Source organism: Schistocerca serialis, chromosome 5, assembly GCF_023864345.2.
Source record: "Schistocerca serialis cubense isolate TAMUIC-IGC-003099 chromosome 5, iqSchSeri2.2, whole genome shotgun sequence".
Classification (NCBI taxonomy): Eukaryota; Metazoa; Arthropoda; class Insecta; order Orthoptera; family Acrididae; genus Schistocerca; species Schistocerca serialis.
In genome coordinates, this window is record NC_064642.1 from 465,101,583 (window position 1) to 465,173,671 (window position 72,089).

The window sequence follows — 72,089 nt, forward strand, 5'->3', positions numbered from 1 at the left end:
TCATCCCTCCACACTACTTTCCTCACATATTGTTCGCCATCAGTTACCATTCGCTTATACCATTCGCAGAACTGCATTCGACGATCAGGATCATCATCATTAATTGCGTGCAGTAATCGTGGAATGTAAACTTTCCACTTTTCAGCTTACAGAATTCTTCATACACTTGTACTACTAACCCCAACTTCACGTGCACATTACGTAGCAGACTTCTGTGGAGAATTAACAAACTTTTCCAACACGAAAGCCGGCGAAGCAGGACTTGTAGCTGTACGCTGTCTTCCTGATCTTTCTTTGTGAATATCACATATTGTTCCATGAAATTCAGACTTGTCAATGATGCGTTTAATTTCTAGGCAGGTTGGGGGTTCTATTTCAAACTTCCGCCTCCACTGATGTTGCACTTCAACGGCATTATCAAACTTAAAAACCACTTCACAATACATTTTCGTTGCTCGAATGTCAAGCGTGCTCCAGCCATCTTGTTTTCTCAATACCGAGATGAAAGTACTAACATCCGTTGAGCCAAAGACTATACTACAACACACTTATAATTTAAATCGAACGACGATATCGGTATCTCGACAGCGCTTGACAAAGAGTGTATACATGTTTCTAAAAAAAAAAAAGGTTCGAATGGCTCTGAGCACTATGGGACTTAACTTCTGAGGTCATCAGTCCCCTAGAACTAAGAACTACTTAAACCTAACTAACCTAAGGACATCACACACATCCATGCCCGAGGCAGGATTCGAACCTGCGACCGTAGCGGTCCCGCGGTTCCAGACTGTAGCGCCTAGAACCGCTAGGCCACTCCGGCCGGCTCGAGTCCTCCCTCGGGCATGGGTGTGTGTGTTAGTCCTTAGGATAATTTAAGTTATGTAGTGTGTAAGCTTAGGGACTGATGACCCTAGCAGTTAAGTCCCATAAGATTTCACATGTGTTTTAATCACTGCACTTCACTTGGAAATGCTCGATGTTGCTGTTAGTCCAACCAGATATGGGTCACATACACTATAGCAGAATTCAGTGATGGTTGTACAAGTGCTTTGAATTCAATTTTTTTTCGTACACTAACTGCAGTTTATAAATGTTCTGGCGCAACGAAAAGCGCCGGCACGAAGATGAAGAACGCAAGAGCAGACAAGGCTGTGAGACGATGTCAGCCAGTAGTCCGCTGACTAAGACACCACATTCGTGACGAGGAGTTACAAACAACCCTCGGGGCTGACGACCATGGATTTTTTTTTTTTTTGTATTTTGCTGGTGCTTTAACTCTCTTTTGTCTTTACTTTGCAGGGGCGTTTACATGCTTTAACAGTCTCTTTTGCTAATCAGCGTTTTCAGGTGGGCGTTCCAGAAATTTTCTTTGCTTTTGTCCTTATTTTGCTTGCTTGCGTTGCCTGTTTCTTGCATTTGTCTCTTCTAAAATGCCCACGCCACCTATCCCGCCCCTGCTCAGGCGCCACAGCCACAAGCGTTAGATGATAGTTATTTGTCTTTTTCATTGCACGACCTGTTTTGGAAAGTTAAAGTTCCATTATCAAGTGCCACCCAAATAATTGAATTCCTTGTTGGTTGGCAAAGTGGCCATCCCAGTTGCTGTAGCTACGCACCATGTATTGTCTGGCGTGGGTTTGATTCCCTGTGAGTGACTGGTCTGACCACAATACTTTTATCATTTTTTAATTATTTGGATGGGACCTGATGTTGGATTTTAAAGATACCTCAAGCAATGAAAAAAACAACTTAACCGCAACTCAAATGGATTTTATGCCATTAAAATGTTCCTCAGTTGTAGATGTTCTTTTGATCAAATATTTTGTGAAACAGTGCAGTATCAGAAACAGGGAACATTCTTTTATTATGCTCTTAACGAACATACGCTACATCGATTGCCCACAACTAGTCATTGATACCATTAATCACAATGTCCCAAACATATAGGCGACTGACTGTCCACTTAATCACACACGAACAGGATAAAATCTCTATCGTACACAGCTACATAATATACTGCTGGCAGGAAACTTAATGCACTCAGTACAAATACTGTCTGTAGATCCATTGTTCATGGATAGCTGTCAGAAAATACCAATTCAGTAAGCAGAGTACAGCATTTGTACAGCAGATAATGTTGACTAGCACAGTTAGCCACATATGCAACGTATGTCTAGTATCTTCAGTGTGTCTGACATAGTAGGAGCACACTATAACAGGTTTCAATCGCTCAAGTCTGTTCAAGCTAGCCTGGGCACAGTTACTGCTGTACATACAGAGACCACTGACAAACAGGTCCAACTCTCGGCTTGCGGCTACACTTCTGTCTTTGACCAACATCATACCACTTGCTTGCTACTCCGACCATCTTTCCACCTTGCGGAGCATGCACGTCACCATATACACAATGTCTCAAGCAGAGAGTTGCTGCAGTATAGAAACCTAGGCCAGATAGTGCCACAGTTGAAACACTTTTGTATAGGTAAGAAACAATGGTTGTTATGGTTTCAAAGACAATAAAATGTTATAACAGGTTCATGCTAAGACAAAAATATTGGCTTGCACTACAGAAGTTTTTCATCCTCTGCTGACAGCGCTAACTTATATGGAAACTACAGTGGTAATTAAATAAAACAGTGATATGGTTCTTGAGTTTCTCCCGGCGTATTTGATAATCAAAATATCCACGGGTATGCTGCCGGTCTATAGTGTCCAACGGGCACAATATTTCGGCGATCAAACATGTCGCCATCATCAGGTGAACTGACGGACTGAGCTCCTGTGAACGTGCCGGCACGGAGATCCGTACGCTATGGCTGCTCAGCGGGAACTGGGTTCGGTCGCGGCGGCGGCCGATTTAAATACCCTCCGCCCGCGGCGCGCTCCCTCCGCCGTCCGCGCCCAGCGCCACGGTCGCGCGGTGGAACAGATTGCGACGGCGTCTGAGATGACGTCGGTGTGATGGCTCTGTCCGCCGTGGTCGTCACAACTATACGTCTGCTCGATTTACTCTTGATTAACCGGATCGCTGGTTCCCAAGCCTTGCTAAGATTATAGCCACAGTCACGGTTTATGAGGTCGTCATTGGTGCGAATTTCGATGGCCTCTCTAACAACGCTGTCCCAGTATCTCGACGTCTGTACCAGAATCCTCGTGCGGTCATACTCCATGGCGTGATTTTCCGACAAACAATGTTCAGCGACCGCCGACTTGCTCGGATACATCTGTCGAGTGTGCCTCTGGTGTTCACGGCATCGATCCTCGACGGTACGCATCGTCTGACCAATATACGACTTGCCGCACTGACACGGAATCTGGTACACGCCGGCCTTCCTCAAACCGAGGTCATCTTTGGCGCTCCCCACCAGTGCACGAGTTTTATTTGGAGGACAAAACACAGTTCCGACCCGGTGTTTCTTCAGAATGCGGGCGATTTTCCCCGAGAGTGCGCCTGTGTATGGAATAAATGCAGTGCCTACCTCCTCCCTCGTGACTTCATCCATCTCAACAGGTTGTGCTGCAGTGGTTGGGCGGAGAGCACGTTGAATCTGCCACTCTGAGTACCCATTTTTTCGAAATACAGTTCTCAGATGTTCCAATTCCTGGGGTAGACTCTCTGCGTCAGAGATAGTGCGCGCCCTATGTACTAGAGTTTTAAGTACCCCATTCCTCTGTGAAGGGTGGTGGCAGCTGTCTACATGCAAATACAGATCAGTGTGCGTAGCTTTCCGATACACCCCATGACCTAGGGTGCCGTCAGCCCTTCTCTTGACCAAGACGTCAAGGAAAGGTAATTTACCCTCCGTTTCAGTCTCCATAGTGAATTTGATGTTGGGGTGTATGGAGTTTAGATGTGTAACGAAGTCAAGGAGTTTATCCATACCATGTGGCAACATCAGGGCACCTACATATTTGTTGGCCAAATACCTGACGGGAATATTAAGTCCTTATGTGGGTAAATGCCCTCATCACATCCGTAATTCCGTGGATTTTGTTAAACGCCTTGATAGCTTCAGGTTGGATGAGTCAGATATCATGGTGAGTTTTGACGTCGTCTCCTTGTTTACGAGGGTACCCCTGCGAGAGTCACTAGAATTGATTAGTCAGAAGTTTGACGAGAAGACCACTGAACTTTTTAGGCATGTCTTGACTTCCACGTATTTTCTTTTTAATGGAGAATACTACGAACAAACGGAGGGAGTCGCCATGGGTAGCCCACTCTCACCGGTGGTAGCGAATTTGTACATGGAGAACTTCGAGGAGGAAGCCCTGTCGTCATCCGTATGGAAACCCACTTGCTTTTTCCGTTACGTGGACGACACGTTCGTCATCTGGCGACATGGTATGGATAAACTCCTTGACTTCGTTACACATCTAAACTCCATACACCCCAACATCAAATTCACTATGGAGACTGAAACGGAGGGTAAATTACCTTTCCTTGACGTCTTGGTCAAGAGAAGGGCTGACGGCACCCTAGGTCATGGGGTGTATCGGAAAGCTACGCACACTGATCTGTATTTGCATGTAGACAGCTGCCACCACCCTTCACAGAGGAATGGGGTACTTAAAACTCTAGTACATAGGGCGCGCACTATCTCTGACGCAGAGAGTCTACCCCAGGAATTGGAACATCTGAGAACTGTATTTCGAAAAAATGGGTACTCAGAGTGGCAGATTCAACGTGCTCTCCGCCCAACCACTGCAGCACAACCTGTTGAGATGGATGAAGTCACGAGGGAGGAGGTAGGCACTGCATTTATTCCATACACAGGCGCACTCTCGGGGAAAATCGCCCGCATTCTGAAGAAACACCGGGTCGGAACTGTGTTTTGTCCTCCAAATAAAACTCGTGCACTGGTGGGGAGCGCCAAAGATGACCTCGGTTTGAGGAAGGCCGGCGTGTACCAGATTCCGTGTCAGTGCGGCAAGTCGTATATTGGTCAGACGATGCGTACCGTCGAGGATCGATGCCGTGAACACCAGAGGCACACTCGACAGATGTATCCGAGCAAGTCGGCGGTCGCTGAACATTGTTTGTCGGAAAATCACGCCATGGAGTATGACCGCACGAGGATTCTGGTACAGACGTCGAGATACTGGGACAGCGTTGTTAGAGAGGCCATCGAAATTCGCACCAATGACGACCTCCTAAACCGTGACTGTGGATATAATCTTAGCAAGGCTTGGGAACCAGCGATCGGGTTAATCAAGAGTAAATCGAGCAGACGTATAGTTGTGACGACCACGGCGGACAGAGCCATCACACCGACGTCATCTCAGACGCCGTCGCAATCTGTTCCACCGCGCGACCGTGGCGCTGGGCGCGGACGGCGGAGGGAGCGCGCCGCGGGCGGAGGGTATTTAAATCGGCCGCCGCCGCGACCGAACCCAGTTCCCGCTGAGCAGCCATAGCGTACGGATCTCCGTGCCGGCACGTTCACAGGAGCTCAGTCCGTCAGTTCACCTGATGATGGCGACATGTTTGATCGCCGAAATATTGTGCCCGTTGGACACTATAGACCGGCAGCATACCCGTGGATATTTTGAAAACAGTGATAGTTGACAAAACAGAAAGGCACTCCATACTGAATTGGTATTGTAACAGCAGAATCTGACAGTGTACCTGCCATAACCTGATAATGGGTGTCAGCTACCGGATTTCAAATACTTTTGTGCCAGTTTCTCTTGGCTACTGTGGGGCTTTGATGGACAGTCGACAGAATGGCTACCAATACCCCAAACATTATTAACTTGGAGCAACGATTGACAGTTGACAGGGTATCTACCATTACTCATCAATACGCAGGTGAAAATCGCTGACTATGCCAGATGAGACTTGTTATGACAAGCTGAGCCTTGTTCCAACATGCAAAAGTGATAAGTTGAGAAGCTGATACTTGTCGATCCCAGCAAGTCTAAACTTATTCCAACAAGTAAACGCTTAGTTAGGTATCTGAGACTGCTGACTAGATATATATACACATTTCAGTATAGACTCTCTTATGTCCTAAATTTGTGCTAGTCTCTTACTCCTTACACTCACTCCTTGCTGCATATGTATAATGTCAGGGAGGCTGTACTGAGATTTGTACGTATGTTTATTCAGCAATCTGAACTTGCTGACTAAGCATTTTGCTGGCTGGAGCAAGTCTTGCTAGCGTTGACATGTCTGTACCTACTGACTAATCACGTTTGCTTGTTGGAATGAGTTGTAACTATTGGAATAAGTCTGAACTGCTTAATCAGTGGTGAAAGTCACCATGAATTGAGTAGCAATGGCAATCAACCTGTCAAATGACCATCATGGTACTACCAACAGTATCACACGTCATGTTAGGCCTAGGAGGATTTTTCAAATATTATTGTTCGGTTGTGAAAATAGCATTATCCCAGCCATTCTGTGTGATTATTTATTTCTAATAAACAATACAGATATTTAGAAATGGAAATATTTAATTTTAGCATTCCTTTGTGCCTTGGATGAAGTGTGGTAGAGTAATCGAACTATGCTCACTTATAATTGCAGCTTATTCTTCAAGTTACGAAATCATACGTATATTTGAAGGAGAAATACGGTGAGCCAATATCTTTATGTATTTTGATAAGTAATCGGATACTTCTGAACATGACTCCAAATTCAGATCACCCAGCTACTTTTGTATGTGGTGTAGATGGCTCGGTTGTCTCATTTTAATGAGCAGAAAATACTGGGATGTGGTTGACATTTCGTTTTAATGGCTGGCACAATGCTGATCAGTGTTTGGGAGGGCAAACTACGAGGGCGTGCGTGCGAGCTCTCGCGCACGCGAGCTTGTATGTGTAATTTGCTGATGAGGCAGAAGTTTCGCTATTGAGGCTGAACATTTGCAGTCTTGGTTTAATTTTTGCTTATGTAACTGTGTATCAGGTTTTTACTGACAAAATCTTCACACATGTGACGCCACTGCGTCTGCTGCTGTATCACCTTTAGTGACTGTTCAAGCTCAATATAAGTGAGAAGGAACATAGCCCTCCTGCTGTAGAGTTTTTATTAAAATTCAGAGAACAACGTTACCTAACTAAATATCATAACTTCCACGTACTGTAACTCAATTTAGGCAGTGCACGTCACGAAAGTTCTGAGAAATTCTCAGGAGGCATGAAGTCATGAAGGTAATTGGCGTTTGGAGTAGCGTCTACAGACAATGGTGAAATCTGGGAACTAAGCTTACCAGCTTAATGTCTGATATGTCGTTGTTTAGGGAGTCGGGGGCAGATCGCGCCGCTCTTTTGGAAGAATCAGCTCACGCTGGCCCTGTACTGCACTCAAGTGGCCGTACCTCATTCCAAGGAGTTCTGCCATTCACTACTTCAGAGACACCATTTTCACAACGGCGGTGGACTTTAATTCATCGTCATTGAGCTAATCTGCATAAAATCTTTTTAAATCATACACATAACATTATTTTCGTGAACCAGTCTACCTATTGGAGAAAAATCCATCAAAATACCTACTGTAGTTCCTGAACTTATCCTAAATATAAAGACAGAACCCGCGGCTCGGTATTTTAATTTATATATATATATATATATATATATATATATATATATATATATATATATATATATATATATATAGGTATGAGACAGATACAGTAATATTTCTTCCCGTTCTATTCACAGATGGTGCGTTGCAAGAATAACTACTTCTATGCCCTTGGAAGAGCGGTTAACAAACTCTGCCGAAATAGTCTTTCAAGGTCCAACAGTAACAACCGACTGCCGCGTCATCTTCAGTCCATAGGTATAAATGGATGTGGATGTGGAGGGGCATGTGGTCAGCACACCGCTCTGCCAGCCGTTGTCAGTGTTCGTGACTAAAGCCGCTGCTTCTGTCAAGTAGGTCCTCAGTTAGCCTCACGAGGGCTGTGTGCACCCCGCTTGCCAACAATGCTCGGCATATCTGGACGGTCACCCATCCAAATGCTAGCCACGCGCGACAGGTTCTGGTTTCCCTTACGTGCAATGAAGGCTTTCACGACCGGATGTTTCAGCTACCGCCAATTTTTCCGGGTTGTGTGGCCGTGGTCCATGGAACTCTTCTATCCCTGACGTTTCGTCGAAAGCTACGTTGGACATCTCAGCACAACCAGGAGTACCTCCAAAGATGTCCAACGTAGCTTTGGACGAAACGTCAGGGACAGAAGAGTTCCATGGACCACGGCTGGAATAATTCTCGGCAGCTTTCCTTACGTGGCCTCTGTGTGTGGGCTAGACACGCGGGGGGGGGGGGGGGGGGGTGGCGGGGGGGGGGGGGCGGGGGGGGGGGGGGGAAGGCTGAAGGATATGGATATTTGTAGTTCCTGGCCGGAAAAAAAAATCTTGTAGTGACGATTCTGTTACGTTCCCCTGTCGTGGACCGTGTTGCTTTACTGTCTGTACATGTTTCACCCTCAGCGTTAGAGTAATGTGCCCTGCATGTCAGAGCATTTTTCATCCAGCTGTAAACATGGTGCGAGATCCCACAGGAAAGTGTTTTCTCAAGAAGGCGTCGATGTGCTAGACAATAACAATTTTTCGATTAGAAACACTGAATCTAGCTGATTTCCTTTTCTTCCTCGGTTAAGCAGCTCTAATAGGTTTCGACGAATGTTTGTCGGAATATCAGAAAAGTTATGTACACGGAACATCGTGATCCCAGTTTACAAATTTGTATGTTCATCATTTTCGAAATTTGAAACAACCACGATCTCAGACGTTATGATTATTTCATGGGGGGTAAATGGTTTATATGTTTGTCACCCATTAGCTAAATAACTGACGTTATCCAATTGTTTGTTATTTGAAAAGGCTCAGAACATAATGGCAGGAAAGGCGTTTTTTGTATGTGTAATTCCCTCTAGGAGTAGTAAAGAAGTCAATGGTTCGCTTCAAAGTTCCAGAATTTGCTATATTCTTTATGCTTGAGACTACTTCAATATATACAATGACTATGAGTTACTGTAAGACAATGGAACCTTATGGAAACTTTCGTAAGGGCATACAGAAGAGAAATAACTGATAAATCATTGCAAGAAACACGTTTTAATTTCCACGTGAAAAGATGACGTTTGTTATTTGCGTATCATATTTACGTTGCAGGTGTGACGGGACATCCTCGAATAGCATTACTTTTCCTCAACAGTAGTTGTCGATACCAGTATTATTTTTCGAATTTGGACAGATCACTCACTATTATCTCAGCTGCTTTTGTGAGAACTTTCATATAATATTATACACAGTATGCTATATTTGAAGCTAAAATTTATGAAAAGGAATTACTTTATTTTGTATGTTATAATCGGTAAGTATTAGTTTTGAATGTACAGTTAAAATTATTTTTTTAGAAGCATTTGAAATTACGAATTATTTGGCACACTTAAAATATCTATTATTAATTACGCAATATAGTACTGCTTACTACGTTTATTTCTAGATTCATTTATGAAATAATCGAAACTTATAGAAATTTATTTGTCAAGAAAAATTGAAAATCCTTTGGAATATTGTTATTTCCGTTGAGTGAGCATGCCTCTTATGTGATCGGACATATTTTTGCATCAGCCATAAAGAAGGTTTACTTAAACAGATACTGCAAACAGTTCATTTGTTTATAACATACTTACTGAAGAAATTGAACCTTCAATAATTCCAAGTAAAGATCAGAAAAGGGTTGCAACTTTGTTGGCGATATTCCATAGTCATATTGAGATGTAGCGGTGTGGCCAACGGTAATGATTTAAGGAACAAGCTAAATTCATATCCGTTAACTGAAATAATAAATTCTATTACCTAGTATTTGAGATAGGTGGTCATGTACTTGGCTGCACTATGTCCTCAGTGGAATAACTTTAAATTTTGTCATCACCAATGAGTAATTTATGAATCCGTGGCAACTGTGAAAAAGGTTAATAAATCATCCTGTGACATTAATGTGATCACCTGTCAGTAGCCTGAATAGCCACCTTTTGCAGCTTGGGCATCTGCGAGACGTGCAGGAAGAGTCAGTGAGATTCTGGAAAGTACCGACAGGGATGTGGAGTCATGCTGACCCCAGTGCCACGCTAGGTTGTTCGGTTGAGGATCCATGGCGGGAACATCCCTGTCAAGGTTGTCCCACAGATTCTCGATGGGGTTTAAATCCTGGGAATTTCGTGGCCAGGGGAAGCACGCTAAATTCATCCTGCTGCTCTTCGAACCATGCACGTACACTGCGAGATGTATGACACGTTGCATTGACTTGCTGGTAGATTTCATCGCCGCAAGGAAAACCGAAATGCATGTAGGGCTGGACGTGGTCCCCCAGGATAAATGGATACTTGTGTTTATCCACTGTACTTTCCAGATTGATGAGATCACCCAGAAAATCCCACAAAAACATTCTCCAGCCATCTCTCCTTCCTCTGGTCCTAACTCTTCCGATGATTGTTGCAGATTATTTGCTTTCTGTCCAAAGGAGCAACAAATGTGATTCATCTGAAAAGACCACTATTAGCACTCAGTGGACGTTCATTTGCAGTATTGGCGAGCAAATTCCAGCCTTCGTCGCCAATAAACAGCAGTCAGTATGGGTGGATTAACCAGGTAACTACTGTGGAGGCCCCTAAGCTGCAAAGTTCGCTGAACGGTCGTTGAGGAGACACTGTTGGTAGCCCCAGGGTTCATCTGGGCGGTCAGTTGCTCAATAGTTGCAAGACTATCGCCTGTACATATCTCCTTCGCCGATGTTCGCCTCTGTCATCTATGTCACATGGAGCACTGTAATTGTCTCGGTGGCCAGTTTTGGATAGCGCCATTTTTCTATGTGCGGTACTCTTTCAAATGGTATAAATGGCTCTGAGCACTATGGGACTTAGCGTCTGAGGTCATCAGTCCCCTAGAACTTAGAGCTACATAAACCTATCTAACTTAAGCAAATCATCACATCCATGCCCGAGACAGGATTCGAACCTGCGACCGTAGCAGTCGCGCGGTTCCGGACTGAAGCGCCTAGAACCACTCCACCACCGCGGCCGGCGCGGTACACTTTAATTACAGTGGGTCTCAGATATGCTTCCACCCTTGGCCCAAAATCCAGTGATCATGCTCTTTAGGTCGTCAGATAAATCACTCCGTTTTCGAATTACGACGACTGCACTGTTTACCTCGTCCCCCGACATGCTTTACTTACCCTCCACTGCTAGTGTCGCCAACTGCCGGCTGTGAGTGATTATTGCACGTTGGCGTCGACAATAGCTGGGGGTCACATTTAAGGGCTAAATGACTTATGTTTCAATCACAGTCATCTTCTGGTAATTGCATGTCTCTGCTTGATGCTGGCTCCAGTCGATTTATCGCTATCCTGTTTACGGCCCAATGGAAAAAAGCAAATTTTCTTGGCGTAAACGAAAACCTGCTTACAATTTAGGCCAGGGTTTCTACCATCCTCCACGACTACAAATCCTTAATCCGTCCCATCCTCTGTTATGCCAGTCCCGCCTGGATATCCGCCCTCCCCCCAACCCCAATTTCTATAAGTCCCTCCAGATCCTCGAGCGGCAAGCACTCCTCCTTGCCTTCCGTATGCACTTCCCGTCCCCCACGCTGATCCTCTATGACCTGATTCCGTTCCAACATCTGCTCTTATTCCTTGAACATATCCGCATACACTACACGTCCCGCTGCCTTGATCCCCTTCATCCCCTGGTTGTTCCTCTCCTCTCCAACCCTCGCCCTCTGCCGCATCTTCACCGTTGTGTCCCCCCTACCCTCCATGTCTACACCATCTCCAAGTGGCTCCCGTCGACTCCCCCTGCCGAATGATGCCCTCTCTCCCTCCATTTATCCCTCCTATCAACTCTGATACTTACCTTCCCCTCCCTTCCTCTGTCCTTTTTGTGGGCTCCCCCTCCCCCCTTCTATCCTGTTTTTCCCCGCCTACCATCTTTCTGGCTCCCTTCTCTCCCCTGAGTCCTTTTGCATTTCCCTCCTCTGCCTTTCTCCGTTCCCTCTCGCATCTGCACTGCCCCCCCCCCCCTCCTTATGTGTCCTCTCCCTCTGTTGGCTTCCGCCCTCCTTCGTTTTTCCTCTCCTCCTCCCTTTTTTTACCCTTCATCTGTCCAGGTCCCCCCCCCCCCCACTCTGCCCTTGGCTGTGGTGTGTCATATTCATGCCGACTTTTTAGTGAAGTGTTTCCAGTGAGTGTTCAGTGTTGTGCGTCTTTTCCGACATGTTGTGAACGGAAATCATACTGTCACTGGGTGTGATTTTTATATCTCTTGCGAACAGAAACTGTGTTTTTTAATTGTCCGTCTGCTATTTTACCTGACTGCTTCCTGTGTATTTTATTAGCACCGCCAGCAACCCTTTGTTTTATGTGTTAACTTTCCACAATTTTCCGCCGTTTTACAATTTCAGTCACCGTTTTCTCGCCTGCTTTTATTGTTTCTTATCTTCCTCTTATGTTTTAAAAATTATGTAGGCTGAAGAGCAGCATAATAAACTGCTGCCAGCCGGCCCCTTTTGGGGGAATCTAAATTCAATAAAGGAAAAAAAAGGCCAATGTTCAATCTTTAACCTACATGAAGTAAAGCTTTCTTCCTCCCGAAAGCTGATTTAGGCACAGCACTGCTTTATTAGGTGTGCTGCTATTGGAGATTTCGTAACTTCTGCAGTTACAGGTGAACCTACAGTTTAGCGTTACTCTGAACCACAACGCGGCAGCTCTCACCTACACAAATCATTTACCGGAGGTGAGAGAAGCAATAGGTGGCAGAGAAAAAACGATCACGGGGCTAAGGTTTGAATCTCGAACCTCTGAATGTATAATTTGACACGTACCCACTCAGCCACAAAGTCACACTCCACCTTAAATTTGGCGTATATAAACGACGATGGGAAGCTGTAGGGTTCTTTAGCATTGCTATGGTTATTGACTACACCGAATTATGATCTGCAATAAGTGAGATCGCTGCCAATAAATTCGTCCATGTGCATGAAGGGGTTACATTAATCATTTTTCAAGACTGAAATTTCAGGCACATAGGCCAGGAGTAAGATTGCATAAGGCAGTGAAACTAGTGGTATTTCATTAGCTGTACTATATAAGAGAAATTATTTCAGAGAAACTGTGTAGGTAAAAACATAAGGAACGAGGCTAGATAGTTATTGCAGCCAATCTTTCGATAAATATATGGATGAATCAGTTTTTAAAAAAATCGTGTTAGTGTAATTAAACTGAGATGTGTGGCCTCTGTGCCATCTTCCCGCTGTGTGCTTGGCTTGGGCCGCTGCGCCACCTGCTGGCCATCTCTCCCAGCCGGGAGGAGTGGCGTGGGGATGCAAGCAGTCAGGAACGGATACTGGTGAGCAGCAGCCCTTCCTTCTTGCGGACGGCGCTGGGCTATAACGACTAGAGCTGGAGTCTGGCTCTTCCGCAGCCAAGTTGCTTGAGCTGTGCGCTGGGCGTCCGGCGTGACCTGTCCGAGGGGTTTCCTGCTGAGCGGCTAGTGTCTTCTTACCCCTGGATTTGCTGATGGCTGGTTCTTTTAAGTGGGAGTGCGTGACAGCACTCATGTTGGCTGTGCGACGCTCGTCTGATGTAGCGGCCGTTTGCTGGTTCGATTCCCTGATGTAAAGGGAACCCAACGTATTAAGCACTGGAGGTGGAGGTGTGCTAGCTGCTCCCACTGTGAAAATCTATTGTTTCCCCGGCGACTACTGGTTGGTCTGGTTATCGGTTGTCTGTTCCACCGTAAAGTCTTGGACTTATGCGAAGTGCATTGTGTGGCTGCATTAGAGAGTACGAATGATGCTTTCAGAGCTCGTTAACGTACTTCAGTGAATCTGGTTTTACTGTTCTTTAACTGGAGACTTGGAGGAGAAGGAGGAGATTAGTGTTTAACGTCCCGTCGACAACGAGGTCATTAGAGACGGAGCGCAGGTGAGGGAAGGATGGGGAAGGAAATCGGCCGTGCCCTTTCAAAAGAACCATCCCGGCATTTGCCTGAAGTGATTTAGGAAAATCACGGAAAACCTAAATCAGGATGGCCGGAGACGGGATTGAACCGTCGTCCTCCCGAATGCGAGTCCAGTGTGCTAACCACTGCGCCACCTCGCTCGGTAAGCTGGAGACTTGATCGTCTTTTGTGGATTTAAGAGGAGTTGTTTCTAACTTTTTTTTTAAGTATCTCCCTTGCAAGGTTATATTTTATCTGGCTAGTGTCTCATTAATATTCCCCCTACTTATACCTCCCGAGGAGACCACGAATGTAAAATTAGAGAGATTCGAGCGCGCACGGAGGCTTTCCGGCAGTCGTTCTTCCCGCGAACCATACGCGACTGGAACAGGAAAGGGAGGTGATGACAGTGGCACGTAAAGTGCCCTCCGCCACAAACCGTTGGGTGGCTTGCGGAGTATAAATGTAGATGTAGATGTAGATGTAGATGAATATTTGTTACAGTGTTGTCTTAAATTCTAAATTTGGTCTCGAGTGTTCTGGCCTCATTCTTGCCGTAAGCTACAAATTTTGTCTGAGCTGGGCTGGATACATGCGTTAGCTTGCTGAGATCTCCATATATATTTTGTTTCTTTTGGGAGCATGTTGACACCGTCTCCATGAATCTGTTTGTCTGGCGTAGTGAGACCCTTGTGGCGTGCCATGAGCACTACTGTTATCAGTACAGTTCTTGGTGTTCGTATGTTTGTTTGTGACGTGGCCGTGCTTGCTGACGCTTGTGTCCGGTCCGTTCTGGACTTTCCCTGTTTCCCTTCTGTGACTAAAGAAGAATAAGGGAAAGAAAGGAAAGGGGAGTACTTGGTGCATCGTCCTGTATATGTTCCTTTATGTTTGGCGTGCTTCTGGTGCCTTATCGGTCTCTCATAGCCAACCTTAATGTGTTATAGATGTGGCTCCTATCGGAATTTCCGACCAGGTTACCGGCGCTGTGAAGTGCACCTCATATGGAGGCGAGAACCTTGATGTGCTACTTGATGGAGCCACCAGATATATTTACATACACCAATTGTTTTTTTGACTATTTAAAAACTAATTTGAATGAGCTTCTGTCGTTAATATTGCGTAGTGAAAAATTATTAATTATTTCAGCCAAGCCTTTTAAGTGCAGCTTCGTCTTTAGTAAGGTTCTGGTATAAAAAAAGCTATTTAATCTGATCTGCATAAGCTTTTGTCATTATTATTGTGTAGGGAAAAATTATTAATTATTTCAGGCTCGCTGTTTAACCGCGGCTTCCTTATTAGTATTGTTATTGGCTATAAAAAAGTTTTACTATTTAAAGCTGCTTCCTAATCAACTGGAAAACTTATTTGTTAATTGTAATCTGATTTAAAATAAAGTCGGTGTTTGTAACTATAAATGCTGCCGCCCTTGCTTCTTTTCCTGGTCCGGCCTCCCAATCCGCTGCCACTTGCGCTGCACCTTGTTCCGTTTTAACCCAAAGAGACGCATCATTAAGTTCTACACGCCGTTTGTCCTGCGTATATAGTACACTGCATGATTTGAATGCAGCTACGCCATTAACCTTTAACCTTATCGCTCGTAAACTCTTAGCTGCCATTAAAGTCTTTGCAGCCAGTAATAACCCTGGTAAAAGTGGCTGCCAGATGCAAGACTGTGCTCAGACTATTTCTTAAATCTCTAACCAGCATTCACTGACATACGAGTACAAGCTGCATCGGAAAAGTTCTGTGACTGGTCTCAGAAAATGAAGAAAACAAGAGTTACAAACAAAATAACTTTATTGGCACTTAAACAAATCATCGCGAGATACAACACACTTCTGACATCGGCTGTGAATCTTTTGGAAACTGTTGGCAAAAGTTCTCGTGGAATTGCTCAAACCGCCGTCGTCACACACTGTTGGACATTCGAATCATTACAGGAGATGAGGCGTGGTGCTACCAATAACATCCGGGGACCAAGCGATAGTCAGTGGCATTGTTTTCATCGTCTTCCCCGCCTCCCTCGGGTTGAAATTCGTGTGAGAGCAAGCCCTTGCAGCCGAGAAAGGCTATCAACATCGTCTTAATCTTGCATTTTGTCATCTGAATTTTCTTTGGAGGTGGGTAAGACGATGAGCACCACGACATTGACTTTGTCTCCGCATCGTATTGGTAGCATCAGGTCTCATCTCCTCTAATTATGAGGATACCCAACAAAGCGTGATCATGGTACTTCGAGCGATTCCACAAGTCAGGTTTGCTGACAGTTTCCAACAGTTTTACAATCGATGTCGCAAGTGTGTTGTAGCGAATTGTGATTACTCTGAAGGCGAGTAAAGGTATTTGTTTTGTAACTCTTGTTTGCTCTACGTTTTGAGACCATTCACCGAACTTTTCAGACGCACCTCGTATTTTCTTACAATGATTTCGAACACACTGGCATTAATGAAAGGGTTTGCCCGTAAACTTAAGACAAAAATTTAGTTAAGATAGGAGATATATTTAGCAGAGTTGATGACCCTGTCGTTTCGACTGTTGTCTCTACGTGATGATGTAATTCACCCAACCTTTACTGTGGCGCTATGTGAACAAAAGGCTGATTGAGAATAGTAATTTCCAAGCCAATACATACTACGGGCATCAGTCATATGATGAATATCTTGGGCAAACTTCATTAGTCCTACTAACCGATGAAATACGTAAACAGAAAGCCTTTAACAGATTGTTGATTACCAAAATGTCAACAAAATAGCTGAAAACGCAGATGCAGCACTTCTAAGTTGTCGGCGTAAAATCAAGTTCATGGTATGCCTATTACTGACATCAGTCGAAATTATACAAAATAACAAAACGTTATAGCCTAAACGTGTATCAGTCTAACGAAAAAAATGAGATAGGCAATTTGCATTATCCCTTTCCTACTAATTCTCGCAGATACGATGCGTTACTAAGGATGGTAGTACAATAGCATTGTAGAGTATCTTTTACTATTACGCATCTTGTGGATCTGTCCACATCCTCGTAAAATTTTCATTTACCTAAAATACTGAAGTTAGCATACTTGGCGGTTGGCCAAGGAAGACAAAGGTTTTGTGTCGATTTTTGACGAACCTCCTTTTATGACTGACAATCAGGTTCCAAGAGAGGCGCGCAGGTGTCGCTATAAATATACGACGGAGAACAGCATCAAAATTAAGCTTAAGTTTGTACCGAAAAAAGAGAAGTGCATTCTCTCATAAATAAGTAGTATCTAGCAGTAAGCAATGAAATGTGAAATGTGCTTTCGTAAAATCGAAAACCAAGGAAATAATTACATTGTACACACATCAAAAAAAGTTTTTCGTCACCTTGGTTCCGACAGTTCCGGAACCAGAGCAGAAAATTGGAATATAAATCAACATAAACATCATTTCCGCCCCTTTTATTGCACATAAAAACCACATATTGCATGTTGTACTACCATACAGCGAGACCTTCAGAGGTGGTGGTCCAAATTGCTGTACACACCAGTCCCGGCCGATGTGGCTGAGCGGTTCTAGGCGCTTCAGTCTGGAACCACGCGACCGCTACGGTCGCAGGTTCGAATCCTTCCTCGGGCATCGATGTGTGTGATGTCCTTAGGTTAGTTAGGTTTAAGTAGTTCTAAGTTCTAGGGGACTGATGACCTCAGCTGTTAAGTACCATAGTGCTCAGAGCCATTTGAACCATTTTTGTACACACCGGTACCTCTAATACCCAGTACCACATCCTCTTGCATTGATGAATGCCTGTATTCGTCGTGACATACTATCCACAAGTTCATCAACGCACTGTTGGTCCATATTGTCCCACTCATCAACGGCGATTCGGCGTTGATCCCTCAGAGTGGTTGGCGGGTCACGTCGTCCATAAACAGCCCTTTTCAATCTATCCCAGGCGTGTTGCCGGCCGCAGTGGCCGTGCGGTTCTAGGCACTTCAGTCCGGAACCGCATGACTGCTACGGTCGCAGGTTCGAATCCTGCCTCGGGCATGGATGTGTGTGATGTCCTTAGATTAGTTAGGTTTAAGTAGTTCTAAGTTCTAGGGGACTGGTGACCTCAGATGTTGAGGCCCATAGTGCTCAGAGCCATTTGAACCATTTTTTGAACCAGGCGTGTTCGATAGGATTCATGTATGGAGAACATGCTGGCCACTCTAGTCGAGCGATGTCGTTTTCCTGAAGGAAGTCATTCACAAGACATGCACGACGGGGACGCGGATTGTCGTCCATGAAGAGGAATGCCTCGCCAGTATGCTGCCGATGTGGTTGCACTATCGATCGAAGGATTGCATTCACGTATCGTACAGCCGTTACGGCACCTTCCATGACCACCAGCTGCGTACGACGGCCCCACATAATCCCGCCCCAAAACAGCAAGGAACCTCCACCTTGCTGCACTCGCTGGATAGTGTGGCTAAGGCGTTCAGCTTGATCGGGTTGCCTCCAAACACGTGTCTGACGATTGTCTGGTTGAAGGCATATGCGACACTCATCGGTGTAGAGAACGAGATTGCAATCCTGAGCGGTCCATTCGGCATGTTCTTGGGCCCATCTACACTCCTGGAAATTGAAATAAGAACACCGTGAATTCATTGTCCCAGGAAGGGGAAACTTTATTGACACATTCCTGGGGTCAGATACATCACATGATCACACTGACAGAACCACAGGCACATAGACACAGGCAACAGAGCATGCACAATGTCGGCACTAGTACAGTGTATATCCACCTTTCGCAGCAATGCAGGCTGCTATTCTCCCATGGAGACGATCGTAGAGATGCTGCATGTAGTCCTGTGGAACGGCTTGCCATGCCATTTCCACCTGGCGCCTCAGTTGGACCAGCGTTCGTGCTGGACGTGCAGACCGTGTGAGACGACGCTTCATCCAGTCCCAAACATGCTCAATGGGGGACAGATCCGGAGATCTTGCTGGCCAGGGTAGTTGACTTACACCTTCTAGAGCACGTTGGGTGGCACGGGATACATGCGGACGTGCATTGTCCTGTTGGAACAGCAAGTTCCCTTGCCGGTCTAGGAATGGTAGAACGATGGGTTCGATGACGGTTTGGATGTACCGTGCACTATTCAGTGTCCCCTCGACGATCACCAGTGGTGTATGGCCAGTGTAGGAGATCGCTCCCCACACCATGATGCCGGGTGTTGGCCCTGTGTGCCTCGGTCGTATGCAGTCCTGATTGTGGCGCTCACCTGCACGGCGCCAAACACGCATACGACCATCATTGGCACCAAGGCAGAAGCGACTCTCATCGCTGAAGACGACACGTCTCCATTCGTCCCTCCATTCACGCCTGTCGCGACACCACTGGAGGCGGGCTGCACGATGTTGGGGCGTGAGCGGAAGACGGCCTAACGGTGTGCGGGACCGTAGCCCAGCTTCATGGAGACGGTTGCGAATGGTCCTCGCCGATACCCCAGGAGCAACAGTGTCCCTAATTTGCTGGGAAGTGGCGGTGCGGTCCCCTACGGCACTGCGTAGGATCCTACGGTCTTGGCGTGCATCCGTGCGTCGCTGCGGTCCGGTCCCAGGTCGACGGGCACGTGCACCTTCCGCCGACCACTGGCGACAACATCGATGTACTGTGGAGACCTCACGCCCCACGTGTTGAGCAATTCGGCGGTACGTCCACCCGGCCTCCCGCATGCCCACTATACGCCCTCGCTCAAAGTCCGTCAACTGCACATACGGTTCGCGTCCACGCTGTCGCGGCATGCTACCAGTGTTAAAGACTGCGATGGAGCTCCGTATGCCACGGCTAACTGGCTGACACTGACGGCGGCGGTGCACAAATGCTGCGCAGCTAGCGCCATTCGACGGCCAACACCGCGGTTCCTGGTGTGTCCGCTGTGCCGTGCGTGTGATCATTGCTTGTACAGCCCTCTCGCAGTGTCCGGAGCAAGTATGGTGGGTCTGACACACCGGTGTCAATGTGTTCTTTTTTCCATTTCCAGGAGTGTATACTGCGCTGCACGGTGTTGTGGTTGCAAAGATGGACCTCGCCATGGACGTCGGGAGTGAAGTTGCACCTCATGCAGTCTATGGCACACAGTTTGAGTCTTAACACGACATCCTGCTGCTGCACGAAAAGCATTTTCAATATGGTTGCGATTATGTCAGGGTTCCTCCGATACATAATACGTAGCGTACGCAGCAGTCATCCACTGCAGCAGTAGCTCTTGTTCCTGTCTGTGTCCCCACCATGTCCGAATAACATCGCTTTGCTTCACTCCGAGACGCCTGGATACTTCCCTTGTTGAGAGCCCTTCCTGGCACAAAGTAACAATGCAGACGCGATCGAACCACGGTAGTGACCCTCTAGGCATCGTTGGACTACAGACAACACAAGACGTTATATCTTCTTCCTGGTGGAATGTCGGACCCCCTCCGTTTGATAGGCGCCGCTCATACATGGTTGTTTGCTTCTCTGGGTGGGTTTAGTGGCATCTCTGATAAGTTAAAGTGACTGTGTCTGTGATACAATATCCACAGTTAACGTATATCTTCTGGAGTGCTAGGAATGGGGGTGACGCAAAACCTTTTTTGATGTGTGTAGTAGTTTGAATACTATGGTTTTGACCAGCCGTAGACGGATGTAGTTTGCGCGTACGCTGCGTTGTCATAATATGTATACGTTCTTCAGAACACGAACTGTGTATACTGAGAATCATACATAGCTCTAAATCGGTTCTTTTCGTGAATGTCCCCTAATTTTACACTAGCGAGTCACGACAAATATGTTAACTACTGTGAAAACTTCCAGAAAGAATGCAGTCAGCCTGCGAAAATGCTTATAAAAGTGTACCAACAGGAAGTGCTTAGGTAGTACAGAGTTGTCTTCCAAGTAGACTCAGCCATATAAGGTCCATGTTAGGCCTACATCACATGCAGTTATAAAAGGAGACGCCAGGCAAGTGGAAGCCTGAAAGCAAGTGTAACGGCTCATTAGCGTCGTCGAAGTATGCTATATCGTCATCTGAGTTAATTCAAAGAAGACAGAATGAGCAGTCAGTGGGAAAAGACTTCGTTATGCTGTGACGGTGCATGTGATACAGGGCAAGCTGCTGCATAACTGATACATGTGAGAAACCAGAGGGTGTGCTCAGTCACGAATGGAAACTGCACTGCTTAATGAGAATAACAGAACGGCATGACCGCCATATTGCCCTGATGCCCCGTAACCAACCGCTTAACTGCGCCCAATTACGTTGGCTTGACGCTGACCAGAAGATGAAAAGAAGAGAGCCGTATTGCGCTGGAAGAGGTCGCAGCCTTCATGTATGGGTGTGGTTTGAGGTTCTTAAACGGTATGTGTTGTGTGTTTTTACATACTGACAATGAGCGTTTCTCAGTGCCACCAGTGGTATCAACGTTCCATTCTCTTGAATCATGAGACACCGAATCGACGCTCCTGCCTCATGAAACTACACTATGTTGAAGCACCATTCATTTCTCTTCTCTTCTGAAGCATTATTGCAAATTTAAGTTCTGCCATCAGATATTCAACTTTAGATTTTGTGGTACTTCAAATGAAGAAGGCCTCTTCATGATGAAAAGTCATTAGGCACAAATCTGAATGTTATTAGTCGGTTAGTCTTGTTGTTGTTGTGGTCTTCCGTCCAGAGACTGGTTTGATGCAGCTCTGCATGCTACTTATCCTGTGCAAGCTTCTTCATCTCCCGATACGTACTGCAACCTACATCCTTCTGAATCTGTTTGGTGTATTCATCCCTTGATCTCCCTCTACGATTTTTACCCTCCACGCTGCCCTCCAATACTAAATTGGTGATACCTTGATGCCTCAGAATATGCCCTACCAACCTGATCCCTTCTTCTAGTAAGGTTCTGCAACAAATTTTTCTTCTCCCCAGTTCTATTCAGTACCTCCTCATTAATTATGTGATCTACCCAACTTATGTTCAGCATTCTTCTGTAGCACCACATTTCGAAGGCTTCTATTCTCTTCTTGTCTAAACTATTTATCGTCCATGTTTCACTTCCACACGTGGCTACACTCCATACAAATACTTTCAGAAACGCCTTCCTGACACTTAAATCTATACTCGATGTTAACAAATTTCTCTTCTTCAGAAGCGCTTTCCTTGCCATTACCAGTCGACATTTTATATCCTCTCTACTTCGACCATCATCAGTTATTTTGCTCCCCAAATAGCAAAACTCCTTTACTACTTGAGGTGTCTCATTTCCTAGTCTAATTCCCTCAGCATCACCCGACTTAATTCGACTACATTCCATTACCTCGTTTTGTTTTTGTTGACGTTCATCTTATATCCTCCTTTCAAGACACTGTCCATGCCGTTCAACTGCTCTTCCAAGTCCTTTGCTGTCTCTGACAGAATTACAATGACATCGGCGAACCTCAAAGTTTTTATTTCTTCTCCATGGATTTTAATACCTACTACGAATTTTTCTTTTGTTTCCTTTACTGCTTGCTCAATATACAGATTGAATAACATCGGGCATAGGCTGCAACCCTGTCTCACTCCCTTTCCAACCACTGCTTCCCTTACATGCCCCTCGACTCTTATAACTGTCATCTGGTTTCTGTACAAATTGTAAATAGCCTTTCGCTCCCTGTATTTGACCCCTGCTACCTTCAGAATCTGAAAGCGAGTATTCCAGTCAACATTGTCAAAAGCTTTCTCTAAGTCTACAAATGCTAGAAACATAGGTTTGCCTTTCCTTAATCTATTTTCTAAGATAAGTCGTAGGGTCATTATTGCCTCACGAGTTCCAACATTCCTACGGAATCCAAACTGATCTTCCCCGAGGTCCGCTTCTACCAGTTTTTCCATTCATCTGTATGGAATTCGTGTTAGTATTTTGCAGCCGTGGCTTATTAAACTGATAGTTCGGTAATTTTCACATCTGTCAACGCCTGCTTTCTTTGGGATTGGAATTATTATATTCTTCTTGGATTGTGAGAGTATTTCGCCTGTCTCATACATCATAGTTAGCTAGTCTTAGCAGTGTTAAATGTGTGTTAGTCGGGGTCGATTTAAGTCCCAAGTGGCCTAAGCCGCAACTTGGTGTCGAATGCATCCCTGAAGAGACATACACTAAAAAGGTGTACACTGTGACAATAGCGTTGACCGGTGAGTGTATTATGTTCAAAGATTAAGAGGTCAGTACGCTCATGCAACATTATGCCATCCCACACGATATACTGTCTGAACCACCAAAACGGTTGTGTTCGTATCTCTCGCCATATGAGATTACGTCCAGAATCATTACTCACACGATCTGCTCTCATCCGAGAAGATCACACGACCGCACTCCTTGTTGGTCCAGTCCGAATGTTCGAGGTACCATCGCAAACGATGCCGCCGATGTGCGGTTGTCAACGGAACACAAGTACTTGTCGCCGGGCAAAGAGACCAACAACCTGCAGGCGCCCTGCCGCTGTGGAGCCTAAGATTGCGTGCTTTGCAGTCCTGTTAAATGTGACTGCAATTGCATCCGCTGTTTGACGTGTCTGTCTCTGCTTGCCTGCTGCTCAATGTGGCAATCATCTGCTGCTGTAGTTGATAGTGGTCTCCCACCTCCTATCCTTCGGGCATCAATGCCAGTGGTTAGAAACGCTCTCGGTGCACGTGAAATAATGCGGTGAGCAATACTAAGCTCCTGGGCAGCACCCACCGCACTTCGTCATTCTTCCAGTTTCCCGATCATTCTTCGTCGTGTGAAGTCATCCAGATGTGGTCTCCGGACCATGTTGTAATGAATAACACTGCCACAGAGCACCACGAATGCTCGTTCAGTGACACGAACTATCTTTTTTCCGTTCCTTCAATTGTCTCCTGTTGTGGAGCCAGCCCCATTTGGTACTATAAATATGCTCACCTCACGACATCTGACGTCTAGCTTTGCACAACTGGCAAACGGCTGGCGACATGCTCACCCACTTTCATTCATTCGCACCGAGTAGTTAATAGAGTTGTTAAGTTAATTTATCTGTCTCGTCCTTGAGTTTTGCAGAGCAGTGTATATTGAAAACCCACCGTCTTCTTCAAAATCAATGACTGTACCTAAATAACACTGTTATATTTACGAGTTGCTTACACTCATTTCTCCGGCAAGTCCATGTAAATAAGCATCTCACTACTACTTAGGGTAACGACAAGGGATAACCTCCGCAAGAGAAACGGAAAAAAGACTCATGAGTATCGGAAGGTAATGACTGCTCGTGAAAATGATTGTTTAGTCCCTTAAAACGATAAGTAAACTGTAGGGAGCTCAGGTTATGAGCTCTTTGTGTAATGAAGACCTTCTTGTAAGAAACCATTCATTCCACATGTGTGTTTGTGCAGTTTTAATAATTTGTAACAACCCTGTGAATTATTTAAAGCCCGCGCGGTTTGAGGCGCCATGTCACGGATTGCGCGGCCCTCCCACCGGAGGTTCAAATCCACCCTCGGGCATGGGTGTGTGCGTTGTTGTCAGCATAAAGTTACTTTAAGTTAGTTTAAGTAGTGTGTAAGTCTAGGGACCGATGACCTCAGTAAGTTGGTCCCTTAGGAACTGACACACACACACACACACACACACACACACACACACACTATTTAAACACACAGACTATACTCTCTGAAAACAAAACGAAACTTTTTACATTGGCATTTGATGCGAGTCGTTCTGTGACAAGTGCTGGTGTGCTACTACATTTACCACCAATCTCCTGTCTGTTTTCTCTCCTGATAATGCTGAAAATCACATAATATATGATAATATTCCTAACATCAGGGAATGTGCACAATGTTTGTAGATAGTAGTACTATTAAACAGGGTATAGGATGATAACGTGGCTTGATGCAGATTGTGGTCTTCCATTAGCACGCTATTGAGGGGGAAACAAAGGAAATTTCAGTAAAACAACGATATGAATTCAGGCTTGCTCTGCTAAAAAAAGCCCTCCTTTTACAGAGTAGGCATATATGCAGTGAAGATCGTTGATCAACATGGAAACCCAGACGTACAAAAAACAGGTAACTTCACACAGTACATAATGATTTCAATAAGTCTGACTGACTTCTTACCTGCCGGCCAGGGTGGTCGAGCGGTTCTAGGCGCTACAGTCTGGAACCGAGCGACCGATACGGTCGCAGGTTCGAATCCTGCCTCGGGCATGGATGTGTGTGCTGTCCTTAGGTTGGTTAGGTTTAAGTAGTTCTAAGTTCTAGGGGACTGATTACCTCAGAAGTTAAGTCCCATAGTGCTCAGAGCCATTTGAACTATCTAACTTCTTACCTAATGAAGGGAAGGAAGGGGGAGGGGATTGTTATCTTCTGTGAGATAGAAAATTAGTTAGTCCTAAAGGAATTCAGCCGACTGAACCTGCAAAACGTTGCCTAAGCCAAAAGCACGTATCGATCTCAGCAACAGATTCGTAACAGCATAAAATGAACACAGCACAGAGACTGGCAACCAATGACTGTGTTACCAACCAGAACCACGACGGGACAGGAGTGTAATTAACACAAAATGCCAAAGATCAACTGCAGTAAATGTGGAATCTCGCAGAGGAGCTTCTGATTACTCGCCACATGCAAAGAGCTTCCCATCAGACATAACACTCGTCTGGCTACCTGTTACTCCAAAGAGCTGCGCAAGACAGTGCAGCATCGATATTTCTCTATATACGTGCGACTCTCCTTGGATCTGTGATAATGAAAAGACGTAAAGAGCGGATTCTTTTCAATGCGTGTGGCAATGCGTTCATGGACACCTAGGAACGCATCGGCGTCGGCTACCATTTAACTGAGACTCACAGTTATACAGGCTCCTTTGTTAAACACTTGACTCAAAACGCCATGGTAAATTTATGCCAATACATGATTCAAAAAGAATATTTTCCTCTTTTGCCCTCATCTGCAATTTATTCCCGCACAATTTTGTGTTCGTACTCATGTGTGTAGCGAGTACACTATTAACTTGGAATAGTTTGCATCTGACTGCTACTTTTTTCATCAGTAGCGGCTTCACTAAGTAGCTATGTACATACCTAAGGTGTGTAGAGCATATCCACGCGTAAAAACACAATGCCTCACGATAAAGAAACGAGATTGGATGGGGAGCGAAGGGCAAGTGATTGTGACTATTGTGAACATAGCGGTCTAGAGACCTGGTGTTTTTATGTGTACTTTTTTTAAAAGTCGTCAACATGTATGTGTACTTGTTCACGGGTAATAATGATTTGTGAGACGTTTAGTATTAGCATTCAAAGCTGAGGATTACGTTAACCGAACGTATATTTGTTTGACCTGTCCATATATAGATAGAGGCGTCGGATCACATGCATTTATTCCATAAATGAGAGAAAAATAGAAATATATTGAACAACAATGGTGTGCTATATGTTCTACTAGGAATAAACAAGGGTCTTGTACACTGATAGCCACATGCATTTAGATAGAATGCTATGGCTCATAATATCCACGCAAACCTAAGAAAACAGTCTGAAATGAAAGGATAGAGCAAGCCAAGCACTGTGTATAGATATATCGAACAACACTGGCATTAAAGAAAGGGTCAATGCAAGTAAAAATGGTTCAAATGGCTCTGAGCACATGGGGCTCAACGTCTGAGGTCGTTAGTCCCCTAGAACTTAGAACTACTTAAACCTAACTAACCTAAGGACATCACACACATCCTTGCCGAGGCAGGATTCGAACCTGCGACCGTGGCGGTCGCGCGGTTCCAGACTGAAGCGCCTAGAACCGCTCGGCCACTCTGGCCGACTGCAAGTAAAAGCAATTGAAACTACCATGCCCTGTCACTCGTGGACTGAACAGAGGAAGAATTGATGTTGGATACATCTCTCGTCTGATATTCAAATCGAACATACTTTACTTAACTGCCACACTCATCGTTCAGAATATATGGCTAGTTGAACTAAGCCAGACACCTCGTGAGCAGCGAAACTTAGCCACAAAACTGTAAATTGCCTAACCAAATATGAATATTAAATACCGATGACTAAAACTGAAGACTTCGTTAACTGCTCACTTTCATTTAAGGTGCACGAATTACACAAGTAAACTTGATGGAAAACAGATTACTGTAACTCAGATCGAATGCTGTAGTTCCTACTTGATGCTTGTTGCACCCAGATCATTCATATACTCTTTTAAGAGCGTCATTTCGCCTGCCGCACTAAATTGTGTCCAAAATAGTATGCAAGTTCCCGTGACGTCATGTGGCTCAGGAACTAAGATGCCTTTCCGCAAAACTGGCCACGAGCTGTGCCGTTCCTGCGTGCAAGTCACTGGTGCTCCAGCTGCCCAAGGACAAACGCTTGCTTTGCAAAGCGTCTGTACTAGAGAGAGAGAGAGAGAGAGAGAGAGAGAGAGAGACAGAGAGTGAGTAGGGGGCAAGGACGTGGTGGGAGGGGTGAGGGGGATGGGACGGGAAGAGGGAGAGGGGGATGGGTCAGCGAGGCGAGAGAGGGAGGGAGGGAGGGACAAAGAGGGGGCGGGAGAGAGAGGGAGGGACATGGAGAGAGACTGAGAGAGAGTGTGTGTGTGTGAGAGAGAGACGCATGCAGCTGTCTGCAAAAATGTAGATCGCTGCTGCATTTGTCGTCTTCAAGGAAGCGTCCCTGTTATAATAAGAGGCTGTGGTGGTCGTTGAATTGGAATGACTGATCTGCAAGTCGTTCATTCCTGTTGCCCTTTACACGGATAGCTTCTGCGTCTCAACTGTACCGTTGATCTTAACGGCTGCATCCCAGTCGCGAGCGTAAATACCACATATGATACGTAACTTCACTCTAACTACGGCACAAACCCAGCTGTCAACTCTGACGACTTGCACCGAGTCAACGATCGCCGTCCTCCAGCCAAGAACCAACCTCTCTTAAAAATATGCAAGAAGTAACACATTTTTTATAGGTCTGTGTCAGACTACAGATCGAGATGACAGGAATTCAGACACCAGTCGGTCACAGGAAGTTTTGTTTCTTTTACTTATAGCTTCGTTTACCTGTGACAAGATTTATGAATGTGAAAAACTAGAAGCCGAACCGCGCTTTGGAGATCACCTTACGTCAATAACAACTTGTAGGGTACGCCGGTTCATGGGTCTGAGGACAGAAAGGGCATACAACATCCGACACGACGGTCTCTATTGAAGCACTACAATGCTCAAACCAACTATCAGCATGACGACAACTTTACTTTTCTTATGATTCCCTGTAAATAAATCCGCAAAAAGAGCCACGGAAAAAGGTATCTGTTAGGTCATTTTTAGGCAAAGCACGGTTTCAGTCTCGCTAGGCAACATTGTGAAGGAAATAAATTACCACTTTTAAGAAACAGTCTTCCTTCATTCAATATCTCTATAAATGAACGTATTAAGAGTGTCAACAGTAAAGCAAACGCTCCTCTACCTACAATCATTTTCCGAAACTTTGGTTGTTGTCAATTATTCATGAAGAATTATGATTTGTGCATGTGGAGCATCATACAACGGCGTTCTCGAAAAGTAACACCTTTGAATTTTTACGTGAAAATTTATAATGGTTTTTAAGTAAAAGAACCATTATTAAATGTATACACCTTTATTCTTCATGTCTACGTGTTTACAGCCCACTGCTTCTCCGAATTTTGTAGTGTAACATGGCGATGTGCAACATAGCTATGATGGTACGAGGGACAAACCATGTTGTAATCGGCCGCACATGGAGCAATCTCTTCTTCAGCTTGACAACGCCCGACCACACACGACCATTACGACATCTTCAACAATCCGAAGCCTTGAGTCCACTGTCATCGATCATCCTCCATGCAGTCCCGACTTTACCTCATCCAATTTTCAGTTGTTTCCAGAACTTAAAGAACGTCTTCGGGGACTTCACTTTGATAGTGATGAAGAGGTACAAGCAGAGTTCAGGTTGTAGCTCCGTTAACAGAGGCAAACATTTTACTCTGACGGCATCAAAATACTAGTGTCTCGTTGGTATAAGTGTATTCCTCGTCAAGATGTCTATTTGAGAAATAAATATGTAGACATGATGAATAAAGATGTAAATGTTAATGAAGTTAGTTTAATTTAAAAAATTAAGAGTTCTCACATAAAAAGTTTGGATTCATTACCTTTCAACATGTTTCAAAATATAGCAGCAGCTACATTCATGGTCCACAAGTCGTATTATGATGTGTAACAAAATGATGTCGTATACGCATGATAATGCCATACTATACTGCACTGAAGAGCAGCAGCACACTGTAGCGATGACTGAAAATGTGCTACAATGATTCACAGGCAGGAATATTACTATGCGCGTATTGATTACTAGTCCTCGTGGCAATTCCATCAGCAGTGCTGACGACAGCACTTATTTTATTGCCGGTACTTGTCTAATGACCCACACATAATGAATCAGCTTATCTCTGAAACCTAGCTTGTGGTAATCTCTCTGTCAGTTTCTATTCCTGACATTGCTGAAATCATTGTTGCGATTCTCTTGGATTAGTGGATGATCCCTTACGTTGCACAATAAGTTCGTGTGAATGGAAACAGAACAGAAATCCAAGAACACGTGCTTGCGTAAGCTAAGTAAGACTACATCTCTAAGGTTCTGATAAGATAATACTTAAAAGATTGGCGTTTGCGATTCAGTCTTTCACCTATCTCTTACTTGACATTCTCCTCGCTCTTTCCTCTCTCTCTCTCTCTCTCTCTCTCTCTCTCTCTCTCTCTCTCTCTCCCCTGCTCACGCTTTGTCCCTCTTTCCCAGATATGCAAAAAGCTACTCTATTAGAAGGTGATCATGAAACTGAGGAAGGCAAGTGTCACTGTCAACTGTGGTATGGTGGTAAATGATGCACGGGAACTCTAGATCTTAACCTAACTTCCAGTAATTTATTCTCAACTGTTTGTGGCGAGACGATACGTGTGACCTCTGCCTGGACTCCAGATTTTGTCATCTGCCTATTTGGCACAGCCAACCAAATAAACCTACGACTGCGTAAGGTGTACTCCTAGTGGAAGGACCTGAGCTTATTCTTATTGTTACGCTGTTGTCTTCAGCCTATATCGTCAACACTCATTAAGCAGTCATTACACTACAACTGTATGTCTGTGCAATCTCTAAGTTGGTGCTCCCAAGTCCCCAGCAAGTCGACTTATGCTAATGTCTGAACGATGGCGATAAGCTGCATGTACATGTTAGTAGTGGGGTAATGAGAGTGATGGAACATTTTTAATATCAAAGTGATATGCTTATTAATTAAAATGTGACATCTGATTGATTTGTAGTCTTAATTTATTGTTCCACTAAGTGGTTTATCATCGCCTGGGGGTTGATTTATGAGAATCTTGGGGTAATCGAACCTTCTGAGAAACCCCCATCCCTCCCCCTCCCTATCTTCCTACAGGGATCTCCCAACTAGACACGTATTAAACAGGCTGAACACGATCGCCCTAAACACTTCTGACTACTAGACAGAGCTAGCCATTATAAAACAAATAGCATTAAAAATGGACATAAAGAAACAGTGGCAGACAAACTAAACAAAAACAAATAAAGAGACAAATAACGAAAAAACTAACCAAGCCATACCACCCTACAACTTGCACTACAACAAAAAACTGGCATACAATGACCTACCACAACAAATTCACACATAAAATAGGTAGCATACTTAAAAAGCAAGGCATAAACATTGCTTACAAAAGCAACAGTTCCATACAAAAGCACATCCCAAAACTGGAATCAAAACCAGATACCTATAATCTGGTATCTATCAGTTCGGTTACAGAGACTGTGAGAAGATATGCAGTGGAATGACTGACAGGGCATTCGACATAAGATATAAAGAACACATCAGAGCATTTAAATACGGTAAAATCATTCAACATTTGCGAAGATCACCATAGACCAAGCAATATTGAAAAAGATATGAGTATCACCAAAATCAGTAAAGACAGACACCTCCTCCCTTTCCTAGAAAATTTCCATACTCAATGACCAAATAAATATTGGAAAGCAGACCCGATACAAAATAATTGATGAAATTACTTGGAAAACAAAATTGTCTTTTCAATCCTTCACCGCCTCACACTCCCCAACAACCCGCCCCCACCTCACCCCCCCCCCCCCCCCCGCACTGACAATTTCATTCCACTTCTCACTCCTCACCTTCTCCTCTAACTCGCGCTCCATCATACTGATATACAGTTATGTCGACTCATCATGGTTTCTCCCTCCCTTACAAAAAAAAAAAAAAAAACCTACTTCCCTAATCGTATACAATACATAAGTAAACAGAAACATAATTATATAGAATTACACACATATAATAATCTAATAAAAAAAGTTATAGGCCAAAGACAACGTAGTGGAAATGTTATGTTGGCAACACTACAAAATACAAACCACAACACATACTTACGAGTACAAGAACAAAGAATAAGTGATGTGCATAAAAGTGTGTTGTGATAAACTTAAAAAACGCATAGTCCTGCAGAAAAACTAAACACTAGACCAAAATTGTCAGTGTCTAACATAGAAACACAACGATGTGCTAGCAGAGTGCATTTCTCGATGTAACCAAGAAACCATCCGAAAATCACCATACGTACAAATCGACTTACTCTTAACGAACTATTTTTCGACCTAAAAGCAAAACAAAATGTAACTAACTTAATTACAGACCACTGATAATGTTTTACCTCAACAAAGCAGAACGCGTCTGGTGAAAAATGGTTCAAATGGCTGGGACTTAACATCTGAGGTCATCAGTCCCCTAGACTTAGAAAACCTAACTAACCTAATGACATCACACACATCCATGCCAGAGGCAGGATTCGAACCAGCGACTGTAGCCTGGTACAAAAAAATCACACATTTTTTGTAGTTAAAACGACAGAACAAAAATACCCTCAAGAGTTATAAAGCAACTACGGACACTATGGCCACACAAATAAAGAATTTGATTAATTTACGTGTGGGGTGGGGGGAGGCGATAATCGTCCAGCGCAAACACTCGCCATATTGGATCTCCTGATGCAACACACTTGTCCACTTTTGTCGCTGCTCAGCCAGCATACTTGTTACTTTGCTATTCAGCCACCCGGAGGACTCTGCTGCCGATATTTGTCCCTGTGGCTACAGGCAAGAGCTGACAGATCGGAGCATTCTGTGTAACTAACAATTCGTCACAGGCTAGGCCACTGTTTTAGGTCGGCCAAGCCCCCTTGACTGTCCCTGCCGTTTGGTAGAGCACACTGTGAGACGAGCAGGTGCAGCTGGTATGCATAGTTCTAACTGAAGTTCCATCCCCAACATAGACTCATCCTAGTTTAAAAAATGCACTTTACTCAGTCTGAGACAGGGATGTTGTTATCCATACACCTCGAATTTCTCACATGAAATGTAGGTACCTCCCTTTTATACGAGTTATTTTCGAAGACAGATAAACTCAGAGCATACACGCATTTTCCATAGGCTATATGTGCTTTAAGTATTCGCTCATCAGGTAAAAAAATGTTCTTATTAGTTTAATATCCGTTATGCCATGTATCACAAGACTAGAATGATAAACTCATTATTGCTCATGGCGGAATGCTAAGAGAGTGTTCTACTTCAGAAACGCCCAAATGCCAACTAGAACTAAAGAAAAGTTAGCTGTGATGTGAGGTAAGGATTAGAAAATTTCTTACAAAAAGTAATCAATATATAAGTTTAGTTATCATGCCTGAGCATCTCAAACTGGCTTTAGGAAACTGGCTTCGGAAAATGTAAAATATGTACATGAACTGACGTGAGATGTAGCACTTAGCATGAAATGATGTCCAAACAGTTACTAAGAAATTAGCTAACAGACCCGGCGTGGCGGGTATTCATTTTGCCAATTTTCCATTAGACATCAAAATAAAAAATGAACTGCGTATGTAGCGTAATATCGAAAAAAATTATTTCCGTGTATTCGTGAAAACACCATTTGAAATTATGAGACGGCCGTACAAAAAAGTATGTCTAATGTACAAATGTGTAGGCAAATTAAGAAATGCAGTATGCACAATACTATTTCTCCATAATGGATACTTAACTCCTCAGTAGACTCGATATGAGTTTCTGTTCATTGAGCGCAGCTGCTTCGCATGTCAACTACGCGATTTTGTAAAATGTCTCTATGGTAACAGCTCTTCATCGCTCTATAGACGGCTTTTTTTTTTTGCCTACAGACGTTTGCGCTTCACATTTGAAAGTTGTCAGTAGCGTTGCCACATATCAGGAATTTCCTGACATGCCCGAAAGAACAGACACCACGCATTCGTATAAGTTATTCGCCTAGAGGGGCAATGGATCAACCTTTTCCAGTGCGGATGCGCTAGTACGTGTGACCTCCTGTGGGACTCTCTGAGTAGCGAGCATGGAGGAAATGGACAGCGACTGCTTGCGGATAGGTGGCGCTCGGTGGGAATGTGGGTCGGCAGTGAGGCGTACCGAGATAGTACGTGCAGATACGATAACATTGTGTCCCGGATGGCGCCGCGGTTAACATCCTGCCTAGTCAGCGAGAGATCCCAGGTTTGAATCCCGGTCTGGTACACATTTTCGCTCGTCACCGCTGATTCCGCGCAATTTTCCGATGCAGCTGATGCAGCTGACATCAGTAATCCCTTCCTTTCCTTTCTCCCTCCCTCCACCTTCAATTTACATACAAGAATAACTGTATTAAAACTTCATGCATGGTGCGGCTTTCTTGACGTCATATCTCTTGAACTGTGCGTCATACAATGATATATTTTTGTAGGTACATTCACAGGCATATGGGGATACTGTCAGCAAAATATGTTGTAAATAGAGTTAGTAGCAAAGAAGTAGTAAATTTAAACGTCATGCGTGACGTGGCAGTTTTTGACTCGTCTCATCGTTTATGGCGTCGTATCTCAGGGACATGATTCCTAGGTGGTTCTTATCCATATAGCCGTTGTCACCTGGAAGTAAGGGATATGTGTACCCAATTTGGTTGTTGTATGTCCATCCTTGTGATTAGAGGTCTGGGGGATTTCGGCATTTCACTTATATAAGAAAATTGAACACCTAAAGCTGTCCTCAACCCATAGTTGATACTTGATGGTAGGAGAGACTACATTGCGGTTACAGGTAATCTGCAAAAACGAATTATTGATGTTGGCCTCTGATACATCGTGTGTACGGATAGTGCTAACCCTCTCAGCATCAGCTAAGTCCTGAAGATGGTGCACTGAAACACCGAAACTCGTAGCCATACAATAAATGACACCGTAAAGATAGCTGTAGGTGTTTCATTGTCTAACATAAGTTTGGTCTAAACCGGTCCAGTGGTTTAGGGGGAGATGTGGGTCACACAGACATACATAAATTTTGATCTTATGGATGGATGTCAAGGGTGAACCGATGTAGAGTACCAATGAAATAAACGTTCTAGGGCACAGATGTTTCGGATTTTTGAGCTGGAGGAGAGATGCTTGAGTTTCCAAAACTCCGTGGCGCTCGAGATTTTAACTGTCTCGGATCTCACGTGGCGCAGGCGAATGCAGGCACGATTTTTTATTGGATTGACATGCTCCTCAACTCACGCTGTTGTGCAGAAATCTGTGAATCACAGAATCTCTGGTTGGCCCGCACTACCCCGAGGTTGGTGGACATTGAAAGCCCTCTTCTGCGTCCCAGTGTGCGCCTGGCCTCACTGTGAGTTTTCACGTTTAGTTATGCACGTGTTTTGAGAATTAAATGTATCGAAAAACACTTCATCTGTAACTGGGTCATGCAAACCTTCTGGAAAAGAATAAAATAACAAAATTGATGCTGCTCGACTTTTGAAGTAAATGCTGTGCTAGTAAGCATGGAGCGCTAAACGACGAGTTGTCGTCTACAACAACGAAAGAGACAACCAAGATACGAAAATGTATTTGTTGCAGACTGTCAGTGATCCACTGACTCGCTAATGCCTGAAATTTTACACGCAGGGTGTACGGCAAACACACAATAACGTATCTCTCCAAGCGACGACAGAGCAGTGAATTTAATTGAAAACGGTGACGTGGAGCAGCAGATGTGCTCCGGTTGAGATAACTTGCGGCAGTGACAAATTGCCAGCAGGAGATAGTGCGGTGTTATCTCACAGGGTCAGTGGGAGCAACCAGAGAGTAAGAACCGGCCGTAAGCGGACAGATTTTTCGGCATTCCTAGGATCTGTTGTTTATTTTTATACTGTGATATAAATACAGTGGGACATAAAAGGAAATTTTAATATCTTGTCTGGCACTGTTGTGGGGCAATACTGATGACGTCGATGATTTCCAGAATTGTGGAACATGTTTGATGTTCGCGTATTACGACGTTTTAGGAGAACGAAGTTCAATGTGAATTCCGCAAATAGTGGACTTGTGAAAGTCAGCTCTTTCTGGCTTCCACGGTACGATAGGTTTCGGCATCACAGGTCATACAAAAACAGCCTTTAACGGCGAAGACGGTAACAGCTTATACACCGATGGAAAAAAATCGGAACACCAAAAAATAATTAATGTAGAGTAATGAAATTTCGGGAATAAATTTGTGTAGGTAACATATTTAAGAGATTAACGTTGCAAGATCACGGTTTAATTTAAGCGGCCGGCCGGGGTGGCCGAGCGGTTCTAGGCGCTACAGTCTGGAGCCGCGCGACCGCTCCGGTCGCAGGTTCGAATCCTGCCTCGGGCATGGTTGTGTGTGACGTCCTTAGGTGAATTAGTGTTAAGTAGTTCTAAGTTCTAGGAGACTGATGACCTTAGAAGTTAAGTCTCATAGTGCTCAGAGCCATTTGAACCATTTTAATGAAAGCGCGAGATAATTCATTGCAAATGTGAAATGCTGACGCAGATAGTGAACTTGTGAAAGTCAGTTCTTTCTGGCTGCCACGGTACGACAGGTTTCGGCATAACAGGTCATACAAAAACACCCTTTAACGGCGAAGTCGAAAGCAACTTATACACCGATGTAAAAAAAAAAAATCGCAACAGCAAAAGATAATTGATGTAGAGAAATGAAATTTCGGGAATACATTTGTGTATGTAACATATTTAAGAGATAAACGTTGCAAGATCACGGTTTAATTTAAGCGGCCGGCCGGGTGGCCGAGCGGTTCTAGGCGCTACAGTCTGGAGCCGCGCGTCCGCTCTGGTCGCAGGTTCGAATCCTGCCTCGGGTATAGTTGTGTGTGACGTCCTTAGGTTAATTAGGTTTAAGTAGTTCTAAGTTCTAGGGAACTGATGACCTCGGAAGTTAAGTCCCATAGTACTCAGAGTCATTTGAACCATTTTTGTGCATCTACATCTACATCCATACTCCGCAAGTCACCCGACGGAGTGTGGCGGAGGTGTGTGTATGATGCTACAGTTGTCCGAAAATGTCCCATCTGTACTCGACTGAAGGCAGATCTGGTGATCGAATAGACCAAGGTAAAATAATGACACTGTCTAGAGTATGTGGAGCTACAACAGCTGTATTTGGGCGAGCGTTATCCTGTTGGAAAACGCTCCCTGCAATGCTGTTCTTGAGTGGCAGCACAACAGGTTGAGTCACCAGACTGACCCACAATTTTGCAGTCAGGGTGCGTGGGATAATCACGAGAGCGCTCCTGCTGTCGTACGAAATCGCAACCCGCACCAAAGCTCCAGGTGTAGGTCGAATATGTCCACCGCGCAGACAGGTTGACTGTAGTCCCTCAATTGGCCTCCTTCTAAACAACACACGGGCATTATTGGCACTTAGGCATAACCAGCTTTCATCAGAAATCACAACAGACCTCCACGCTGCCCTCCAACAAGCTCTCGATTGACGCCAAGAAAGTCACAAATGGTGTTGATTTGGGGTTAGTGGAATGCACGCTACAGGACGTTTGGTCTAGAGTTGCCCTTAAAGAAACCTTGCCCGCCTGGTTGGCCGTGCGGTCCGGTGACCCGGCCAGTCTGTGGATGGTTTTTAGGCGGTTTTCCATCTTCCTCGGCGAACGCGGGCTGGTTCCCCTTATTCCGCCACAATTACACTATGTCAACGATTGCTGAACAAACAAGTTCTCCACGTACGCATACACCACCATTACTCTACCACGAAAACATAGGGGTTACACTCGTCTGGTGTGAGACTTTCCCTGGAGGGTCCACTGGGGGCCGAACCGCACAATAACCCTGAGTTCGGTGTGGGGTGGCGGACGGGTGGACTGCGTTAGTCGTCGTGGGGTTATGGACCACTGCGGCTGCGGCAGGGACGGAGCCTATCCGTCGTTTCTAGGTCCCCGGTTAACATACAATACAAATGGCTCAAATGAATCAAATGGCTCTGAGCACTATGGGACTTAACATCTGAGGTCATCAGTCCCCTGGAACTTAGAACTACTTAAACCTAACTAACCTAAGGACATCACACACATCCATGCCCGAGGCCGGATTCGAACCTGCGACAGTAGCGGTCTCGCGGTTCCACACTGAAGCGCCTAGAACCGCTCGGCCACTACGGCCGGCTAAACCTTTTTGTAACTGTTCGTTGTGTCACTACGGTGCCAGTTGCTGCTGAAATTGTAGCTGCAGATGCAATAAGATGCGCCAGAGACGTGTGCCGAACACGGCGGTCTTCCTTCTCGGTAGTGCCAAGTGGCTGTCCGGAGCCCGGTCTTCCAGCGACCGTACATCTCGTAACCACCGCTGCCAGCAATAACATATAGTGGCTACGTTCCTGCCAATAACACCCAGCTTCTCGTAGTCCTATTAGACGACCCCGTTCAAACTCAGTGAGGTGTTGATAATAGCGACTTTGTCGCCTTAAAGGCGTTCTTGACTAATATCAGCTAATCACGTCCACTCTCAAAGGTAACTAACGCTCACGACCTTTACAACGTGTATTCAGAGCAAACGTTATTTGCATCATTACTGTAGCGTTACTAGCATCACCCTCACGCGACTGGTGCGAAATTTAACTATGCATCGCCTTTCTGATGTGGAAACAGGCTACCAGTTTTCGTTTATGTCGCAGAACTCCTTATTGGTGTTGCGATTTTTTTTCCGACAGCGCATTTTCTCTCAGCTGTGACCGTAATACTTAAACAAACGTATTATTGGTGTACGTTCCAGTTTTAGTTTCTTTCTCTTCCTAAGATTTTCTTTCACTACGCCAACTGATTTTTCGATGTACAAGTTAAAAAACAATGGTCGTCCTTGCATTCCAGTCTCAAGTTGTACGTAACATAGAATTGTATTTATAAGCCTTCCACGTTCATTATTTATACTTGGTTTATATATACAGGATGGTCCATTGATCGTGACCGGGCCAAATATCTCACGAAATAAGCGCCAAACGAAAAAACTGCAAAGAACGAAACTTGTCTAGCTTGAAGGGGAAACCAGATGGCGCTACGGTTGGCCCGCTAGATGGCGCTGCCATAGGTCAAAAGTACATCAACTGCGTCTTTTTAAATAGGAACCCCCATTTTTATTACATATTCGTGTAGTACGTAAAGAAATATGAATGATTTAGTTGGACCACTTTCTTCGCTTTGTGATAGATGGCGCTGTAATAGTCACAAACATATGGATCACAATTGTAGACGAACAGTTGGTAACAGGTAGATTTTTAAAATTAAGACACAGAACGTAGGTATGTTTGAACATTTTATTTCGGTTGTTCCAATGTGATACATGTACCTTTGTGAACTTATCATTTCTGAGAACGCATGCTGTTACAGCGTGATTACCTGTAAATACCACATTAATGCAATAAATGCTCAAAATGATGTCCGTCAACGTCAATGCATTTGGCAATACGTGTAACAACATTCCTCTCAACAGCGAGTATTTCGCCTTCCGTAATGTTCGCACATGCATTGACAATGCGCTGACGCATGTTGTCAGGCGTTGTCGATGGATCACGATGGCAAATATCCTTCAACTTTCCCCACAGAAAGAAATCCGGAGACGTGAGATCCGGTGAACGTGCGGGCCAATCCATATGTCATGAAATATGATATTCAATACCGCTTCAACCGCACGCGAGCCATGTGCCGGACATCCAGCATGTTGGAAGTACATCGCCATTCCGTCATGCAGTGAAACATTTCGTAGTAACATCGGTAGAACATTACGTAAGAAATCAGCATACATTGCAGTATTTAGATTGCCATCGATAAAATGGTGGCCAATTATCTTTCCTCCCATAATGCCGTACATACATTAACCCGCCAAGGTCGCTAAGGTTCCACTTGTCGCAGCCATCGTGGATTTTCCGTTGCCCAATAGTGCATATTATGCCGGTTTACGTTACCGCTGTTGGTGAATGACGCTTCGTCGCTAAATAGAACGCGTGCAAAAAATCTGTCATCTTCCCATAATTTCTCTTGTGCCCAGTGGTAGAAATGTACACGACGTTCAAAGTCGTCACCATGCAATTCCTGGTGCATAGAAATATGGTACGGGTGTAATCGATGATGATGTATTATTCTCAACACCGAAGTTTTTGAGATTCCCGATTCTCGCGCAATTTGTCTGCTACTGCAGTGCGTATTAGCCGCGACAGTAGCTAAAACACCTACTTGGGCATCATCATTTGTTGCAGGTAGTGGTTGACATTTCGCATGTGGCTGAACACTTCCTGTTTCCTTAAAAAACGTAATTATCCGGCGATCGGTCCGGACACTTGGATGATGTCGTCCAGGATACCGAGCAGCATACATAGCACACGCCCGTTGGGCATTTTGATCACAATAGCCATACATCAACACGATATCGACCTTTTCCGCAATTGGTAAACGGTCCATTTTAACACGGGTAATGTATCACTAAGCAAATACCGTTCGCACTGGCGGAATGTTAGGTGATACCACGTTTGTGACTATTACAGCGCCATCTATCACAAAGCGAAAAAAGTGGTCCAACTAAAACATTCATATTTCTTTACGTACTACACGAATATGTAATAAAAATGGGGGTTCCTATTTAAAAAGACGCAGTTGATATCCGTTTGACGTAAGGCAGTACCATCTAGTGGGCCAACCATAGCGCCATCTGGTTTTCCCCTTTCAAGCTAGACAAGTTTCGTTCTTTGTAGTTTTTTCGTTTGACGCTTATTTCGTGAGATATTTGGCCTGGTCACTATCAGTGGACCACCCTGTATACCTCACAGTTCTCTCTTGTATCTATGCTTTACTCCTGTTATGTCCAGATTTCAAATATCTTACTCTAGTTTATCAGAACGAAGGTCTCTAATCTTAATTGACAAATGACATTACCGAAGTCTGATTTTTCTTCTCCTTACTTCCATTACTAAGTACAATGTCTAGTTCCCTCCTCTAAACCAGTCCTGAAGGAAACTGATCATACGTCAGCGTGTGTCGAGTAACGATCCCATAAATTTCATATTTTATCGACTAGTTTCTATCTCCATACTGTGATTATGATGTTTTTTTCTGATATTTAATGACAAGTATCTTATTTCATAGTCTTGTCACACCCGACAAACGCTAGTTCCCACTGAAACATTTAAATGCTGATCATTTCATCCAGCGATCACATTCGGAATGAAATCAGTTCAGGTTTCCGCCCATTCCTATAGACTTGAGTTTTCACATAGTTTCATTAAATCACGTATGACAAATGCCAGAATGTGTACTTCGAAATATACTCGGTCGATTTCCTTCTACAATCCGTGCTTGTATACCGTCTCCGACAATCGCATCTTCGGCGACGCATTCCGCCCTTATTTCCCATCCAGTGTGTTAGCACATTGTCTCTATGAATCCTGGGCCACTTTCATCCCATCGGCTGGGGATGAGTTGCATAAACTGTGGTCCTAGGTGCCAATCCGCATTGCCTCATTCTCTGCTAGTCTGGCTGCAAACCGTGCCAATCTCGACCGTAACTCCGAAAATAATGCAATGCGAGTGTGTGTGAAGCAAGGCGCACGTGCTGCGGCATACATTGCGACTTCCCGTCTGGTAGTTGAGTTTTCACACAGCTCACACAGCCCCACGACCACAAACATTCGCGCTCTCAAATCATAGCCAGAGAGCAGTCAGTACATGCAAGTTTGTATTGCCTGTCTATGTTCATCAACATTTTCGCTAAATAAATTTAAAAGGGTAAGGAAATGTACATATTTACGACTAGAAAGTACAACAATAAAAATAATATATCTTTCACAACGATCTAAATTATTGTTATAATCATCGGTAATTCCCTATTGAAGAGTGCACTAAGACAAAATCAATTTCCCTGCCCTTTTTTCCTCTCTTTACTATTTCTTCCCAAAAACCTTTCATATATAAACTGCGTTTCTTCTTTCTGTCTTTTGTCGATTTTTTCTGACTTTCTTCTCTATATTTTTTCCTGTCTGTCATGTTTTATGTGAAACTGTTCAGTTTCTTGGGGTCTTCCATCGTTTCCTCTATCCACCTCTGTATTACTCTCGAATATATTAAATATCATCTTCGTCTGTCTGGATTCGTTCATGTAAGTACGTGTCTGTAGGATTTTTCGCTTCTTTTCCTGCTGTTTGTGTGGTATCGTGCCCACTAGTCTAATATAGGGTGCCTAGAAAGCTGTTTTCTCGGATCGCTAGACAAGTTCAAGCAAATCATATTAATGGAATTTATTAGGGTAAGTTAAACTGACAATACGTAACTTGCCGTATTCACATGGATGTGGCGCAAGCAAATAGCGACATGCAAATAATCAGTGTCCTTCGGTATTGTGGCGAAATAAATAAAAAAATTAAATTTATTGATTCTTTGAAAAGAGAAAAAATTATGGATATAGAAATGTAAATTTAGAATATTTGAAAGGCTTTTTTACGGGCTGTATTGACCGGCTTGAATGCGGACAAATTCAGTGCTGTGTGAAATTTGCCTGTAATAAAATTTACCATTCCTATTAATTACATTTTTTAATTCTGCGTCATTGGTGATATATTCAGAGTTCTCACCTTAGACGTAGAATTCGTCCTTCTGCCACAATATTAATTCATTAGTCGCCATCGATGTTCTTCTCTTTGTTGACCGTGTGTATCTTCCTGAGTCGGCATCGGTTCACTTCACGAAGACGGTGGAAACCAAGGAATACAATGTTACGTCGCTTTAAATAATACTCACTATTTTTTATTCACAAGGCAATAAGACATGCTCTGCTCGTCGCACAAACCATAAATACTAACAAGATGGCTGCCTTTCCGGACACACCAAAAATTACGTCCATCGCCTACAAGGTAACAATCGAAAATGTCTCTTAACTCCTTCTTGGAGGATGAAACAACAGAGAATCCAATATGAACATCACAGAAATTACATTCTACATCCCTCTCAATTTAATCTTTGGCGCAGCCTTTAAGGTACTGTATGTCTCTGCGTCGGAATGTGTCATTACAGTATGTACAGTATCAATGCCAACAAAACAATGCAGTTCATAAGTCGGTGCTGTAGTGTTTGTATGACGGCTCGTCGTCCACTTCCTCCAGGGGCTAGGCAGCGTGGGGCTTATATACTGTTCGCATAGATGCCGCTCCAGTCGTGGTGTCGTCCTAGTCAGCGTACTATTGGCTGACGTCATCTCACAGCCTTCTCTGCTCTTCGGTTCTTCGTCGTCCTGCCGCCGCTTGTCGTTATGCCGGAAGATTGTGTAATCGTCTCTGTCCGGCTTTATAGTTCTTTCGTCAATCGCTTTATCCACATTATCTCTATTATTATTATTATTGTATGGAGTAACAGAATGTGTTTACACAATAAATTAACGTTTAAATTTGACAACCAAATTGCTGACTTCTGAGTCACGTCATCCAAGTCTTTGAAACCGTTAATAAAAGAGAGGAGCGGCAATTCTGAACAGTATATCTTATTGTCTTTTCATTTGCACCGCAATCATATGCAGCACTTTCACAATAACCCCAATGCTTCACAAAGTGGCCACATCTCCCTTGTCCCGTTCGGATGTGGTTGGGTCTTGGCCAGTTGCAGCGGGGAAAATCAAATCCTGCAGCCCTCAGTTTTGGATTTTAATTAGATGAGCGGTCTCAAGTGGATGTTCATTACATCGTTCTTTCCATTTCCCGACAACATCGAAAACGTTTGTGGCCTGTAGTTCAACGCAAGGTAGGTTGCGTGCCTTCAGGAATATAAATGGTGCGTTTTGGAAAGCTGTATTAATTTTTATGCAGTTCTATCTGCTTAAGAATTTGTTCCTTGACGTCTTTTCCTCTGAGAGACGAGGGGCAACTCTGGACGGCACAGGCAGCTGATGCATCAGTGTCAGTTCTCGTGCTCGTGGCGTTACTCAGAAGTACATAAAACTTAGTTGTAAGCCGCTGTTTTCCCGTACAGGGACCTGGAAGAAGCTTCCCTGAATGCTGAGGAAACTACGGGCTGATATGTTGCCAACCTTGTTTCATCTACATTGCACAAGACTTTCCCTCACACATTTTCCATAAAGTCCCCATCTCTCTCCATGAGATTTTCATGTTTTTGGAGCCCTGAAGAAAGACCTTCGTGGATGTCGATTTGCTACTTGCGAAAAGATGCACACCTGGATACGGTCAGGTCCAGTAGGCAACCGAAAACACTTTTCAATGAAGACAATGACCATCTTGTTTCACAATGGGATACATGTATCAACAGTTATGGCGACCACTGTTGACATAACAAACAGTTTACTTACTTTTTTTCCATCTGAGTCATTTGCATTTGACTGTTCCTTACAAGTATATAAGCTGACGTCACTTACAGGCCGTGCTATGCGGTACGTCTGTGAATCCAATCTGTTATGATAGCTCACAAATACAAGACATCAAGTAATTACAGTTTCTATAGAATTAAAGACTCCAGATCTACCAGCTGTGTGAGCTCCAACATCTTTTGCGCTGAAAAATCATGCGTAGAAACCCGATGTATAATGTCCAGAGTGATTGACTCTAGCGTTGACATTAATTGCAGTAACAACTCTATGGAAATCCTATCAACGTCTGATGGAAAACAGTACGTGTCGCCTCTAGCAATTGTTTGCTAAATGCCAAGTGGATGTCGGTATAAACTGGTCGAAATGGAAGAATGATGGCAAGGGAAATTTGATTTAAATGAACGTTTGAATGTAAATCTGCATAATTACCTGAAAAGGGAGATAAACCATGATAGCATGTGTAACATCAATGCTCAAAAAACACATGGCACATGGAGTCCAACGTGGGAGACAATCAGAAAATGCACAATTTTTACAAGTACCAAAACATTAAACAACGCTCATTGGTAGGAAGATTGACAAAATGCATGTGACACCAGTTGGATGGATTAATAACAAGCAGATTATATAGGGAATATTGTAAGCTAATTTGCTTACAAAGGCACAAAGGCATGAGAGAGATGCGCACAAGACATAAAAGTTCGTAAAAGTGTCAGTAAAATCCAGTACCTCAAACTATGTGACGCTAATAGGAAAATAGTTAAACGTCAACTACACACTCCACGTGAGCGATTAACAAAATAGTCATCTTGGGTATTAATAATCGCTTCAGCTGTATTTTGGTCCTTTATTACTGTACCACTACCGATTTCGTGGCGTTAAGCCACATCTTCAGGTGATATACGATTAAAACATTAGAGCAGAAAAGCTCGGAATCTTTTTTCCCAACATTTGTTGGGACTATGATTGTTGTGTGTGGATGCGTGCCAAGCTGGTGACGCTTCGCTGTCAGCTCCAGGCTGTGATGGCTTTGGTTACATAGCCTGAAGCTGCAGTAGATGTTGTGGGCTGGCCATGGAGATCCAATGTACGTCCAGCACATCTGCAGGGTGGGAGGTCGCCTCTGGGCCTGGCAGATGGTGAAATACTTCCCACGGTGCTGCACATAAAGCCTCCCCAGTTAGTCTGACAAATGGGTTCCAGGTGCTGTCTGTGGCTGACACTGTCACTCAGCCAGATGCAGTCACCTGTCCTGTTTCAGAGGAAACCTCTCAGCCTCCAAGATCCGGACAACCACAGAGGATGCGATTATTAGTAGTTGGGAGTTCCAATGTTAGGCGCGCTATGGAGCCCCTTAGGGACATGGTTGCCAAGAAGGGGAAGAAACCCAATGTGCACTCCATATGCATATTGGGTGGTGTCATTCCAAACGTGGAACAGGTCCTTGCAGATGCCATGAAGGGCACAGGGTGCATCCAACTGCTTTTTAACAGCTAAGAGAAGTTGTAAAGACTGCCAGTCTTCCTTGTGAGATGAATGCAGAGTTCACCAGTTGTAGCATAGTTGACAGGCCCGATTGCGGACCTCTGGTACAGAGCCGAGTGGAGGGTCTGAATCAGTGGCTCAGACGGATCTGTGACCGTGTCGGTTGAAGATTTCTTGACTTGCGCCAAAGGGTGGTTGAATTTCGGGTTTCGCTGGATAGGTCAGGTGTCCACTGTACGCAGGAGGCAGCTGCACGGGTAGCGGGGGCTGTGTGGCGTGATCTGGGCGGATTTTTAGGTTAGAAGGTCTCAGGAAAATACAAAAAAGGGTTTTAGTCTCAAACCTAACGGTGTTATGAAAGGATAGGCTAAAAACAGTTGGCGGTGGCGTGTTTGGTGCTGTTAGAATTAGTTTAGCTTGTCGCGGAATTGAAGCAGATAGTTCCTGAGTTAGTATGGGCAGAGGCCATTCTTGGCAACCGGAATAAAATAATAATTGGACACTTTTACCGTCCTCCCAATTCATATGATACAATTGCTGAAAAGTTCAAAGAAAACTTGAGTTTGATTTCAAACACGTACCCGACTCACACGATTGCAGTTGGTGGTGACTTTAATTTACCCTCGATGGGCTGGCGAAAATACATCTTTAAATCCGGAGATATGCATAAAACATATCCGAAATTGTGCTAAATGTATTCTCTGAAAATTATTTCTAGCAGTTACTTGATAGGCTCACACGAAAAGTAAACGGTTATGAAAACACACTTGACCTCTTAGTAACGAATAATCCTGAGCTAACAACAAGCATCAAAACAGATACAGGAATTAGTGAACATAGTGTTGTCGTAGCAGGATTGAGTATTCTAACCCCCAAATCCTCCAAAAACAAACGAAAAATATACCTATTCAAAATAGTAGGTAAAAAATCACTTGACGCCTTCCTGAGAGACAATCTCCGCTCCTTCCAAATTAACAATGTAAGTGTGGACCAGACATGGCTTGAATTCAAAGAAATAGTGTCGGCAGCAGTTCAAAGTTCTATACCAAATAAGTTAACAAACGACGGAGCTGATCCTACTTGATACACGAAACGGATCAAAACACTGTTGCAGAAACAACTTAAGAAACATGCCAAATTAAAACGGACGCTAAGTGTCCAAGATTGGCGATCTTTTACAGAAGCTCGAAATACAAGTTGTTCCATTCTGAGGGTATTTCGCCTGTTTGATACATCTTACATACAGGATGCAACAGTTTGTCACGGCTGGCTCTCCAAAGGACCTCATTACCTGTCCGTCAACACTCGGCCTTTGGATCATTGCAATTGTTGTGGTACATTTTTACTTTTCTTTCACCGTTAATGTCGATTGTACACATACGAACGTCAGTTACCTCTGGGCAAACGACAATAAAACAAACCTGACTTACGCACAGCCTCTAATTTGCCTCTGACTTTAAATGCAAACTGACCAAGTAAAGTTTGTAACAAGGTTTGTGTTTGTAACTGTCGCTCTAAAGAAAAGCTATTCCGTAACAGCTTCTCTAAAAAGAATGTCCGGAAAATAGTGGATGAAAACAAATTCGTGACACAAGCACATCAAGATGCTCTTTTGTTCACGTCACGACCGTCTTCACAGATTCTTTATGTGTCGTAAGTACGTGTTTCAAGCACAGAATAAAATAGCAGCGTTTACTGCCGTTAAAATGAGAAATAAATCACCTCGCATTTGCAATAACTCGCGTCATTCTAACCTCTCATACAAATACCTGGAACACAGTACATCACTGAAAACTATGAAATGGATGCCGTCGACAGCTAAGAACAACACTACGACCAATTCGTATAAACGAATGCCATGTTAATAGGACATTTTCAAGTTCAGTGTTAAGCTAAGCTCTTATACTAATCTAACATCCAATGAATGGCTGGCTCTGAGCACTATGGGACTCAACTGCTGAGGTCATTAGTCCCCTAGAACTTAGAACTAGTTAAACCTAACTAACCTAAGGACATCACAAACATCCATGCCCGAGGCAGGATTCGAACCTGCGACCGTAGCGGTCTTGCGGTTCCAGACTGCAGCGCCTTTAACCGCACGGCCACTTCGGCCGGCTCCAATGAATGTCCTACGCTGGCGTTCAGCGGTATTTAATTACAGAGAGATACCTACGGGCGATTTTCCAAGTGACCGCTACCAACAGTCACCCAGCCGCCAATATTCCAGGCAAACGGCCGGTTTAAATAAGAAACATTTCCTGCTGTGACGGGAACAAGATGTAGGGAACAAGAGTACCTTTTGATTGCAAGCGATTTCTTGGAATGCGATCCTGAATTTTATTGAGTGAAGAGCATTCTTTCCTTTGGCGACAACGGTAGCATTACAATATCGGATTGTCCGTTGTTATCGAGCTTCAAACGTCGAGCTTTTCACATAACGACTTTAGTGAAATTCTTCACTGTGATGTAACAAAAAAATTCTCGAGTATGCTTCAGGGTGTCTAAGAAGTCCTCATTCATTTTATGCTGGAAAAGGCTTTCCACATTTGAGTTCGCACGTTGACCGTTATATGTCTGTTTCTTTGTATTTAATCATCTTTTTAGTAACTTTGTTTTCAAATTGCTATTCACTACGGTTTGTGACAGTCAACACCCGTTCTTAAAACACTGTATTATTTTAACGTTGAGGCAAATGAAAGTATTAAAAATCGTGTGAATTATCTATCCAGACGGGACTAACGAAGCACTTGGCACTTAAAAAGGCAACTGAAAAATCGAGAAATTAAAAGGAACCCAGCGAAGATGCATTATTTTCTGTTTTATACATATTTTGAATTTTCACTGTGAAAAAGCTGGCAGTGATGCAGTTAATGAACTTTTGAGAGGTTCTGAGCAGTTTGACGGTGGAAATTACGCGCATCATTGGAGAGGTCTCAAGAAATGATACTGAAGAGCTGTGCTGACGCATACATATCCTTAATTGTAAATAATTCTAAGTAACTCTCGGCCCAATTTTTAACTAACTGTTTCATTTTTTCGAGAGTGACACAAATTGCGAAAATGAACGCGAAACAATTGGCATATCAAGTATTAGATTACAGGACGCATAGTAATTGTTAATAAATGCACATATAATTAATTTCAACTTCTTCAGAATCAATTTCAACTTTCTTCATTCTTTATTTCTATATATATTTTTTAGGTTGGTGTACACACCCTGTAGCCAGCACCTTATTTCATGTGATATAAAAACAGAAGTATGTAAGGACACGTAATGTAACATCCGTATATTTTGTATCCTTGACTATGAGCCAAGGATTAAATTTTAGTACTTAAGCGAAATGTACTGAATAATTTGTTTCATTAGAACTATTTTTTGCATGAAATTATTTTCATTATTAGCATTTATAAATAACTGATTTCTCCTGGTAGAATGGTTTTCTCATAAATTAACAAGTGTGGTCTCCAACGACAGTACACTGAGGTGACAAAGGTCATGGGATAGCAATATGCACGTATACAGATGGCGACAGTATCGTGTACACTGGGTATAAAACGACAGCGCATTGGCGGAACTGTCATTTGCACTCAGGTGCCTTCCGTCGTGATTGTGGCCGCACGGCGGGATCTAACAGACTTTGAGCGCGGAATGGTAGCTGGAGCTAGTTGCATGGGACATTCCATTTCGGAAATCGTTAGGGAATTCAATATCCGAGATCTACAGAGTCAAGTGTGTGCCGAGAATACCAAATTTCAGCCGGACAATCCAGTGGCCGAAGGCCTTCAACTACCGAACGAGAACAGCGGCGTTTGCACAAAGTCATCAGTGCTAACAGAAAAGCAACACTGCTTGGAAAAACCGCAGAAGTCAGTGGGGGACGTACGAGGAATGTGCGCCGAAATTTGGCGTTAATTGGCTACGTCAGCAGACGACTGCGCTCTTGTCCACATCGACTGGACGACTGGGATACCACAGTCTGGTCAGGTGAGTCCGAATTTCATTTGGTTAGAGCTGATGGTAGAGTTCGAGTGTGGCGCGGACCTCACGAAGCCATGGACCAAAGTTATCAACAAGGCACTGTGCAAGCTGGTAGTGGCTCCATAATAGTGTGGGCTGTGTTTGCATGGAATGGATTGGGTCCTCTGGTCAAACTGAACCGATCATTGATTGCAAATGATTATGTTCGGCTACTTGTAGAAAGCATGCAGCCATTCGTGGACTTCATGTTCCCAAACAACAACGTCACTTAACTGGGCAACAATTGTTTGCGACTGGTTTAAGAACATTTTGGATAAATCGAGCGAATGATTTTGTCACTCAGACTGCCCTACATGAATCCCATCAAACATTAATAGGACAAAATTGAGAGATCAGTTCGTGCTCAACATCTTTCACCTGCAACACTTTCGCATTTATTGGCATCTACAGAGGCAGCATGGGTCAGTATTTCTGCAGGGATCTTTCAACGACTTGTTGAGTCCATGTCACGTCGAATTTCTGCACGTTGCCGGGAAGAAGCAGGTTTGACCCTATATTGGGAGGTACCCCACGACTTTCGTCTCCTCAGTGCACTGGTGGATGAACTAAGGGTTTCAGTTCAGCGCCCTATTCTTGTCTTGGCGAGAAACGCTTGGACAGACTGCCGTTGAGTGGCAGGCGATATTATCGGGACAGTGATAAAGAGCTAATGTCCGAAACAAGTAGCTGATTTTGTCAATAAGGAATTCACAATGGGGAACGGAAGCGTAGTTTTGGTGTTTTTTTTACTAATAAGTTGTCTCAATCAAGTAACAGCCTCGGATACAAGATATTTCGAAGCAAAGTCAATCCCATGATTGCTCATGTGACCAAGGAATACAATGCGGCGAGCAGTATCAGTACATTTAAGACCTGAAGGTACTGTAAAATACTAAATGCTCCATTGCTGAAAGGCAAGAAAGTTTTCATTTTAATATTAGAACTGTAAAATGAGAATCAGGTTTTTGCTATTTGCTTCTGAACTATACGATTATATGATTTACAATAACGTCTGTAAGTATCAGTTTAAAGTTTGTTTTTTTCCTTCCTCCCATGCCATACTGTTAATTAAAGAGTAATTATAGATACTATGATTATTCCTACAGTAATGCTAATGTAACGTACAGAAATTTGAATGAAATGTCTTCAATTCACAGAAAAGTGGTTATTTAAATTCTTAAACAAAGTTCTTTTTGTGTTACTGGAACGGTCGCTTTAGCATAGTTTATGGTTAATTTCATTCAGGGATCTTCCAAAATTTACGACAAACAACTGGTTTAACAAGTGGTATCGAATCTCTTTGAAAAGCAGAGAAACGTAATTTTGCTTGCTTAATGCACTTTTTTACTAAAGTCAGGTTGTCAAATTTAAAGAAAAATTCTCCCAAAGAATCTGAGTGCAAAATCAAAAAAAATTTCAGTTTTTTTCTCTTCAAGACTGGTACCCGATTTCTTTAGCTAACGGTAGTCGTCCATGAACCATGGACCTTGCCGTTGGTGTGGAGGCTTGCGTGCCCCAGTGATACAGATAGCCGTACCGTAGGTGCAGCCACAATGGAGAGGTATCTGTTGAGAGGCCAGACAAACGCGTGGTTCCTGAGGAGGGGCAGCAGCCTTTTCAGAAGTTGCAGGGGCAGCAGTCTGGATGATTGACTGATGTGGCCTTTTAACACTAACCAAAACGGCCTTGCTGTGCTGGTATTGCGAACGGCTGAAAGCAAGGGGAAACTACAGCCGTAATTTTTCCCGAGGGCATGCAGCTTTACCGTATGGTTAAATGGTGATGGCGTCCTCTTGGGTAAAATATTCCGGAGGTAAAATAGTCCCCAATTCGGATCTCCGGGCGGGGACTACTCAGGGGGACGTCGTTATCAGGAGAAAGAAAACTGGCGTTCTACGGATCGGAGCGTGGAATGTCAGATCCCTTAATCGGGCAGGTAGGTTAGAAAATTTAAAAAGAGAAATGGATAGGCTAAAGTTAGATATAGTGGGAATTAGTGAAGTTCGGTGGCAGGAGGAACAAGACTTTTTGTCAGGCGAATACAGTGTTATAAATACAAAGTCAAATAGGGGTAATGCAGGAGTAGGTTTAATAATGAATAAAAAAATAGGAATGCCGGTAAGCTACTACAAACAGCATAGTGAACGCATTATTGTGGCCAAGATAGACACGAAGCCCACGCCTACTACAGTAGTACAGGTTTATATGCCAACTAGCTCTGCAGATGACGAAGAAATTGAATAAATGTATGATGAAATAATGGAAATTATTCAGATAGTGAAGGGACACGAAAATTTACTAGTCATGGGTGACTGGAATTCGACAGTAGGAAAAGGGAGAGAAGGAAACGTAGTAGGTGAATATGGATTGGGGCTAAGAAATGAAAGAGGAAGCCGCCTGGTAGAATTTTGCACAGAGCACAACTTAATCATAAGTAACACTTGGTTCAAGAATCATGTAAGAAGGTTGTATACACGGAAGAACCCTGGAGATACTAAAAGGTATCAGATAGATTATATAATGGTAACACAGAGATTTAGGAACCACGTTTTAAATTGTAAGACATTTCCAGGTGCAGAAGTGGACTCTGATCACAATCTATTGGTTATGAACTGTAGATTAAAACTGAAGAAACTGCAAAAAGGTGGGAATTTAAGGAGATGGGTCCTGGATAAACTGACTAAACCAGAGGTTGTACAGAGTTTCAGGGAGAGCGTAAGGGAACAAATGGCAGGAATGGGGGAAAGAAATACAGTAGAAGAAGAATGGGTAGCTTTGAGGAATGAAGTAGTGAAGGCAGCAGAGGATCAAGTAGGTAAAAAGACGAGGGCTAGTAGAAATCTTGAATTTAATTGACGAAAGGAGAAAGTATAAAAATGCAGTAAATGAAGCTGGGAAAAAGGAATACAAAAGTCTCAAAAACGAGAACGACAGGAAGTGCAAAATGGCTAAGTAGGGATGGCTAGAGGACAAATGTAAGGATGTAGAGGCTTATCTTACTAGGGGTCAGATAGATACTGCCTACAGGAAAATTAAAGAGACCTTTGGAGAAAAGAGAACCACTAATATGAATATCAAGAGCTCAGATGGAAACCCAGTTCTAAGCAATGAAGGGAAAGGAGAAAGGTGGAAGGAGTATATAGAGGGTCTATACAAGGGCGATGTACTTGAGGACAATATTATGGAAATGGAAGAGGATGTAGATGAAGATGTTCAAAATTGTTCAAATGGCTCAGAGCACTATGGGACTTAACATCTATGATCATCAGTCCCCTAGAACTTATAACTACTTAAACCTAACTAACCTAAGGTCATCACACAACACCCAGCCATCACGAGGCAGAGAAAATCCCTGACCCCGCCGGGAACCGAACCCGGGAACCCGGGCGTGGGAAGCGAGAACGCTACCGCACGACCACGAGATGCGGGCTAGATGAAGATGAAATGGGAGATATGATACTGCGTGAAGAGTTTGACAGAACACTGAAAGACCTGAGTCGAAACAAGGCCCCGGGAGTAGACAACATTCCATTAGAACTACTGACGGCCTTGGGAGAGCCAGTCCTGATAAAACTCTACCATCTGGTGAGCAAGACGTATGAGACAGGCGAAATACCCTCAGACTTCAAGAAGAATATAATAATTCCGATCCCAAAGAAAGCAGGTGTTGACAGATGTGAAAATTACCGAACAATCAGTTTAATAAGTCACGAATGCAAAATACTAACGCGAATTCTTTACAGACGAACGGAAAAACTAGTAGAAGCCAACCTTGGGGAAGATCGGTTTGGATTCCGTAGAAATACTGGAACACGTGAGGCAATACTGACCCTACGGCTTATCTTAGAAGCTAGATTAAGGAAAGGCAAACCTACGTTTCTAGCATTTGTAGACTTAGAGAAAGCTTTTGACAATGTTGATTGGAATATTCTCTTTTAAATTCTGAAGGTGGCAGGGGTAAAATACAGGGAGCGAAAGGCTATTTACAATTTGTATAGAAACCAAATGGCAGTTATAAGAGTTGAGGGGCATGAAAGGGAAGCAGTGGTTGAGAAGGGAGTGAGACGGGGTTGTAGCCTCTCAGCGATGTTATTCAATCTGTATATTGAGCAAGCAGTGAAGGAAACAAAAGAAAAACTCGGAGTAGGTATTAAAATCCGTGGAGAAGAAATAAAAACTTTGAGGTTCGCCGATGACATTGTAATTCTGTCAGAGACAGCAAAGGACTTGGAAGAGCAGTTGAACGGAATGGATAGTGTCTTGAAGGGAGGATGTAAGATGAACATCAACAAAAGAGAAACGAGGATAATGGAATGTAGTCTAATTAAGTAGGGTCATGTTGAGGGTATTAGATTAGGAAATGAGGCATTTAAAGTAGTGAAGGAGTTTTGCTATTTGGGGAGCAAAATAACTGATGATGGTCGAAGTAGGGAGGATATAAAATGTAGACTGGCAATGGGAAGGAAAGCGTTTCTGAAGAAGAGAAATTTGTTAACATCGAGTATTTATTTAAGTGTCAGGAAGTCGTTTCTGAAAGTATTTGTATGGAGTGTAGCGACGTATGGAAGTGAAACATGGACGATAAATAGTTTAGACAAGAAGAGTATAGAAGCTTTCGAAATGTGGTGCTACAGAAGAATGCTGAAGATTAGATGGGTAGATCACATAACTAATGAGGAGGTGTTGAATAGGATTGGGGAGAAGAGAAGTTTGTGGCACAACTTGACTAGAAGAAGGGATCGGTTGGTAGGACATGTTCTGAGGCATCAAGGGATCACCAATTTAGTATTGGTGGGCAGCTTGGAGGGTAAAAATCGTAGAGGGAGACCAAGAGATGAGTACACCAAGCAGATTCAGAAGGATGTAGGTTGCAGTAGGTACTGGGAGATGAAGAATCTTGCACAGGATAGAGTAGCATGGAGAGCTGCACCAAACCAATCTCAGGACTGAAGATCGCAACAACAACAACAACAGTCTTTTTTTTCAGACATCTAAGATACAAAGTAAGATTGTCCTGGGCCCTGTCCCACTTGTGAATACAGGCACTGTTGTTTCGAAGATAATACAAAGTAATTTAAAAAACAACTCAGATAAGAAATGATGTATTAATGAAATATGATTTGAAAATGACCTCAATAATATCCAGTAGACGCTTCAGAAAATCGTGATAAACTTTATAATAGTTTGGTCAAGTATTAGAACATGGTTACTTCAAAATTAATAATATTAAAGTAATTCTTAAATTAGTTACACGCCTACTAGTCATCAGTGTTGTTAAAGCGTGACTTGACTTCTCATGTGCATAGTTTGCGGGTCTGTAGCAGCTTAAGTTCGTAGCAAGGGCACGAAAATTAATAGAGGCGACTTGGCCCTAAAGAGGTAACAGTTGAAAGCAGAAAAGAGGAAGATTAAATATAAAAGACATACTGGGGACATAAAAGCTTACAATCGCCCATAATATCGTATCATACTAAACGGAGTTAAATGAACTTTTAGATTACCGAGGTGAAAACAGCTGATGAATAGCACAAATACAACGACCTTTCCCAAAACGAAACTACTACATAATATGGCGCCAATACAGATATGATGGCTTCCACTTGGACGCTGTACACCGGATATTTTCCTGGTCCTAAAATTTTTTGATTAAGTTGTAGTGTAACTAAAGAAAATTGGCAGCATAGTAAAATAAATCAGAATAATTTTATTTTTCATCAAGCAAATGGGAAGAGTCAGTTTTAGGAAGAGTCAATAGCTTTATGCTACGACAAGCAGAAAAGTGTTTCCCACATGTCCGTAACTCAACGCGACTCCTGTGGATTGCGTTACAGTTGAAACCACTGCATATAACTCAATGCGTGATGCAGTTCGAAAAGTTAGTATTTGCTGCCCAGTTAAGTACTGGGTATGTGTGCCAATGCATCATATGCTGGACACTTGCCAGTGAGAGCCGTAACGCATATTCTCTTCTGTCCGGACATTTCCTTTTGGCAGCGCAGATCGCTGGAAAACGGACTAAAAACAATTAGATTGTGTCATCCGTTAACAACAGTACGTACTCCCCTGGGCACTCAATACTTTACAGCTTTCGCACGAAAGCAATACATCCTGCAGTATAATGACTTAAATCGTTTTTATTAAAGCACGAATGAGAATCTCATGCTTAATTAAACATTTACCTTATCAACCATACCTCCTTATATCCTACAGCTACAAAGTTCTTCGGCAAGAAGCATATATACTACACCCAACATTTATTTTTTTCTAGTTCAGTCAATTAAACGAGCTAGTCCGCTAGCTTTAGCGTGGATTTTTCATCATATGCTTTCTGTGTGCCACTTGTTTTCGTTTCTGCAACCTCCAAGTAGGTTTTAAGCATCTGATGGAAAGAACTTCATTATCGTAGTGACAGCATGGCTTCGGGAAATAAGATAACTGCTGCTTGTTTTTAGTAACTTTGAACTGGAATGCGTTGATAAATGCTTTAATATGCGAAGGTACTCTATGCTATCGAATAAATGATTGTTTATTTTCTCAAAAGAATATGGCGATACATTTTTTTCGACGTTGCGCTGGATCTACATTCGGCAACGGTTTATACTTTTGCATTCATGTGAGAAAATTTATTAGTTTGCAGTTTAATAAAGACTGTTATCAGTGAGAAAATGGATGCAGTCTTCTAAATTCACAAAAGAGATTGAGAACTGGAAGTAACGAAAAGAGCATTATAACCATAAACTTCTTCTTAAATATACTACAAACTTCTATATCAGTGGTGTTTCTGTATCCATATTAATGTCTACTACGAGCTGAAGTGCACGTACTAGGAAGTGCCTTTCATGCCCAGAATTGCAGTGACGAAGGATCTCTGGTGCAGCTGGATAAGATCATTTTCCTGCAGCACAAAATTTTCAAGATTACCAAGAAGTTTTATTAATTCACGACTCTACAGTTAGAATGATGCGACGTACGGACGCCAGATACGTCATCGGTATAATAATGATTCAAATTCCATAATTTATATGTCATTGGCTGGGTCTAAGGAAGAGTTTGAAGAACTTCTGAAATGAGTGGACCGACACGCAGCACATAATTGGCTTAAGGATAAACAAAGCAATGACGGTGGTAAGGAAAAGCAGAAGAAAAGAGAAGTACGGTTTGTTTAGTGTCAAAATTGGTAATGGAAAAATTAATGTAAGAAGTGAAAGTGTTCTCGTATGTGGGACGCGAGACTGCACTGGACTGCCGAAGCAAGCAACGTATCAGAAGTGGATTGGCAATAGTGAAGAAAGCAATAGTGAAGAGCGCTGTCCGGCCAGAGTGGCCGAGCGGTTCTAGGCGCTACAGTCTGGAACCGCGCGACCGCTACGGTCGCACATTGGAATCCTGCCTCGGGCATGGATGTGTGTGACGTCCTTAGGTTAGTTAGGTTTAAGTAGTTCTAAGTTCTAGGGGACTGATGACCTCAGAAGTTAAGTCCCATAGTGCTCAGAGCCATTTGAACCATTTAAGAGGGCTGCTTTTACCATATGCTGGTGTGGAAATGAAATGGAGGTTCTTGAAAGTGTACATCTGGAGCTATCGAACAATGTTTACAATTAAATAGAAAGATAAGGTACGAAATGAAGTACTAAGAGAATTGGCGAGGAAAAGAATCTATGGGAGACAGTCGTCAGAAGAAGGGAGAGGTTTGTGGAACAAATGCTACAGAGTCCAGGAATAGTTAACTTGGCGCTTGAAGGAGTAGCAGAGGCGAAAGGCGAAAGTAGTAAGAGCAAACAAAGACTAGACCATACAAAACAGACTATAGAATATGTTGAGTACAGTAGTTACATAGGTATCAGAAGAATGACTCATGATAGAAAAACATGAAGGACACGATCAAACTGTTAAGATTATAGAGAACAAGGAACAGTCACATCGCTGGTAGGATGCTACCAGGGAACGTCTCGCCCAGGACATAAGAAACAGTGGTCAACCTGCAAATGTTTAAACAGATTTCGTACTGCAACGATGTGTGCACTGATTTGAAACGTCCTTACAGATTAAAACTGTGTGCAGAACTGGGACTCGAAGCTGAGCCCTTTTCCTTTTTAACGAACAAGGACCCTGCCACCTGAGCTATCCCAGCACAACTCACTGTTGTGTACATAGTTCCGCGTAGTCAGCGCGTACACAACTTTCCCACTAGAGCGCGCCCCGCTAAGCACAACAGCGCAGGCGCAGCACTGGTCCATCTCCGCACTATGGGATGGCACTGCCTTAGAGATGGACCAAATTCTGCTTCCGCCGATCCGCCAATGAGATTGCTGCTAACGTAGAACCTTTTCTCCTCGCAGATCACACTCGCGCAGTGATACCTGAACGCACGAGTTATTATAATGAGTGTACAGACCTCCGATTAGTCAGTCTGCATTTGTCTACACCACTCTGTACCAGTCTGCATTTGTCTGCACCAGTTGTTCCAGTCTGCATTAGTCTGTACCAGTCTATAGTCAAGTTTCAGTCTGCGCCTAATAAGATCACCATATTCCTGTACATAGCCATGAAGATAAATGAATAGACAGTTTGTCAAGTATCTAAGATTAACGTACCAAGACCAAAAGAACTTCAGATTGTTAATTGTAAACAGCATCCAGAATCAAATTACGTAATTTCCATGCTTTTTATAATTTAATAAATTTGTGTTAAAATTAATCAAGTTCTGTTTAAAGTTGGTCGCCGTCAATCTGCTATTCTAAGCGTGCAAGTGGCATTTCTATCGTCTGACCTAACGGCAGAAGATAAACACGCCATGATAAGACCACGGGACGTATTGGTGACACTCGCCTACTTCGTTAGAGCGACAAGTCAAATAATCTGATGGTGTGTGTACCGAAGGTCTTACAGTACGCACACCACACTCACAATCTGCCCCCACATCTTCACACCCACCAGAGCGTTATTTCACACCGTCCAAACTATACAGACATGCTCCTACACCTTGAAGGACTAACGCTCCCGGAAGAAAGAAGTTCCCGGGTTCGAGTCACTGTCCGGCATACAGTTTTAATTTGCCAAAAAGTTTCAGATTTCGTATTGGTATTGCCAGAGCCAGAATAAGTACGTAAAACTGGAGTTTCTCTAGCCGCTCTAGGCTCTGCGAATGTGGCCCACACTCCACAAATGGCAGCAAGTGGCCTCCCAGAAGGATTTGAGTACTGTAATACTTTATGTTAGTGATTTGATAACATTCTGGGCACACACTAACTGATATGTTTCACATATTTTGTTAATAAGTACCATTATGTAATCAAATTTGTATACTTATCACTGTCTGTTCCTGATACGATTAAATAAATAAAACCTCAAGGCAGTCGAAAGACTGAAGAATTAAAGAGGAAAAGGGGAAGATAGAGCACGAATTAAGTCTTCGTTTGTGAATTCATTGAGCTTTTTACGTGGACATTAATGGTACAATGGTTGGCAGGCAAAAAGGTCTTGGCCTATAAATGCACATTACTCGGTGTCAAATAAGTTAATTTTTTAACTTCTATCATTGCATGAATGAAAGTGCTAGTACCAATAAAGACGACTGGAGTGCTGTTTCCCATTTCACTCATGACGAAATTCATACGTTATGGCATTACCGCAAGAGCCCACAGATTCTGACATGGTGGCTGTGCGGTTCTAGGCGTTTCAGTCTGGAACCGCATGACCGCTACGGTCGCAGGTTCGAATCCTGCCTCGGTCATGGATGTGTGTGATGTCCTTAGGTTAGTTAGGTTTAAGTAGTTGTAAGTTCTAGGGGACTGATGACCTCAGATGTTAAGTCCCATAGTGCTCAGAGCCATTTGAACCATTCTGACATGTCTGTACTTATCAACAAAGTTTCGTATGAAAGATTTTAACGTAAAAAAGTCACGTTTTATGGCTAAGTACATACTTACTTCAGTTAATTTATTGATAATTTTACACATTTTTTAAAATTTCATTTCTATGTAAAACGTACGCTCTGTCGTCCTGAGACCTAGAAACTGTAATAGAGTAGCTGGTGCTCTACTTCTCTGGCGTTTAATAACACCCACGGTCCCGCTGTGACCCTCCTAGCTGATACATTGACACACCATTACGTCTGACATCCTAGTATTCTGTCGGTGATTCTGCGCTAATGTGGACGCATTAGCATTGTATGGGCTACAACAGGCGGCAGACGGTGGCCAAGTGGGTCAGCGCCAGACTCGTCTGCGGGGGTGGGAGCTGACATCACCCTCCCCTCCCCCATCCTCCCACTCACACCAGCACAAATGTCAAGGCCAAGTCCAGCCACCGTGAGGCATCTCAAATGAGAGAGCCACTGTGCTACCGCGCGTATGTCAAAGGCCTGCTGGCTGCTCCAGAGCCAGTGGAGCATGCTTTCTCACTTACGGGTCGCTACGTAAAATGATACGTCCCGCCAGTCTGTGACTGTCGTTACGACAGTATTCTCTACTTCGTGTGACTTACGAGTGTCGTGTCTGGAATGACTTCCCCACTGTACCGTAGTCGAGTCGCTCGCTTTAGTTGCAGACACGAGGGAGTCTGTGGAAGAAGAAGCTGCCCTCAGTGCGATGATTGGTTTGAATACTACAGTGTTTTATTAGGTATTATCCTGTTGGAGGCGGTATACCCTCGCCTTTCTCCGATCTTTGAATTATATTACCCAGTTACTTGTAGAGGGATCTACAGTTTAACGTGAGCGCGTGAGCATTTTGCAAAAAAGTATTTTTCGCTTATTCGAACCAACTCCAGATTTGAAAGAAGCCATAAGTGACAAAAGAACTCTTATTACACTGGGTTGAACACGGTGTAGTTCAGTTTGTATTCCGATGCTTGTGCATTAAGACAATGTGTCACACTTACATAGTAACAATAATTAATCCTATAGGGCAACATTTTATTTGTTTGACAGATACACTCGAAGACAAAAACGAAAAACGCAAAAACAAAAAAACAAAAAAAAAAAACAAAAAATCCGGCGTCCCACGAACGAAATATTCGAATGGACGGAGATAGATAGATGTGATGTACATTTACAGTCAAGCAAATGATTACAGTTTCAGAAAAATGGATGGTTTATTCAAGAAGAAGCTTTACTAATGGATCAACTCAGTAACGCGTTGCTGAACCTTGGCCCTTACGCAAGTAGTTATTCCGCTTGGCATTCATTGATAAAGTTGTTGGGTATCGTCCCAAGGGATTCTGTCCAACTGGCACGTTAGATTGTTCAAATTCCGAGCCGGTTGGAAGGCCATATCCTTTTTACTCCAAATATTCACAATTGGGAAGAGTTCCGGTGGCGTTTCTGGCCGAGATAAGATTTGGCAAGCACGAAGAGAGGCAATGGGGATTCTCGCCATTTGCGGGCCCGCGTTATCTTGCTGAAATGTAATCCCACGATGGCTTGCCACGTATTCGACCTGGAATCGCATTTACTGGAGTAGGATTGTCTTCAGTGACGAGTCCCACTTCGAACTAAGCCCCCATGACCAGCGAACACGTGTGTGGGGATACGCCAGACAGCGGTGGGATACCAATGCGACTGTCGCTCGCCTACAACCCGACAACAGAAGTGATGCTCTGGGGAGCTTTTTCCTTTCGTAACAGAACCGCTTTAGTTGTCATCCGCGACACCCTTGCAGCACAGCGGTACTTCGGCGATATTCTACGCGCCGTTCTGTCGCCCTTCGAGGCAAGAAATCGTGGGCTTACATTTCAGCATGATAGTGCCCGCCAGCAATCGGCGAGCGTCTCCATTGCTTCTCTTCGTGCCTCTGGCCGGCAAGATCGCCGGAACTCTCCACAATTGAGAACATTTGGAGCATGAAGGGCAGGGCCTTCCAAATATCTCGTGATTTTGACGATGCAACGCGCCAATTGTTCAGAATTTCGCATGATATCCCTCAGGAACTCCACAAGGGTGTTACTGACTTGCTTAGGTGCTGAAGCTCTCGCTCTTGAATAAATTATCCAACTTTTCCCGAATTTGTAACCATTTGTTTGTCCGTACAGGTACATTACATCTACTGATTTCCGTCCCATTCGGATAAGTCTTTTGTGGTACGTTATTTTTTTACCTTAGAGCATATCTTGTCGACTCTGATATTTTTTTCAGGTCTGCAGCCGGAACACTATTTCAGCGGTCCACCTGGCTGCTGTCTTCCGATAAGAAAACTGTATCCTAATCTCGCCGGCACTGGGTCATACAACGAATGGTGGCTCTTTTACACGCCACGGAAGGACAACGGAGCGCACACCAGGAATCGTCGCTGCTTACCCTCTAGCGCAAGTGCATGTACAGCGATCCGTTGGTGAAAACTGACAAAAAACGAGGAATTGCTATCGAGTATCACTGCTAATGCATTCTGCCAGGCGAGTCAACTACCGTTGGTTTTTAATGTCAGAAAAAGCCCAGTTCCAAATGTAATTTAAAGGATAACCCTTATTACTATTTATACTCTTGTGTACCACTCTACGTTCGGTAGCTTCCTTTAAAACACAGTCCCAACAGTTGGACGCAGGAGCAGCCATATACGTCTTTTCATACAAAATTCTGTGACCATCTAAGACAGTGCTTGGCCAGTTACGCAGCCCGAGAAACCTGCGCTTGTGGAGTATTTTCTTACAACGAGACCAACAAACCTGTTAACCACGTATTTTAATGAGCCTGATGTATGTTGTTGAGGGAACTATCCTGAGGACCTAGGCAGCGGCTTTTAATGCAAAGGCCCCCAGTTTCCGAGAAAATCGATGCTGAAGTTTCATTCGTGCCTGCTTTAGCTGCAACTTTAGAAATGTTTCGGGCACATAATCTTAGTGCAGGTGCTAAAGTACTTGTAACTAATTGGACAAAGAGAGAATGAGGGTTATCAAATTGATATCAAATTAATTATGCAAATTAATTAATTAATTTCCCCCACCTTCTAATGACGTTATGGGTTTTCCCCAGCAGGCACGTGGGTATCCCTCAGGTAATTCCCAGCTCCCACGCCTCCCCCTCCACTCCCATAACATATCCCAAGATGGTGGCCTGGGAAAAATGGCAGGATAATCCCTCAAGTCTGGTGTTACAGGTTCCCAGAAAATGGTGGCGAAGATAAACAGGATGGACCCGAGAGCTGTCACAATCACATCCTTCACCGGACACCAAACCCTTTCCTAGACTGGAAACGCTCTTAACACTACGGATTCTCTTGGTGACAGGCCGCACCGTCATATGGAAGAGACATACCGACTCCAGAGACTTCCTGATGGACTTCTGGCAGGATCACAAGGGAGCCGTCAGTGCAGGAGGTACTAAGAGAACTTGCAGAACTCCCTCCAGCTACCCTTGCAGGCAGCTGTCGATGATGCACTCCCTAGCACTACATGACCACTAGTGACACTGCCAGCACTCCCTCCCCTATATATCCATAAATACTCTCATAAAATACGAAAGTGAAGTGCACTGAATAAATTATAAGTCAATAAAGTGCAAGTAAAAAGTGCTCGCATAATAAATAAAGTGATACACTGAAGTCCAAAGGGAAAATTGTTACCTATCTCTCTGTTCCTACGTCCTTTTTTTCTAAGTTTTCAGCGTTACAATTTTTCGTACCTCTTATCATAACATATTTCGCAAAAACTGTCTTATAAATGTTAATCCAGTGGCACGTTTTATATCCCTTCTGTGTAATATGTGTAAACGAACCACCTTATAATGTGACGTCGGCAAATCACATTCCATATTTATACAGAAAAAAGCAACTTGCGTCTCTTGTGAATTCGTGTATTTGTGTCAGATTATATAGTGCATGTAAACCTCTGAACAAGTAAATTTTCACTTCAGCATATGTAGCAAATAAACAATAAATAAATCTTTCTGCATCACAAAATATTCATATAAATGTTTTCACCTCATCTCTGTTTTCCTGTTTCCTGTCTTAGATTATCACATCTCGATTGCTCGACCTAGAAAATATGTAAAATTGCTCTTTGTCATGTTTCCAATACGTGAAAAAAGTTCTATTTGAGGTTAGATTACACAGCGCTATATTTATATGTATATGAATATCACAGCATGCACTTCACGTTCTCGTATTCAAGGACTAAGAAACTAACTACAGTGCCTCACAGTACTTAAGCTAGCCACCCAAATTTCCCCATAATTATGCTTTACTCTGTACCGTTAAACATTTTCTCACATCTTCTTTGCGAAGTATATGCTTCCACTAACTGTATATAGCACTTGTAATGCCCACGAAAGGCACAGCAGTGAGGACGGGGCGTGAGTAGCTTGGGTAGCTCAATTGGTAGAGCACTTGCCCACGAAAGGCAAAGGTCCCGAGTTCGAGTTTCGGTCCGGCACACAGTTTTAATCTGCCAGGAAGTTTGATATCAGCGCACACTCCGATGCAGAGTGAAAATCTCATTCTATGTGCGGTAGATATTTTCACTATTAGTCCAACAGTGGAGATTTGCCCCAGACAGCCTAGCCATTAGCCCTATATGGGAAGCATAGGTAACAATGACAGACAGCAAGTTATCACTGACGTACAGGGAAATTGCCTACTGCCGATCTAAAAGTGAAAAGCTGCTGCTGGGAGGAACGTAAAGATGGGTGTAATAATATTAGAGCAGTGACCCACTGTCCCACTGTGACTGTAACACAATGTACCTATATACAAGACTCATGTAACAAAATCAACTGGAAATGAAACACACTTATACCTATGTACGAGTCACAATTCGCATCCTAATCACAAGAAACGTGAAACATACACTGAAGAGCCAAAGAAACTGGTACACCTGCCTAATGTCGTGTAGGGCCACAGCGAGCACGCTGAAGTGCCGCAACACGGCGTGGTATGGACTCGACTAATGTTTGAAGTAGTGCTGGTGGGAACTGACACCATGCATCCTGAAGGGCTGTCCATAAATCCGTAAGAGTACGAGGGGGTGCAGATCTCTTCTGAACAGCACGTTGCAAGGCATCCCAGATATGCTCAATAATGCTCATGTCTGGGGAGTCTGGTGGCCATCGGAAGTGTTTAAACTCAGAAAATTGGTCCTGGAGCCACAGTGTAATAATTCTGGACGAGTGGGGTATCACATTGTCATTCTGGAATTGTCCAAGTCCGTCGGAATGTACAATGAGCATGAATGGATGCAGATGATCAGGCAGGATGCTTACGTACGTGGCACCTGTCAGAGTCGTATCTAGATGTATCAAGGGTCCCATATCACTCCATCTGCACAAGGCCCACAGCATTACAGAGCCTCCACCAGCTTGAACAGTCCCCTCCTGACATGCAGGGTCCATGGATTCATGTGATTGTCTCCATACTCGTACACGTCCATCCGCTCGATACAATTTAAAACAAATCTCGTCCGACCAGGCAACAAGTCTCCAATCATCAACAGTCCAATGTTATTGTTGAAAGGCCAAGGCGAGGCGTAAAGCTTTGTGTCGTGCAGTCATCAAGGGTACAAAAGTAGGCCCTTCGGCTCTGAAAGCGCATATCAATGATGCTTAATTCAACGGGTCGCTGGTGGCCCAGCACTGAAATCTGCAGCAATTTGCCTAAGGATAGCACTTCTGTCACGTTGAACGATTCTCTTCAGTCGACGTTGGTCCCGTTCTTGCAGATCTTTATCCTGTCGCAGTGATATCGGATACTTGATGTTTTACCGTATTCCTGATATTCACTGTATACTCGTGAAATGGTCGTACGGGAAAATCTCCACTTCTTCACTAACTCGGATAAGCTGTGTCCCATCGCTCGTACGCCGACTACGACACCACTTTCAAACTCACTTAAACCTTGATAACCTGCCACTGTAGCAGCAGTAAGCGATCTAACAACTGCGCCAGACACTTGTTGTCTTCTATAGGCCTTACCGACCGCAGTGCCGTATTCTGCCTGTTTGCATGTCTCTGTATTTGAATACGCATGGCTATACCAGTTCCTTTGGAGCTTCAGTGCAAATCTTTGTTTAAAAAAATCTCGCTCGTTCTGTGCAACATACGCCAATTATCATCCACACATGTAGCGTCAAAGGTGTAAAAAAATGTTTCAAATGGCTCTGAGCACTTTGCGCCTTAACATCTGAAGTCATTAGTCCCCTAGAACTTAGAACTACTTAAACCTAACTAACCTAAGGACATCACACACATCCATGCCCGAGGCAGGATTCGAACCTGCGACCGTAGCGGTCGCGCGGTTCCTGACTGTAGCGCCTAGAACCGCTTGGCCACACCGGCCGGCGAGAAGGTAGTTTCGGGGAGTACTCACATTGAGACTGATCGACAATCTGACAACTATGACATGGAACAAACGTCTGCCCTCGGAGGCAAAGATCATTGCAGTCGTGGTAACATATCGTAGTACTTCATTCTGTTTTCCGAGCTGAATAGATGGTGTTTTTATGGTTGTGTGTAAGTAGTCCCTTAAACTACTGAGCTAGTCAGTTGAATGAGCTTTCAGCCTTAATTACCTTCGTTTTTGATTGTTTGAACGTAATCAAACAATACAACTTGAATTATCTCCACTGCACTATAATTGTTGTTTTTGCTAGTTTATTGAGTTTAATGTATTGATGTAAGAAAAGAGTCTTTGTCCGCCAGATACAGCTCAGGTATTTTGGGCTTGATCACAATCTTTACGCAGTGAAAGGAGTAATATTGTTGACAGTGATCCATCCACCAGATGAGGAAGGTATCCACTATGATCACGCACTGGTATCCGAGAGAAGAAACGTCAATTCCAGCACAATATTTCTCACTTTTCCATGTCTCTTTCACTGCCATCAGTAACGTAATCACTAAAACACGCCCTGTACGCACTCCTCAGTCACCGACATGAAACAATAACACTTACATATTGATGACCAAAACGTTATGACCACCGCCCGCTCGAGTTTCAATGCTGCCTGGTTGTCTCGCGCGCACGTGACGTGGTGAGAAAATTATGTAACTCAAGCAGAGACGATGGGGAATCATTCTAGCAACGATACGGTTCGAAGATGGGGAAATCCACTGACAGAAGCGACTTTGACAAAGGGCACAAATACGAGGTGTGGCTAGAAAAAAACCGGACTAGTACTGGTGAAACAATAAAACGAATGCAATAAGGCTGAAAGTCGCGTGGCCTGTCACGTGACTCTCGCTCCGCCTACTGCTCGAGTTTCATCTGCCTCCTGCACTCAGTCTGCCCGTGGTGTCTGTTTTAAGTAGTTGACGTTTTGTCTGTGCGTCGGAAAATGTTGAGTGTACAGAAAGAACAGCGTGTTAACATCAAATTTTGTTTCAAACTAGGAAAATCTGCAAGTGAAACGTTTGTAATGTTACAACAAGTGTACGGCGATGATTGTTTATCGCGAACACAAGTGTTTGAGTGGTTTAAACGATTTAAAGATGGCCGCGAAGACACCAGTGATGACACTCGTACTGGCAGACCATTGTCAGCAAAAACTCATGCAAACATTGAAAAAATCGATAAACTTGTTCGACAAGATCGCCGTTTAACAATCAGAGCAGTGTCTGAGTTAACAGGAGTTGACAAGGAAAGTGTTACGCAGATTCTTCATGAAAGTTTCAACATGAACAAAGTGTGTTCAAAAATGGTTCCAAAGTGTCTCACAATTGAACAGAAGGAACGCCGAAGAAAGATTTGTTCTGACATCCTGGAAAACATTGAAAGTGATCCCACCTTCTTACAAAATGTTATTACTTGCGATGAATCGTGGTTTTTTACTTACGATCCCGAAACTAAACGCCAATCGATGCATTGGAAAACTCCTGGTTCTCCACGACAAAAAAAAGCACGAATGTCAAAATCGAAATTCAAGGCAATGATGATTGTTTTTTTTTTGACATCAAAGGGATTGTGCACATTGATTGGGTACCAGAGGGACAAACAGTGAATCAGCATTACTACATTAGCGTCCTGGCTACCCTACGTGAGCGAGTACGGAGAAAACGGAACGATTTGTGGAGAAAAAAGTCATGGATCCTTCACCAAGACAATGCCCCAGCTCACAGTGCGTTGTCAGTGAAGACGTTTTTGGCAAAACACAACATTCCCATCTTAGATCATCCAGCCTACTCACCTGATTTGGCCCCCTGTGACTTTTTTCTTTTCCCTAAAGTCAAGTCAGCTTTGAAAGGAACTAGATTTGAGACTGTTGAAGCAGTAAAATAAAAAGCGACGGAAGTAATGTATGAACAGTGGAAAATTCGTATGGAGCGGTGTAGAGACCGAGGAGGAGAGTACATTGAAGGAGATAACATGAAATTGTAAATAATTGTAAATAGATGTTTTTTCCAGCATCAGTCCCGTTTTTTTTAGCCGCACCTCGTATTACGGTCCTGCGCGTGGCCTCCTACAGTCGTGAGCACGAGACTGAAGGACGATGATTCCATGAGTGAGGGACAAGGTGTTGGACGTCATCACTTCATCAAAGAACGCGGGGGTTGGACGCTTGCCCTCTCTGTAAGGCAGTATAGGTGGAGATACGTAGCAGATCTGACGACAGAGTACAGTGCTCATGCAGGCACACGCTTTTCGGAACACACCGTTCGGTGCACACTGTTGAACATGCAGCTCCGCAGCAGACCATCCCTGTATGACCCCAAGCTGAGCCAACAACATCGTCAATTACGATTGCAGTAGACACGGAATCATCGATATTGGACCGTGGATCAAGAGAAACGTGTCGTCTGGTTGAATGAACTATGTTTCTTGTTGTATCAGATCGATGGTCTTGTCAGGATACGTCCTCATCGAAGCGAATGGCAGCTCTGAACAAATACCACACATCACGGACACAGGCCGGTGAGGGCAATATTATGCTATGGAGAACAGTCAGCCGTGTTTCCATGGCGCCTTCATAGTAATAAAAGGTACATGTGGACTGCGTTTCGGCCGGCCAGAGTGGCCGTGCGGTTCTGGGCGCTGCAGTCTGGAGCCGAGCGACCGCTACGGTCGCAGGTTCGAATCCTGCCCCGGGCATGGATGTGTGTGATGTCCTTAGGTTAGTTAGGTTTAATTAGTTCTAAGTTCTAGGCGACTGATGACCTCAGAAGTTAAGTCGCATAGTGGTCAGAGCCATTTGAACCATTTTGACTGTGTTTCGGTGGTTTGAGTAGCATGATAGTGAACTAATAATGATATCATGGGCACAAATAGGCCTGATGTGAAACCAATGGAACCTATGTTGGACGCAATCGGGCGCCAGTTCCGAGCCCACAAACGAAAAGTCCGTAATTTTGCGGGTATTACGTGACCTATGCGTAGACATTTAGTGCCACATATCTCCGGGACCTATCAAGGAGTTATCCAAGCCATGACACGCAAAATCGCCTATCAATATAAAGAGTCACAATTCGTGAAGTGATGGTTTACAATAGGGTGATGCGAGTAAAGCAAACCTCTTCGAGCACTGCAAGGCATCATCCTGACCAACAGCGCTAGACGATGTTTAAAAAAAATCAAATGTGTGTGAAATCTTGGATATTGGATATTGGAAAGTTGGTACAACACTACGACCAAATTCGGAGTTGGGGCGGCGACTATGTAGAGAAATTGGTGAAATGAGATCGACAGGAAGTGCAAAATGGCTAAACAAGGATGGCTAGAGGACAAATGTAAGGATGTAGAGGCTTATCTCACTAGGGGTAAGATAGATATTGCCTACAGGAAAATTAAAGAGACCTTTGGAGAAAGGAGAACCACTTGTATGAACATCAAGAGCTCAGATGGAAACCCAGTTGTAAGCAAAGAAGGGAAAGCAGAAAGGTGGAAGGAGTATATAGAGGGTCTATACAAGGGCGATGTACTTGAGGACAATATTATCGAAATGGAAGAGGATGTAGATGAAGATGAAATGGGAGATACGATACTGCGTGAAGAGTTTGACAGAGCACTGAAAGACCTGAGTCGAAACAAGGCCCCCGGAGTAGACAACATTCCATTGGAACTACTGACGGCCTTGGGAGAGCCAGTCCTGACAAAACTCTACCATCTGGTGAGCAAGATGTATGAGACAGGCGAAATACCCTCAGACTTCAAGAAGAATACAGTAATTCCGATCCCAAAGAAAGCAGGTGTTGACAGATGTGAAAATTACCGAACAATCAGTTTAATAAGTCACAGCTGCAAAGTACTAATGCGAATTGTTTACAGACGAACGGAAAAACTGATAGAAGCCGACCTCTGGGAAGATCAGTTTGGATTCCGTAGAAATGTTGGAACACGTGAGGCAACACTGACCTTGCGACTTATCTTAGGAAATAGATTAAGAAAAGGCAAACCTACGTTTCTAGTATTTGTAGACTTAGAGAAAGCTTTTGACAATGTTGATTGGAATACTCTCTTTCAAATTCTGAAGGTGGCAGGGGTAAAATACAGGGAGCGAAAGACTATTTACAATTTGTACAGAAAACAGATGGCAGTTATAAGAGTCGAGGGGTATGAAAGGGAAGCAGTGGTTGGGAGGGGAGTGAGACAGGGTTGTAGCCTATCCCCGATGTTATTCAACCTGTGTAATGAGCAGGCACTAAAGGAAACAAAAGAAAAATTTGGAGTAGGAATTAAAATCCATGGAGAAGAAATAAAAACTTTGAGGTTCGCCGATGACATTGTAATTCTGTCAGAGACAGTAAAGCACCTGGTAGAGCAGTTGAACGGAATGGACAGTGTTTTGAAAGGAGGATATAAGATGAACATCAACAAAAGCAAAACGAGGATCATGGAATGTAGTCGAATTGAGGCAGGTGATGCTAAGGGAATTAGATTAGGAAATGAGACACTTAAATTAATAGTGGAGTTTTGCTATTTGGGGAGCAAAATAACTGATGATGGTCGAAGTAGAGAGGATATAAAATGTAGACTGGCAATGGCAAGGTAACCGTTTCTGAAGAAGAGAAATTTGTTAACATCGAGTATAGATTTAAGTGTCAGGAAGTCGTTTCTGAAAGTATTTGTATGGATTGTAGCCATGTATGGAAGTGAAACGTGGATGATAAATAGTTTAGACAAGAAGAGAATAGAGGCTTTCGAAATGTGGTGGTACAGAAGAATGCTGAAGATTAGATGGGTAGATCACATAACTAATGAGGAGGTATTGAATAGAATTGGGGAGAAGAGGAGCTTGTGGCACAACTTGACGAGAAGAAGGGATCGGTTGGTAGGACATGTTCTGTGACATCGAGGGATCACCAATTTAGTACTGGAGGGCAATGTGGAGGGTAAAAATCGTAGAGGGAGACCAAGAGATGAATACACTAAGCAGATTCAGAAGGATGTAGGCTGCAGTAGGTACTGGGAGATGAAGAATCTTGCACAGGATAGAGTAGCATGGAGAGCTGCATCAAACCAGTCTCGGGACTGAAGACCATAACAACAACAACAGGTGGAAGGTGTACCTAACTGTTGCAAGTAACCGTTTCTGGTTTTCACTGTGGTTTCCATTTCGCGACCGATCGGAACTTACTTTCTGGACAACCCTCGTATGCGAAAAAATGGCCACAGCTCAGAACTTCGTATGACATGTAAGATGAGTTAATGATGTCCTACTGGCACAAAACCTCACCAAAATTATGCCCAATGCCACTGTGGATGTATCACACGATCGGAAGGGCGTCACATCCCGTCTTACCCACATTTCACCCCTTCTTTTGACGCCTCTGCGGCGGTGATCAGTACCGTGACACCCCGGGATGAAATCGTATGGTTTAGTTACGGGCGGCCGAGAAAAATATTTCAGAGACCCCGCCGCTCAGAATGGACACTGTAACGCCTTGGTGGGTGGCATAAAAGGCGTCAATAAGACCACCCCTTTTCCTGGGACGTTGATTGCCACACATGTCACGGTTGAAGACGACAGTTCGCAGTGTGATGAGCAACAGAAAGACGTTCTTGATGACCTTTGACACTTCTAACACCCTCGGGGCTGTCAATCTTTCTCTAAGGACATTGTGGGCCTTGGGTGGGTGGCATAAAAGGCGTCAATAAAACCACCCCTTTTCCTGGGGCGTTGATTGGCACACATGTCACGGTTGAAGACGACAGTTCGCAGTGTGATGAGCAACAGAAAGACGTTCTTGATGACCTTTGACACTTCTAACACCCTCGGGGCTGTCAAACTTTCTCTAAGGACATTGTGGGTTTGCATCCCCATCGAAAGTGATCGTACCCATTTGGAGTGCAGCGCGACCGCAATTTTTGCTATCATGGGGAGATTGGAGCGACTAGAGACCGTCTGAAACCGACCTTAACGCCACGTGAACACCTGAGGCGTGGCCTATTTTTCGTATGTGTGAGCACCTTGCAGTGTGAAGCGTTGTCGAGCCCGAGGTTATCTTCGAAGGCCGCCACGCTTTTGTACCATTACAAAGGAACGCTGTACGCACCTCTGAGCCGATAGGTGGGTGGGAATAACGGTTTTCCGAAAAAGTGGTCCTTTAATTCTGTTGCACAGTGTATATTACGTTTAACTACATGTGTTTTGTATCATTTCAACCCAGGATCTGATAATGTTGTTCTTAGATGGTTGTGAACCTAAGCTACCGCTGATAAAAGAGTTTTTTTACACATTCTGCATTTGTTTAGCTAACGTTACCAAAGATAGATCGGTAATGTTTGCAAGAGGTGCTCAGGGGAATCAAAGGGAATGACACGTGATGCAGTTAAAGACGCCGATGTTAGGAACTGATGATAGCCAGCCAGTTCCGGGACACAACACACGCCAAAGCAGTCATTCAAAGGCAACGCTGGCTCTCTGAGCTTAAGTTTACAAGTTCGGCTGTAACTCTTTTAATAGCTTTTCTCTTCGAAGAACAAAGACTAAAAGAACCCGAGACGTTAAAATACGAGTATTCACAGCTTGAAA